Below are 65575 nucleotides of genomic sequence, written 5' to 3'. Positions count from 1 at the left end.
TTTCTTCTTCCTCTTTCTCTCCCTGCTTTTTGAGATTGTTTCCGTGTTTGCTAGTGTGCTTAATGGGTCCCATAGCTCATTTTTCCTCAATCTATTCTCTTTGTTTTTTACATTGATTTCTATTAATCCATCTTCAAATTTATGGATTCTTTATTCTGCCATCTCAAATGCACTGTTGAACCCCTAGTCAATTTTCCATTTCAATTATTGTAGTTTTGAATTCCAGAATTTATATTTGTTTCATTTTTTTACAATTTGTAGTTCCTCATTGAGTTTGTCTATTTGTTGACTTTATCATGTGCTCAGTCATGCCCGACTCTTGGCAACACCATGGATTGTAGCCCACAAGGTTCCTCCGTCCATGAGATTTCCCAGGCAAGAATACTGACGTCAGGATGCCATTTCCTACTACAGGGAATCTTTTTGACTCAGGGATCAAACCCATGTCTACTACACTGGCAGATGGATTCTTTACCACTGAGCCACCAGGGAAGCCACAGTGGTGGCTACACATGTTATTAAACACACATTATAAAACACACACATATATTGTCCCAATATCAGTTTCCTAGCTTTGATAGTGTCTTATTGTTACATAAAATGTAACCTAGGAAAACTAGATGGAGATCACTTGGGGCCTTTCTAATTTTGCAACTTCCTGTCTATCTACAATTATTCCAAAACAAATCATTAAAAAATACTGTGCTCGAATAAGAAAAAAAAAATCTATATAGAAGTGTGGTTTTTTTTTTTTGAGAGTGCTCAACCATGTAAGACAACTTCAACTTTGAGGCAGTCATTTTATCATTGGTAACATAATGTAACTGAAAGTGGGGTCCAGCTGCTTGCCTTTCAAAAGCCAATAAAGATGCAACATGAGTGTAAAGGAAAGTGTGCTTTATTTTGGATGCCAGCAACCAGGGCGGGGGTGGGGGGAGAGGGGTCAGAGAAGGTGGACTCCTGTCTGAAGGCTGGCACCCCCACCCACAGACAACATGTAGACAACAGCTTTCATAGACAGAGGCAGGGGGCTACAAGCAGAAACAGCACAGTCAGCTCTGACAGTCATCTTCAAATTTGTCATGTGGTTGTCTGACCAGAGTCATCTTGATTGTTTTAAGAGCAGTTAATCTTCAGTTACAGCATCAATTTGTTCCCATTTCCTTCAGGCCAATTCCCGGAAAAGTGGAAGCTTATGTAACGGCCACAGTCTGGTCATCGTGTAGCTGGTTTCAGTATTTATAAGACAGCTCACAGGATATGGCTCAGAATATTATCTATGGCCCTTGAGAAGAAACTAAAGGTCCTTGACTCTGCTTACTGACTATAGTTATTTTGTCCTTTTATTTTTGGATTACTTTTCTTTGTTTCTGCATTTTCTCACTTCTCTGATTAAACTTATTATTTAGCTCAAGTTTTTGTGTTTTTTTTTTTTTTACAGAAAAAAAAATGCAGGTGGAGGACATGAGGCCCTGCTCCAGCTCAATAATAACAGAAAAAAAAATTATATCAGGGGACTTCTATGGTGGTCTCAGTTCAGTTCACTCACTCAGTTGTGTCTGACTATTTGCAACCCCATGAATCGCAGCACGCCAGGCCTCCCTGTCCATCACCATCTCCCGGAGTTCACTCAGACTCACGTTCATCGAGTCAGTGATGCCATCCAGCCATCTCATTCTCTGTCGTTCCCTTCTCCTCCTGCCCCAAATCCCTCCCACCATCAGGGTCTTTTCCAATGAGTCAACTCTTCGCATGAGGTGGCCAAAGTACTGGAGCTTCAGCTTTAGTATCGTTCCTTCCAAAGAAATCCCAGGGCTGATCTCCTTCAGAATGGACTGGTTGGATCTCCTTGCAGTCCAAGGGACTCTCAAGAGTCTTCTCCAACACCACAGTTCAAAAGCATCTTGTCTAGTGGTTAAGAATTTACCTTGCAATGCAGGGACTTGGGGTCAACCCCTGGTTGGGTATCTAAGATCCCACATGCGAGGAGCAATTAAACCTGTGCTCCACAACTACTGAGCCCTCGTACCACAGCTATAGAGTCCGTGTACCATAATGAAAGATCCTGTATGATGTAACAGGGATCTTGTGTGCCACAACTAAGACCCAATGAAACCAAATAAATGAATAAATAAATATTTTAAAATAATTATACCAGGAGACTATACCTTAATTTAATTTAAGGTATAAATTATACCTTAAGGTATAAATTTAAGGTATAAGGCAGAAAATTAATGTAATTTTTGAAGCAGTATATTAGAAACATTGTGTGTGTGTGTGTGTGTGTGTGTATGTTAGTTGCTCAGTTGTGTCTGACTCTTTGCAACCCCATAGACCGCAGCCCACCAGGCCCCTCTGCCCATGGGATTCTCCAGGCAAGAACACTAGAGTGCGTTGCCATTTCCTTCTCCAAAAGGAACTATAGAAAGAAAGGAAGTGAAGTCGCCCAGTCACGTCCGACTCTTTGCAACCCCACGGACTGTATGTAGGGTACCAGGCTCCTCCATCCATGGAATTCTCCAGGCAAGAGTACTGGCATTTCCTTCTCCATTAGAAACATTCAGTTCAGTTCAGTTCAGTCACTCAGTCATGTCCAACTATTTGAGACCCCATGAATCGCAGCATGCCAGGCCTCCTTGTCCATCACCGTCTCCCAGAGCTCACTCAGACTCACGTCCATTGAGTCAGTGATGCCATCCAGCCATCTCATCCTCGGCCGTCCCCTTCTCCTCCTGCCCCCAATCCCTTCCAGCATCAGAGTCTTTTCTAATGAGTCAACTCTTCGCATGAGGTGGCCAAAGTACTGGAGCTTCAGCTTTAGCATCATTCCTTCCAAAGAAATCCCAGGGTTGATCTTCTTCAGAAAGGACTGGTTGGATCTCCTTGCAGTCCAAGGGACTCTCAAGAGTCTTCTCCAACACCACAGTTCAAAAGCATCCATTCTTCGGCGCTCAGCCTTCTTTACAGTTACTTTCTGCTAAATAATATTTGCTAACTGTTGATAAGGTTAACCACAGGTAGATAAGTTTAATAATCGATGAATAACATTAAGATAGAAAGGCAGTCTCTTAAGATACCTGCTATCATTCTATATGGACTTTTTCATTAATTAGACAACTTTGTAGAGCTCTGATGTCAAGGTAAGTGAAAAGTTCAAAGCTGCTGAAACCTAATGAGGATTGCAAAAGGTCACACAATAAATTGTGGCAAACTGATTAAACAATGTAAATAAAGAATTACAGAGCTGGTATAGAATTTAAAGACTTCACAGAGCACCAGGTTGAGCTCCCTGTGCCTACAAAGCAACCTCCCACTGGCTATTTTACACATGGTAGTGTAAATATGTCAGTGCTACTCTCCCAATATGCCCCACCCTCTCCTTACCCCACTGTGTCCAAAGTCTGTTCTCTGTATCTCATCTCTATTCCAGCCCCTTGGTTCATTGGTATAATTTTTCTATGTTATATATTCCATATATATGTGCTAACATGTGAGATTTGTTTTGCTCTTTTTGACTTACTTCACTTTGTATAACAGAAGCCAACATAATATTGTAAAGCAATTATCCTCCAATTAAAAATAAACATAAAATAAGAATTTAAAGACTTCTTAACAACATATTATTTGAGAGACTCTGTGATGTTTCCAAACTTGCTCAGGACTGGGGACCAGGCCAAATCCAAACTATTTGGCCCCTGTAATGTGATCGTCCCTAAGAGCCATGCTCCATGGCTTTCTTGCACACACTCCTCTCCTCATAAGTTGTCTTCATAGCACTATGCAACTTTAGCCATATTTCAGGGCACAGAGAGCCTGGCTTGAACTGAGAGCATCTCTCCTACACATGCATTTGAGGGCAGGCAGGGCCCTGATCCAGAGAAGGCGATGGCACCCCACTCCAGTACTCTTGCCTGGAAAATCCCATGGATGGAGGAGCCTGGTGGGCTGCAGTCCATGGGGTCGCTAAGAGTCGGACACAACTGAGCGACTTCCCTTTCACTTTTCACTTTCATGCATTGGAGAAGGAAATGGCAACCCACTCCAGTGTTTTTGCTTGGAGAATCCCAGGGCCGGGGGAGCCTGGTGGGCTGCCGTATATGGGGTCACACAGAGTCGGACACGACTGAAGTGACTTTGCAGCAGCAGCAGCAGCAGGGCCCTGACCATTTCTGAATAATCTGCCTTCAATGAGCCCTATTATAGTTAGCAAGCCTCTCTGTAGCTTAAAATACTTCAGTAGGTAAGAAATCAGTATTTTACCTATGTGAAATGTTTCATTTAAGCTTTTGTGTATTTCATATAATTGTCAACTATGTATCTCTGTATTCTTAAACACAAAACTATAGCTCATTCTAGCCTAGCTTATTTAGAAATACACAGGACCATATTGAAAGTTGGGGATTGTGGCTTTAAGGATTACTGTGCTCTGTCAAACAGGTATCTTACTCGATTTATGGAAAAGACTAGAGTTTCTTAGTATCATATTCATGTTTGTTGCACCTCAGTGGAGTGCCTGCGTTTTGTACAGCTTGAGATTTTCATGAATAAAATTTTTTCTCACGGTGGTAAGATTAAAAAAAAAATCTGCACAAAGAAGAAAGAAAAATATTTCAGAAAGTACCTTATTAGAGATATCCCAATCACATGTTTTTTACCATCAGCCTTTATGATTCTGGGCTTTTATAGCCCAAATTATTCTGACACATTTTTAGGGAGAAAGGAAATATATTTTCCTACCTTAATCATACTACTTAAGTCATAGTAGTTTCATATTATTGAATGTACAAGACCAAAAACATTCACATATTCATAATCACATTTGGGAAGATTTACTTTAAAAATACTCTTTAAATGCAAGCTCACTATCAAAGTCACAAGAATGCCTTCTGGAATAGGGATGTTAATATGACTATTATTTCTCTGTAAAATCAAATACGATATTGAGCAAGTGGTAGGCATTCAGTGTGACCCCTCCAAGACCATGCATGGTGGTGATAATGCCCCTGGGATAGGAGTGCTGGCCAGGTCCTTTGTCTCTGAGTGGGTTTTCTCACTCAGGGCCAGAAGAGGCCCTGACAGGGGTGGGGCTCAGGCCCAGGACCCTAGCAGTCTCACTGGGGCATGAGCAGTCGAGGGCTAGGGTTAGGGTTAGCAGTCAAGGGGAACCACTTTCCATGTTCTGCTCTGATCCCCACAACTCCGCCAGCGTCCCTTTCCCTCCCTGCTGACCCCCTTGCTGTGAGAAGGCCCCTCTGGGTGTGGGAGCCTCTCTTCCTCCCCAGCACCACTCAGGGGCACTGATCCGGTCTTGCATCCACTTTTCTTCCCCCTCTTTACCCGCACCCCCACCCACGTCCTACCTGGTTGTGCAGGGATTCCTCCCATTCCCTTAGGTGTTTGAGGTTCTCCCACTCTAGCGCCTAATAGGTGCTCTGTGAGAATTGCTCCGATGCATTCATGCTGTAGTTGTGAGGAGACACAAACTCCACATCCTCCTACTCTGCCATCTTCTATTTGGAGTGAAATGAGGCTGTCTTTTTCTTTAAAGATATAATTCATATTAAAACTTGCACTGACACAGTAAACTAACTAAAAGTAAATTGAGGAGAGGGTTTATTATTTGACTGAGATAAATCAATCATTTTAACTTGTTAAATGGCTTCAAGTACATTCACAGTGTTGTATAATCCTTACTTTTTTCTAGTTCAAACCCATTTTATCGCCTTAGAGGAAGCCTGCTCATGGAGCAGTTACACTCTGTTCCTTCTTTCACCTAACATCTGGGTAATCACCAATCTGTTTTCTGTCTGTGCAGATACATCTATTTGGATATTTCATATATCGATAAATATAATTACATAGTATGTGACCATTTATGTCTGACTTCTTTCCCACCATAATTTTCAGTGTTCATGCATATTACAGGATAAATTAGTACCTCATTTCTTTTTTCTTCCTATCTTTAGTGAGGTATAATAGACAAATAAAAATATATATCTAAGACACACAACTTGATATTTTGATGTACACATACATTTTTAAAATAATTGCCATCAGTTCAGTTCAGTCACTCAGTCGTGTCCAACTCTTTGCGACCCCATGAATCTCAGCATGCCAGGCCTCCCTGTCCATCACCAACTGCCGGAGTTCACTCAGACTTGCGTCCATCGAGTCAGTGATGCCCACAGCTGAGTATTGTTTTTGCTTTGGCTCCATCCCTTCATTCTTTCTGGATTTATCTCTCCACTGACCTCCAGTAGCATATTGGGCACCTACTTACCTGGGGAGTTCCTCTTTCAGTATCCTATCATTTTGCCTTTTCATACAGTTCATGGGGTTCTCAAGGCAAGAATACTGAAGTGGTTTGCCATTCCCTTCTCCAGTGCACCACATTATCAAGCCAATTAATCTCATATAGTCACTGTTTTCTTTATTTTTGGTGCAAACACTAAAGATCTACTGTCTTAGAAAATTATAAGTATACAATACAGAGTTGTTTACTATATCATTGTACAATAGATTTTCAGAACCTATTCTTTTTTCCTGAAACTGTACTCCTTGATCAATACCTGCCCATATTGCCACCCCCTATCTCCTGTCAACTACCATCCTGCACCCCACTTCTATGACTGTTTTGTATTCCATATTAAAGTGATATCATGCAGTATTTGTATTTGTCTTTATCTGACTTATTTCACTTAATATAATCTCTGTCAGTTTCATCCATGCTGTCACAAATAGCAGGATTTTCTTCTTTTTAAAGCAGGGGTTCCCACCCCCAGGCCACAAACCAGACAGTCTGTGGCCTGTTAAGAACCAAGTCGCACAGTGGGAGGTGAGCAGCAGGTGAGTGAGAGAAACTTTATTAGTATTTATAGTTGCTGCTCATTGTTCACATTACTGCCTGAGCTCTGCCTCCTGTCCAACCAGTGGCGGCATTAGATTCCCATAGGAGAGAGACTCCTACTGTGAACTGCACGTGCGAAGTATCTACATTGCATGCTCCTTATGAGAAGCCAATACCTGATGATCAGAGTCAGTGATGCTAGTGCTGGGGAGCAACTACAAACACAGACTATCATTAGCAGAGAGGTTTGACTGCACAGAGGCCATAATAAATCAATTGCTTACAGACTCATGCCAAAACCCTATTAGTGAGCAGCAAGGGACAATTAAGCTGTGGCAAATGAGTTGATGTACTTCAGTTATACAGCTGCATCTGGTGGTAGGTTTAAGTCAGAATCCGACACTTATTTTAGTTCATGTGGATCCCACCTATTATTTTATTTACCACTTCTGTCTGTGCCTCTTTCCCACACTGTGCACTTGTCTCAGTCATAGTTTTTTAAGCCCTGAAGCTAACCCTAGCCAAAATGAGAAAAAAACAAATTTGCTGGGGAGATTCTTTGAAGGGGGAAGATCCAATGATGAGATGGCAAAAGAGAATAGGACTGCCAACAAAAAGAAAGCTACATTTAAAAGAAAATAGCAAGAGTCTTACTTAAATTACAGGTTCATTGCAACAGGCAGTCCAAATTCTTCAAGCCTGCTTTGTATAATATGTAGTGGCCGGCTATCCAAAGAAGCTATGAAACCGTCAAAATTGCTTTGCCACTTGGAGACCGAGTACTCTGCATTAAAAGACAAGGCTTTGGAGTTTTTCAAAAGAAAAAAAAATGTGAGCATGAAGAACAGAAGCAATTATTGAAGGCCACCACTTCATCAAATGTGTCTGCACTGAGAGCATCATTCTTAGTGGCTAAAACTATGAGGTCCTTTACTATTGGTGAAGAGCTGATCATGCCTACAGCTAAGGACATTTGTCATGAACTTTGAGAAGAGGCTGAAGTTCAAAATGTGGCATATATTCCTCTTCATTTAGCACCATAACTAGATGAATTGATGAAATAGCAGAGGATATTGTGGTACAGTTGTTAGAGAGAGTTAATGAGTCACTGTGGTATACAACCCAGGTTAACAAGTCTACCAATGTTGACAGCTAGGCAAGAACACTTGTTTTTGTGCAGTTTCTCAGGAGGATGTGCATGAGGATATGTTATGCTCCCTTTAGTTGCAAATGAACACCACAGCTGCAGAACTATTCAAGTCTTTGATTGATTATGTATTAGGAAAACTGAATTGGTCATTTTGTATCTGTATTTGCACAGACAGATGGAGTAGAAAATGGCAACCCACTCCGTATTCTTGCCTGGGAATCCCATGGATAGAGAAGCCTGGCAGGCTATGGCCCATGGGATTGCAAAGAGCTGGACATAACTGAGCAACTAAGCACTTATGCATGCAGGCACAGAGTAGCTGCTGTGACTGGATGGCTTTCTGGTTTCACTACTCCGGCCAAAAATGTCACTTCTTAATGTGAGCCTACACATTGTGTCATGCATAAATACTGTCTAGCTGAAAAACATCACCTGAACTTAACAATGTTTTTCAGGATGTGATTAAAATTATTAACCATATTAAAATACATGCTTTTAACTCACATCACATACCTCTGTGAGGAGACAGACACAGAGCACGTCTTCTCTTAAACACAAATGTGAGATGGTTTTCTAAAGGTATATCACTGGCTAGAGTTTTTGAGCTATGAGAGCTTCTCCAAATAATTCTTTTAGAAAAATGGTCACCACTGGCAGCATATTTCACTGACACAGAATGGATGACAAAACTTGCTCACTTGTGTGACATATTCAACCTGCTCAATGAACTCAATCTGTCCCTTCAGGGGAGCATGAGAACTTGTTCAAGTCAGCAGATAAAGTGGCTGTATTCAAAGTTAAACAGCAGTTATGGGGGTGAAAAGTTTGGGTTTTGCTTTTGGTTGTTTTTTTTTTTAACATGTTTCAAACATTAGCAGAGATTTTGAAAGAGGTTGAAACAGGGGCTTCTTTCTCCCAAATGGTGCGTGATCACCTATCTCAGCTTTCGAAAGGGTTTGAGCATTATTTCCAAACCAGAGATGATCCCCAAACTGGGAAGGAATGGATCTGCAGTCCACTTGTGAATAAACCAGGTGAACTGACTTTGGCCATTCTAGGAGAGGTTTAGTTGCTTGAGATCACAAACGACAGTGGCCTTAAAAGTATGTTTGGGGCAGTTAAGGGCTCTGGCCAGCATGTGGGGATGAGAGGATCCCTGAGCCAAGCAGGTCTCTGCTTGTCTGGGGGAACAGCGTGGATAATGGCCTGTAGGGCCCCAGGTGTGCAGGTGCTGAGCTTAGGTGGCAGCAGCTCATCGGAGCACCTGGACACATTGGGGAAGGACAAGGTGGTGGTCTTCCTCAAGGGGATGCCAGAGCAGCCCCAGTGCCGCTTCAGCAATGCCATGGTACAGATCCCACAACCTACAATGTGCTAGATAACCCCCAGCTCCCACAAGGCATTAAAGACTATTCCAACCAGCCCACCATCCCACAAGTGTACCTCAACTGCAAGTTCATGGGGGAGGTGGTGACATTCTTCTGCAGAGGTACTAGAACCGGGGAGCTGGTGGAAGAACTGAAAAAGCTGGGGATCTGCTCTGCCCTCTTAGATGAAACAGAAGACCAGGACTCAAAGTGAGGGTGACTGAGCCAGGAGCCACTGGTGTCAGAATCACACTGCCAGAGAAGCCTTACCAATTCTGGTTTTCACTCTTCAGATGACTCCTTGCACTGATACCTCCATTGTATAAGCAACGGGGTGATTTCAGTGATTTATCATGAATGTAATTGTAACCACTGGACTGTCATAATCAATATTGTATTATAAGAATGCTGTTAACAAAATTCCTTCTTATGTTGTTCTTTGCTCTTTGCCTGATTCAGGAGTAAACCTGCTGCTGCTGCTGCTGCTGCTGCTGCTGCTGCTGCTGCTGCTAAGTCGCTTCAGTCATGTCCGACTCTGTGCGACCCCATAGATAGCAGCCCACCAGGCTCCCCTGTCCCTGGGATTCTCCAGGCAAGAACACTGGAGTGGGTTGCCATTTCCTTCTCCAATGTATGAAAGTGAAAAGTGAAAGTGAAGTCGCTCAGTCATGTCTGACTCTTCGCGACCCCATGGACTGCAGCCCACCAGGCTCCTCCATCCATGGGATTTTCCAGGCAAGAGTACTGGAGTGGGGTGCCATCACCTTCTACAAATGGAAGCTTGCTGCTGCTGCTAAGTCGCTTCAATCCTGTCCGACTCTATGCGTCTTAACCTAGGAGCTTTTGAATCATCATCATTATTCAGGAGTCCTCTGCAAGTATGTCAGTCTGCAAAGTTAATTCATACCCTCTCCCCAGTTTTTTGTAACTTGTTAAGAAAAATAATGGACAAGGAAGACAATGAGATAACTGGGGTGCTTTTTTTTTTTTTTCAAATAAACTGCCAACCCAGAGTGGGGAGAAGCTATATTTGAGACAACTTCAAATCTCTATACATTTTGAATTAAAGTCAAGGCAGAATATACTGAGATTGCCACAAAAGCACTGAAAAGTCTGCTTCCATTTCCAACATCCTATCTTTGTGACGCAGGGCTTTCTGCAGTGACAGCGACCAAACCAAGATCGTGGAGTAGACTGGACATAAGCAACACACTTTCAGGTGTCTCTGTCTCCCATCACCCCCAGATAGGATCATCTAGCTGCAGGGAAACAAGTTCAGGGCTCCCACTGATTCTATGTTATGGCAAATTGTATAATTATTTCATTATATGTAATAATAGAAATAAAGTGCACAGTAAATGTAATGTGTTTAAATCATCCTGAAACCATCCCCGACTCAGCCTGTGAAAAAATTGTCTGCCACAAAACTGGCGCAAAAAGATTGGGCACTGCTGTTTTAAAGGTTGAATAATATTCCATTGTGTACAGGCATACCTTGGAGATATTGCAGGTGTGGTTCCAGACAATAAAAATAAAGTGAATATCGCAACAAAACACTCCACATGAATTTTTGGGTTCCCCAGTGCATATTAAAGATATGTTTATACAATATTATAGTCTGTTAATATGCAATAGAATTATGTCTGAAAAACCAATATACATACTGTAGTTTAAAAAAAAACAGCTCTTAGTTTCAGTAGTCTTTCCTTTTGTATTTTTAGTCCTTTTTTTTTCATTTATAGCTGCCCTAATTTTTATTTCCTTCTTTCTGATAACATTCAGCTTAATTCATTGTTTAGTTCCTTGATGTTCTTAGTTGTTGTTGTTAGGTTGCTTATTTGAGAGCTTTCTTTTTTCTTAATATATACTATTATCATTATAAACTTGCTTTCTAGAACTTCTCATAAGTTTCAGTATGTTGTATTTCATTTTTATTTGTCTCAAAATATATTTCCAATTTCCTTTTGATTTCTCTTTTAACCCTTTTGTCATTCAGGAACATGTTTTCTTAATCTCCATATATTTGTGATGGGCTTCCCTAGTGGTTCAGCAGTAAAGAATGCACCTATAATGTAGGAGACATGGATTTGATTCCTGAGTCAGGAATATCCCCTGGAGAAGGAAATGGCAATGCACTCCAGTTATTATTGCCTGAGAAATCTCATGAACAGAGGAGCCTGCCAGGCTACAGTTCGTGTGGTCACAAGAGTTGGACATGACTTAGCAACTAAACAACAAAAACACCTGTGATATGTCTGGCTTTCCTACTGTTATGGATTGTCATATCATTGTGGTTGGAAAAGAAAGTAATTTCAATTATATTAAATTTGTTAAGACTTGTTTTGTGACCTAACACATTATCTACCATGGTGAGTATTCTATGTATGCTTGAGAAGAATGTGTATTCCAGGGGTATTGGATGAAATGTTCTGCATATGTCTGTTAGGTTCATCTGATCTGATGTGTAGTTTAAGTCCAATATTTCCTTATTGGTTTTCTTTGGGGATGTTCTGTCCACTGTTGAAAGTTGGGTATTGAAGTTCCACGGTATTATATCGCTGCCTATTTCCTGCTTCAAGTCAGGAAATAATATTTGCTTTCTATATTTAAGGTACTCTGATGATGGACAGGGAGGCCTGCGTGCTGCGATTCATGGGGTTGCAGAGTCGGACATGACTGAGCGACTGAAATGAACTGAACTGACTGATGTTGGATGAATAAAAATTCTATTAATATGTCCTCTTTGTAAATTTATTCTTTATCATTATGTAATGACTTTCTTTGTCTCTTGTTACAGTGTTTGACTTCAAGTCTCTATAATTATAGCTATCAAATCTATGTAATTATAGCTATCGCTGCTTTCTTTTATTTCTCATTACAATAGTGTATCTTTTTCCATTCCTTTACTGTTATTAAAGTTGAAGTGGGTCTCTTGTTGTCAGTGTATAGTTGGGTTTTGTTTTTTAATTCATAAAACAACTCTACATTTTTTAATGGAAGAATTTAATCCATTTGCATACAGAGGAATTACTGATAGGTAAGGGCTTAGGCCATTATTTTAATTGCTTCTGGGTTTTTGTAATTCTTTTACTCTTCTATTGCTGTCTTCCTTTGTGAATTGATGATTTTGTTGTGGTATGCCTTGATTCTGTCCCTGTCTTTTGGGTATCTACTAAGGGTTTTGATTCTTTGTTATCATGAGGCTTGCATACAACATCTTATATTCATGACAGGCTAAAATGATAAGCTTAATTTTGAAAATTAATACATAAAAAAGATCTATATTTTTACACTCCATTTTATGCTTTTGATGTCACAATTTACATCTTTTTATAAATTGTATATTTATTAACAAAGTATTGCAGTTAGAGTTGTTCTTATATTTTAACCTTTAAAGTTTTAAGAAATTTAACCATCACCATCACAATATCATTCTGAATTTAACTATTTATTTGCCCATAGGCTTTATACTTTCATATGCTTTCATATTCCTAACTTACATGCTTTCATTTCAGAATAAAGAATTCCCTTTAACAACTTTCATATAAGCTCCTTCAGCTTTTGTTTGTTTATGAAATTTCTCTGTCTCTCCAACTCTGAAGCACAAGTTTACTGGGTAGAGTATTCTTAGCAGGGTTTTTTTTTTTTTTAAATCATCCCATTCCCAATGGCCTGTAACATTCCTACTGAAAAATCTGCTAATAGGCTTAAAGAGGATTCCCTGTATAAAGTCACTTTTCTCTTGTTGGTTTTAAGATTCTATCTTTAACTTTTGATAATTTCATTATAGTGTGTCTCTGGGTAGATCTCTTTGAATTAATCTTGTTATACATTTTATGGACTTTGTTAATCTGGATATCTTTCTTTTTCCATATTAAGGGAGTTTTCAGGCACTATTTCTTTGAATATGCCTTCTGCCCTTTCTCTTTTTCTTTCTTGAAGACCTAGAATACCTACATTGGTTCACTAAGCGGTGACCCTTAACTTATCTTTGCTTTCTTCCATTCTTTCTTTTCACTCTTTTGATTGGATGATTTCCACTCCCTTGTCTGATTCTTTCTTCCACTTGATCTGGTCTACTTATGAACATCTCTGTTGAGTTCTTCATTTATTGTGTTTTTCATGTCTATGATTTATGTTTGGTAGTTTCTAAAAACATTTTCTGTCTTTTTGTTGAAATTTGTACCTTGTTCATGCATTATTCTCCTGACCTCAATAAGCATCTTTATTACCATTATTTTGAACTCTCTATTGGGTAAAACACTTACATCTACTTCATTAAGGTAAGTTCCTAGAGATTTTTTATTTTGTTTGAAACATCCTCATTTCTTTACTTTTCTTGATTTTCTGTGTTGGTTTCTGTATAAAACAGCCACTTTTCCCAGTATTGACACATTGGCCTTGTGTAGATGAACCTCCATAATCAGCCTGGCCTGAGCTCCTGATTGTCTCTAAAAGTTTTATGATCAAATCCTGTCTTTTTCCTTGGTGGCTTCCTATAGTTAAGGGTGTGCCAATACTCATCAGTGTCCCCAAAGATGTGGGAAACCTTGTTATGCCTACTTAGGCTTCTAGACCCTTTAACTCCCCGATGCAGGTTAATTGGAAGCCCAATTATCAGGCAGGAACTGGGAAAATCGGGGCATTAGATATGCAGTCTATCCTCTATCAAGAAGAATCCAGAAGTTGGGTGTTTTTGCTTACTTACTTTTTGCTGAATCAGGGGAAATGGTTGCTGCAAGTGCTTTTGTGTCCAAATAAAATAGCCTTTGTTTTTAAGAAGGAAATGGCAACCCACTCCAGTACTCTTGCCTGGAAAATTCCATGGACTGAGGAGCCTGGTAGGCTACAATCCATGGGGTCGCAAAGAGTCGGACACGGCTGAGCAACTTCACTTTCACTTTCACTTTAGTTTTTGCTGAATCAGGGGAAACGGTTGCTGCAAGTGCTTTTGTGTCCAAATAAAATAGCCTTTGTTTTTAGTTGTCCCAGGGGCTCATGAATGATGAGCCCTGTCAGCTCCCAAAGCTACATGATTTGGGGGCTAGTCCCTTGGGTGGTAGTTGAAAATCGGGGTGTGAGATGTCTGGACCAGCTTTCAGGAGTGAAAATGAACACTTGGTCTTACTGTTGGAGCTGGGGGAGATAGCCCACCAGCTTTACCAGGCTTACAAGAGGATCCTAGTCAGCTCCTACATGCAGACTGACTAGAAGCCAGAACCATGGCAGCAGCTAGAAAAATACACAAATTCTTTCCAGAGACTAACTGGGAGATGCGCATTTTTGTTTTCTCCCTCCATGCTGGGCCTGGGTATATAAACTACAGGGAGTCTTCAAGCATCCTTTCAAAAACTGTTTCTTTGCTATAGTACTGTAGGATTCATGAATGTAAACTCCATTGGCTTTCAGAGGTAGGTTATTTTGGAGTCTATCCCTCAAGTGGCAGTTTTAAAAGTCAGGATTGTAAACGTGTAGAAAGTTCCTTCTAGGGACATGCAGGATTTGGTTTCATTGTTGGAGCAAGATGGAGGGAGAGGGCAGGGTAAGTACCCACTGGCTCTTTGTGGCTCTGGGGAGGATTCAGCTCAAATGCAATCTACTCCCTCTGCCCTAAGCTTGAGGAAATAGCCACAGGGAGTGCTCAAGCACCTAATAAGAATTCCTTCTTTGCTATAACACCGTGGGACTTGTGAATGGAAGCCCTTTGGTTCTCAGAGCTAGATGATTTGAGGGTCCATCCCTCAGGTGACAGGCTTAAAATCTGGGGCATTAGAAATGTGCCCAAACACTTTACTGATCAAGAAGGGGCTGGGAATTCATGGTTTCGGAAAGATTATAAGGCATTATTCTGGGGTGGTGTTTATAGGAAGTGTCTCACCCTTCACTATACATTTTCATGTGGGTATTTTCTCAGTTCCCAATGTGTAGGAGTCACTCAGGCAATTTCTAAGCTTCTCTCAGAGGAAACTAATCCGTGTGTAGCTGTAAATTCAGTGCATCCATGGAAGGAGGGAAATTCAGGAGTCTCTTGTGTCACAATCTGGAGGTACCTGTTGATATTTTCTCAGAACCAACTCTTGGTTTCATTGACTTTTATTATTGTTTTTGTTTTGTTTATGTATGCTGTATTATTTATTATTTTTCCCATCTGCTGGCCTTGGATTAAGTATTTTCTACTTTGTTAAGGCATACAGTTTTCCACAGTGGCTGCACTAACTCACATTCCCACCTACACTATAGGAGGGTTCCCTTTCCTCCACACCACCTCCAGAAGTTGCTATTTGTAGACATTTTAATAATGGTTATTCTGGGTGGTGTGAGGTGGTATGTCATTGTAGTTTGAGTTAGAATTTCTCTAATAATTTGTGATGTTGAGCATCTTTTTATGTGTTTTTAGACCATCTGTTTATCTTTGGAGAAATATCTCTTTAGATCTTTTGCCCATTTTTTGATTGGGTTGTATTTTTTATATTGAGCAGCATGAGTTATTTGTTATCTTTTGGAGATTAATCCCTTGTTGGTTGCTTCATTTGCAAATATTTTCTCCCATTCAGAGAGTTGTCTTTTCATTTTGTTTACAGTCTCCTTTGCTGTATAAAGGCTTTTAAGTTTAATTAAGTCCCATTTGCTTTTATTTTCATTACTCTAGGAGGTGGGTCAAAAAAAGATCTTGCTATGATTTACATCAAAGAGTGTTCTGCCTCTGTTTTCCTCTAAGAGTTTCATAGTATCCAGCCTTAAATTTAGATCTTTCATCCACTTTAAGTTTACTTTTGTGTATGGTATTAGGGGATGTTCTGATTTAAGAGACTGCTTTTTGTTTTTTCCCATTTATATGCTTGCCTCCTTTGTCATAGATTAGGTGACCATAGGTGTGTGGGTTTTCTATCTTGTTGCACTGATTTATTTCTGTTTTTATGCTAGTACAAAATAATTTTGATTACTGCAGCTTGGTAGTATAATCTGAGGGCAGGAAGCCTGATTCTTCCAGCACAATTTTTCTTTCTCAAGATTACTTTGGCTATTTGGGTTCTTTTGTGTTTCCCTACATATTTTGAATTTTTTTCTAATTAGAATTTTTGTTCTAATTCTGCTTTAAAAATGCTATGGGTAATTTGATAGGGATTGCACTTGTATTGTAGAGTGCTTTGGATAGTGTAGTCATTTTGACAACACTGATTCTTCTAACCCAAGAACACGATATATCTCTCCACCTTTCTGTCATCTTTGACTTCTTTCATCAATATCTTATAGTTTTCTGAAGACAGGTCTTTTACTTCCTTAGGTAGGTTTATTCTGAGGTATTTTATTCTTTTTGATGCAATGGTAAATGAACTTGTTTCCTTAATTTCTTTTTCTGATTTTTCATTGTTAGTGTATAGGATTGCAAGGGATTTCTGTGTATTAAATTTGTATCCTGCGACTTAACTAAATTCATTAATTAGCTCTAGTAATTTTCTGGTGGCATCTTTAGGGTTTTCTACATATAGTATAAGTACATCTGCAAACAGTGAGAGGCTTACTTCTTTTCTAATCTGGATGCCTTTTACTTCTTTTTCATTACTGATTGCCATGGTTAGGACTTCCAAAATTAGATTGAATAATAGTCTTGTGCTTTCTCTGCATCTATAGAAATGATCATGTTTTTTATTTTTTTCCGGTTTGTTAATATGGGGTATCACATTGATTGATTTGCATATATTGAAGTATCCTTACATCCCTGGGATAAACCCCATCTGATCATGGTAAATGATCCTTTTAATGTGTTGTTGGCTTCTGTTCACTAGTATTTTGTTGAGGATTTTTGCATCTATGTTCATCATGGATGAAACTGATCTGTAATTTTCTTTTTTTGTGATATCTTTATCTGGTTTTGGTATCAGAGTGATATTGGCCTCTCAGACTGAGTTTTGGAGTGTTTGTCCCTCTGCAATTGTTTGGAACAGTTTGAGCAGGATAGGTGTTATCTCTTCTCTAAATGTTTGATAGAATTGGCCTGTGAAGCCATCTGGCTCTGGACTTTTGTTTGCTGGAAGATGTTTGATCAGAGTTTCCATTTCAGTGCTTGTGATTGGTCTGTTCATGTTTTCCATTTCTTCCTGGTTCAGTCTTAGAAGGTTGTACTTTCTGGGAATTTGTCCATTTCCTCCAGGTTGTCTATTTTATTGGCATATAGTTGCCTGTAGTAGTCTCTTATTAAAGCCTTCCCTGGTGGCTTAGAGGGTAAAGCGTCTGCCTGCAATGCAGGAGACCTGGGTCCAATCCCTAAGTCGGGAAGATCCCCTGGAGAAGGCAATGGCAACCCACTCCAGTACTCTTGACTGGAAAATCCTATGGATGGAGGAGCCTTGGAGGCTGCTGTCCATGGGGTCCCAAAGAGTCGGCCATGACTGAGCAACTCCACTTTCACTTTTCAGTCTCTTATTATCCTTTGTATTTCTGCCTTTTCTGTTGTAATTTCATTTCCAATTTTATTGTCTTCTCCCTTTTTGCCTCAATGAGTCTGGCTAATGGTTTGTCAATATTGTTTATTATCTCAAAGAACTGTCTTTAGATTTATTGATCTTTGTTAATATTTCCTTCATTTCTTCATTTATTTCTGCTCTGATATTTATGATTTCTTTACTGATACTAACTTTGGGGTTTTTTGCTCTTCTCTTTCTAGTTGCTTTAGGGTTCTGTTGAAGGTCAGGAACAGCAGTGGTAAGGAGATACCCCTTGTCCAAGGTAAGGAGCAGTGGCTGTGCTTTGCTGGAGCAGCCGTGAAGAGATATCCCACACCCAAGGTAAGAGAAACCCAAGTAAGATGGTAGGTGTTGCAAGAGGGCATCAGAGGGCAGACACACTGAAACCATACTCACAGAAAACTGGCCAATCTAATCACACTAGGACCACAGCCTTGTCTAACTCAGTGAAACCAAGCCATGCCCGTGGGGCCACCCAAGACAGGCGGGTCATGGTGGAGAGGTCTGACAGAATGTGGTCCACTGGAGAAGGGAATGGCAAACCACTTCAGTATTCTTGCCTTGAGAACCCCATGAACCGTATGAAAAGGCAAAATGATAGGATACCAAAAGAGGAACTCCCCAGGTCATTAGGTGCCCAATATGCTACTGGAGATCAGTGGAGAAATAACTCCAGAAAGAATGAAGGGATGGAGCCAAAGCAAAAACAATACCCAGTTGTGGATGTGACTGGTGATAGAAGCAAGGTCCGATGCTGTAAAGAGCAATATTGCATAGGAACCTGGAATGTCAGGTCCATGAATCAAGGCAAATTGGAAGTGGTCAAACAAGAGATGGCAAGGGTGAACGTTGGCATTCTAGGAATCAGCGAACTAAAATGGACTGGAATGGGTGAATTTAACTCAGATGACCATTATATCTACTACTGCGGGCAGGAATCCCTCAGAAGAAATGGAGTAGCCATCACGGAAAACAAGAGTCCGAAATTCAGTCGTTGGATGCAATCTCAAAAACGACAGAATGATCTCTGTTCATCTCCAAGGCAAACCATTCAATATCACAGTTATCCAAGTCTATGCCCCAACCAGTAATGCTGAAGAAACTGAAGTTGAACGGTTCTATGAAGACCTACAAGACCTTATAGAACTAACACCCAAAAAAGATGTCCTTTTCATTCTAGGGGACTGGAATGCAAAAGTAGGAAGTCAAGAAACACCTGGAGTAACAGGCAAATTTGGCCTTGGAATGCAGAATGAAGCAGGGCAAAGACTAATAGAGTTTGCCAAGAAAATGCACTGGTCATAGCAAGCACCCTCTTCCAACAACACAAGAGAAGACTCTACACATGGACAAAACCACATGGTCAACACTGAAATCAGACTGATTCTATTCTTTGCAGCCAGAGATGGAGAAGCTCTATACAGTCAACAAAAACAAGACCAGGAGCTGACTGTGGCTCAGATCATGAACTCCTTATTACCAAATTCAGACTCAAATTGAAAAAAGTAGGGAAAACCGCTAGACCCTTCAGGTATGACCTAAATCAAATCCCTTATGATTATACAGTGGAAGTGAGAAATAGATTTAAGGGCCTAGATCTGATAGATAGAGTGCCTGATGAACTATGGAATGAGGTTTATGACACTGTACAGGAGACAGGGATCAAGACCATCCCCATGGAAAAGAAATGCAAAAAAGCAAAATGGCTGTCTGGGGAGGCCATACAAATAGCTGTGAAAAGAAGAGAGGCAAAAAGCAAAGGAGAAAAGGAAAGATACAAGCATCTGAATGCAGAGTTCCAAAGAATAGCAAAAAGAGATAAGAAAGCCTTCTTCAGCAATCACTGCAAAGAAATAGAGGAAAACAACAGAATGGGAAAGACTAGAGATCTCTTCAAGAAAATTAGAGATACCAAGGGAACATTTCATGCAAAGATGGGCTTGATAAAGGAAAGAAATGGTATGGACCTAACAGAAGCAGAAGATATTAAGAAGAGGTGGCAAGAATACATGGAAGAACTGAGCAAAAAAGATCTTCACGACCCAGATAATGATGATGATGTGATCACTAATCTAGGGACAGACATCCTGGAATGTGAAGTCAAGTGGGCCTTAGAAAGCATCGCTATGAACAAAGCTAGTGGAGGTGATGGAATTCCAGTGGAGCTATTTCAAATCCTGAAAGATGATGCTGTGAAAGTGCTGCACTCAATATGCCAGCAAATTTGGAAAACTCAGCAGTGGCCACAGGACTGGAAAAGGTCAGTTTTCATTCCAATCCCAAAGAAAGGCAATGCCAAAGAATATTCAAACTACCGCACAATTGCACTCATCTCACATGCTAGTAAAGTAATGCTCAAAATTCTCCAAGCCAGGCATCAGCAATACGTGAACCGTGAACTTCCTGATGTTCAAGCTGGTTTTAGAAAAGGCAGAGGAACCAGAGATCAAATTGCCAACATCTGCTGGATCATGGAAAAGGCAAGAGAGTTCCAGAAAAACATCTATTTCTGCTTTATTGATTATGCCAAAGACTTTGACTGTGTGGATCACAACAAACTGTGGAAAATTCTGAAAGAGATGGGAATACCAGACCACCTAATCTGCCTCTTGAGAAATCTGTATGCAGGTCAGGAAGCAACAGTTAGAATTGGACATGGAACAACAGACTGGTTCCAAATAGGAAAAGGAGTACGTCAAGGCTGTATATTGTCACCTTGCTTATTTAACTTATATTCAGAGTACATCATGAGAAACGCTGGACTGGGAGAAACACAAGCTGGAATCAAGATTGCCGGGAGAAATATCCATAACCTCAGATATGCAGATGACACCACCCTTATGGCAGAACTTAAAGAGGAGCTAAAAAGCCTCTTGATGAAAGTGAAAGAGGAGAGCGAAGAAGTTGGCTTAAAGCTCAACATTCAGAAAACGAAGATCATGGCATCCAGTCCCATCACTTCATGGGAAATAGATGGGGAAACAGTGGAAACAGTGTCAGACTTTATTTTTGGGGGCTCCAAAATCACTGCAGATGGTGACTGCAGCCATGAAATTAAAAGACGCTTACTCCTTGGAAGAAAAGATATGACCAACCTAGATAGCATATTCAAAAGCAGAGACATTACTTTGCTGACTAAGGTCTGTCTAGTCAAGGCTACGGTTTTTCCAGTGGTCATGTGTGGATGTGAGAGTTGGACTGTGAAGAAGGCTGAGCGCCAAAGAAGTGATGCTTTTGAACTGTGGTGTTGGAGAAGACTCTTGAGAGTCCCTTGGACTGCAAGGAGATCCAACCAGTCCTTTCTGAAGGAGATCAACCCTGGGATTTCTTTGGAAGGAATGATGCTAAAGCTGAAGCTCCAGTACTTTGGCCACCTCATGCAAAGAGTTGACTCATTGGAAAAGACTCTGATGCTGGGAGGGATTGGGGTCAGGAGGAGAAGGGGACGACCGAGGATGAGATGGCTGGATGGCATCACGGACTCAATGGATGTGAGTCTGAGTGAACTCCGGGAGACGGTGATGGACAGGGAGGCCTGGCCTGCTGCGATTCATGGGGTCACAAAGAGTCGGACACAACTGAGCGACTGAACTGAACTGAACTTAGGTATAAAGTTAGGTTGTCTATTTGACATTTTTCTCATTTCCTGAAGCAGGCTTTTATTGCTTAAACTTCCCTCTTAGCACTGCTTTTACTGCATCCCTTACATTTTAAGTTGTAATATTTTCATTGTCTTTTGTTTCTCAGTATTTTTTAAATTTCCTCTTTGATTTCTTCAGTGACCACTGGATTATTTAGTAGTGTATTGTCTAGCCTCCATATTTTTGTGTTTTTTATAGTCTTTCCCCTCCTATTATTGATATCTAATCTTATATTGTTGTGGTCAGGAAAAAATCTTGATACAATTTCAATTTTCTTAAATTTACCAAAGCTTGGTTTGTGACCCAAGATGTAATCTATCTTGGAGAATGTTCAATGTGTACTTGAGAAAAAAATGTATTCTACAGTTTTTGAATGGAATATACTGAAAACACCAATTAGGTTCTCTGGACCAATGTGTCATTTAAGGCTTGTTTCCTTATTAATTTTCTGTCTAGATGATCTGTCCATTAGTGTGAGTAGGGTGTTAAAGTCCCCCACTATGATTGTGTTACTGCCAATTTCCCCTTTTAGCATTCCCCTGCTAGCATTTGAGGCACTCCTGTGCATATATAATTGTTATATCTTCTTGTATTGATCCCTTGATCATTATGTAGTGTCCTTCAATATCTTTTGTAATGATCTTTAAAGTCAGTTTTATCTGAGTATCGCTACTCTCTTTTTTGACTTCCGTTTGCATGGAATATCTTTTTCCAGTCCCTCACTTTCAGTCTGCATGGGTCCCTAGCTCTGAAATGGGTCTCTTATAGACAGCATATATAGGAGTCTTGTTTTCGTGTTCATTCAGCCAGTCTGTGTCTTTTGGTTGGAACATTTAATCCATTTATGTTTACGGAATTCTTGATATGTATGATCCTATTAGCATTTACTTTATTGTTTTGTGTTTGTTTTTGTAGGTCTTTTCTATTATGTGTCCCGCCTAGAGAAGTTCCTCTAGCATTTGTTGTAAAGCTGGTTTTGTGGTGCTGAATTCTCTTAATTTTTGATTGTCTGTAAAGCTTTTGATTTCTCCATAAAATCCAAACAAAATCCTTGCTGGGTAATCTTGGTTGTAGGCATTTTCATTTCATCACTCTAAGTACACCCCTTTTGACTTGAATAGTTTCTGCTGAAATATCAGCTATTAACCTTATGGGCATTCCCTTGTATGCTAGTTTTTATTTCTCTTGCTGATTTTTAACATTTTTGCATTTAATTTTTGTTAGTTTGATTAATATGTGTCTTGGCATGTGTCTCCTTGGGTATACCCTTTATAGGACTCTCTGGGTTTCCTGGACTTAAGCTGGCTGTTTCCTTTCTCATGTTAGATAAATTTTCAACTCTAATCTCCTCAAATATTTTCTCATACCCTTTTCCTCTCTTTCTGGGACCCCTATAATTTGAATATTGGTGTACTTAATGTTGTCCCAGAGGTCTCTGAGACTATCCTCATTTTTTTTTTCCATTCTTTTTTCTTTATTCTATTCTGTTTCAGTTATTTCCATCATTCTATCTTTCAGGTCACTTCACCATTCTTCTGCCACATTCTGCTATTAGTTCCCTCTAATGAATTTTTTTATTTCAGTCATTTTGTTGTTCATTGCTGATTGTCTGTTGTTTCTTCTAGGTCCTTGCTAAACATGTCTTGTATCTCTTCAACCCATCACGGTGTCTCCATTTTAAACCAAGACTTTGGATCATCTTTACTATCATTACTCTGAATTCTCTTTCAGGTAGACTGCCTAGTTCCTCTTCATCTGTTTGGTCTGGTGGGCTTTTACCATGCTCCTTCATCTGTTCCATGTTTCTCCAATACTTTGGCTGCCTGATGTGAACAGCTGACTCATAAGAATAGACCCTGATGCTGGGAAAGATTGAAAGCAGGAGGAGAAGAGGATGACAGAAGATGAGATGGTTGGATGGCATCACCGACACAATGGATATGAGTTTGAGCAAGCTCCAGGAGTTGGTGGTGGACAGAGAAGCCTGGTGTGCTGCAATCCATGGGGTCACAAAGAGTCAGACACAACGGAGTGACTGAACTAAACTGAAAAACAGTGATCTCTTGCCTCTCTGGCAGGCCAAGCCTTTTCCTAGACTTCCTCAAATGTGCTGTACTAGCCCTCCTCAGACTGTCTTCAAGGTAGTCAACCCCAGCCTTCTCCCTGGAGCCTGACCTCTGAAGCCTAAGCCTTGATACCCAGCCCTCACTGGCCATGGTCAGGGTGCATACAAGCATCTCAGGATGGGAAGTGCCAGTGCAAGCATCTCAGGCTGGGAACCCCTAACTCTCCAGTATTTGGACATAGGGCTTATAAGGATGTAATTAAGATTAAACAGTGGCATAGGATGAGGTATTTATCCAATAGGGCTGGTGTCTTACAAGAGTAAGAGATACCAGAGCTCACTTTCTCTCTCCAGCACATGTACAGAAGAAAGCCTGCATGATGACACAGCAAGAAGGCAGCCATCTGCAAGCCAAGGAGAGAGACTTAAATAGAAAACAACCCTGTCAACACCTTAATGGACTTGCAGCCTCCATAACTGAGAAAATAAATTTCTGTCACTTCGTCATTCCAACCTCTGGTATTGTAATGGCAGTCTTAGCAAACAAATACAATTTTGGCACTGAGGGTAATATCTGAAAGTATGGAATAGCTTTGGAACTGGGTGATGGGCGGAGGCTGGAAGAGGTTTGAGGCACTTGTTATAAAAAGCCTTAATTGTCTAAAAGAGACTGTTGATAGGAATATGGACATTAAAAGTGATTCTGGTGCAGTCTCAGAAATAAAGAACATATTACTGGAAATTGGAGGAAAGACAATCCTTGTTATAAAGTGGCAAAGAACCTGGCCTGTGTTTCAGTGTTTGTAGAAAGTAGAAATTGTGACATAAGCAACAAATTTTTAGCTAAGGAGATTTCTAAGCAAAGTGTTACAGATGCAACCTGGTTTCTCCCTCCTTACAGTAAAATGTGAGAGTAGAACGATAAATTGAAGGAACTTTTAAACAAAATTCTGAGAACTAAAATTTGGAGGTTTGGAAAATTCTCAGCCTATGGATATCTATGCTGCAGAAAATGAGAAGCATGTTCTGGAAAGAATACTATGGTGTAGTTAGACATGGTTTAATAAAGAGTTAAGTTTGGAAGCAATCAACCGTCTCAGATGTAGAACTAAAGGTGACACAGATGGGACTAAATGAAGGCAGGCTGTTAGACTTCTGGGATTCTACAAGACGGGAGAATAGAGCTATCTGACTACACTATCCATCAAGAAGAGGGAAGAATGACCCCAAAGGTGAAACAGAGACCAGCAGGTCTGCCATTTCCAAAACAGGCCCAGGCAGTAAAAGTCTGGGGAGCCAGTATGGTTCTTCCATGGTTTCAATGGGCCACATACACCTCTACCACACCAGCCAGACCGGAGGGCAGAAGATACAACCAGAGACCATTCTCATGGCTTAAAAACTAATAGAATTTGCCTTGTAATGTTTTAAACTTGCTTGGGACCAATCAATCCTTTCCACTTTTAGAATGGGAATGTGAATTCTCGGCCTGTCTCATCATTGTATTTTGGAAGCAAGTAACTTGTCTGATTCACAGGTTCACAGCTGGAAAGGATGAAATGCACTTCTAGTCTCATCCACACTCGACTTAGATGAAACTTAGGTGAGATTTTGAATGTAGAGATGAAGTTGAAATGGGCTAAGACTCTTGCTGCTGTTAATTTGGGGTGAATGTATTTTTTACTTGAATAATGTGAATAAAGGGGGTCCAGAGGACTGAGTTAAGACTGAATTGTTCCCCAAAATTAACATATTGAAGTCATAACATAACATATAAAGTCATGACTTTATTTGATGACAGGGCCTTTACAAGGTCATAGGGTGAAGTCCTAACCCAGTATGACTGGTGTCCTCAGAAAGAAGAGTTACCAGAAAAGTGCACACACAGGGGAAAAAAAAATGTCCATTTCAGGACTCAGCAAGAATGCAATCATCTGCAAGCCAAGGGGAAAGACTTCAATAAAAATCAAACTGCCTACACATTGATCTTGGACTTCTAGTCTCCAGAACTATGAGAAAATAAACTTCTGTTCTTTGAACTACCAAGTCTGTGGTATTTTGTTATGGCAGCCCTGGCAAATTAAAACACATTGCCAGTGTAGGAAGTAAACCATAAATCAACTTATCTTATGATCACTGAAAAGATGCAACTTTCTTTTCTCAACTGCATTTTAAGGGAAGTGGAACATTTCCTAGTGATTTCTGCCACCTAGACACTCATGGGGAAGGAAAGGAAATGTCAAGAGAATGGCTCCTGTGGCAGGAGATGGTGGCCGAACTTGGTTTTCCTATGCCTGTGGAGGTGAGACTTCTGGCTAAAGCCACGACCACACTCCCTGCACACATATGGCTTCTCTCCTGAATGTGTCCGCTGGTGTCTGATGAGGGCTGACTTGAAGCCGAAGCTGCGTCCACACTCATCACACACACATGGCTTTTCTCCTGAGTGTGTCCTCTGGTCAGAGGTGAGTTGGATCTTCAGACCAAGTCTTTGCTCACATACTCTGTACACATCAGCCTCCTCCCCTGAATGTATCCTCTTGTGTCTGGTGAGAAGTGACTTGAAGCCAAAGGTACGTCCACACTCAGGACATATAAAAGGCTTCTCCCCTGTGTGCGTCCTCTGGTGTCTGATGAGGGTAACCTTCTGACCAAAGCCACGCCCACACTCAGAGCACACATAAGGCTTCTCACCTGTGTGTGTTCTCTGGTGGCCCATAAGGGAGACTTTCTGGCTAAAGCCACGCCCACACTCAGAGCACAGGTAAGGTTTCTCCCCTGTGTGTGTTCTCTGGTGTCTGATGAGGGTGACTTTCTGGCGAAAGCTGTGCCCACACTCAGCACAGACATAAGGCTTCTCGCCTGAGTGTGTGACCTGGTGACTGAGGAGCAGTGACTGCTGCCTGAAGCCACGCCCACACTCCCGGCACAAGAAGGGCCTCTCGCCTGAATGCGAGCTACGGTGTTGAAGGAGTGATGCCTTCTGGCAAAAGCCTCTTCCACACTCTGGACATACAAAGGGCTTCTCTTCCAAGTGTGTCCTCTGGTGCAGGATGAGGGCGATCTTCTGGCGAAAGCCTCTCCCACACTGCTGACATACAAAGGGTCTCTCCCCGGAGTGTATCCTCTTGTGGTTAGTTAAGGAGGATGTGTACCTGAAGTGTCGCCCACACTCCTGGCACACATAGGGCTTTTCCCCTGAGTGCTTCCTCTGGTGTACAGTGAGGGAGGACCTGCGGCCAAAGCCTCGCCCGCACTCTCTGCAACTAAACGGCTTCTCTCCTGAGTGAGTCCTCTGGTGTTTGATGAGGTCGGATTTCTGGCAGAAGTTTCTGCCACATTCAGGGCACACATGATGCTTCTGGAAGCTAAAGAGGCTTGATTTTCTGCTAAATCCTAGTCTATAGTTTTCACATATGACTGCTCCAGATTCTGAGATGTTTGTCTCTGTCAATACTGCATCTGCCTCATCAGAGATCATCCCCTGGTCTGTTCTTCCACTGCTGTTGCCTCCCTGGTCTACTGGCTGACCTTGAGATGAGCTGAAAAATGCACTTGAAGTCCCACTCAGCCGCAGCCTCCCAAACACAGTGCCAGAAGCTTCTCTCTCTCCATCTTCTGCTCTGTCATTCAAGCAGCTTGGAGCGTCTAGTAGGAAGTGGCTTTCTGAAGATGAACCTGGGAAGATCTGAAGGGAGTGACCACAAAGCACATATTGATGGCGGATCTGTGGACTGGAAAAAGTCACTGGGCAGGAGAGACAGGGTTGGAATTCTGTTCTTCGTTCTGCTGGAGAGAAAGTGTCAGTCAAAATCACCAAAGGTATCTTGTGGATGGTTAACACTTGTCTAGCTCTCATTCCTCAGATGCTCCCACACAAAGACTTCCTTCAAAGACCTTCCTTCCAACCCATGGTGACATATTAATGCATACCTTTTATAACGCATAAAACCCACATAATAAGCCAGCTCTAAGTATCAGCTCAGCTTAAGGAGTTTTAAGAAAGCATCACAGGCAGCTCTAGCCCTATAAGTCACTGCCATCAGAGTTATACATGTGCCCCCAATACAATTATCCTATAAGCCACAGACATTAACAGCAGTGTAAACAATATCTACAAACATATGCTTTTACTGAGAGTTAAAATACATAACTTATAACAAATTTCTTTAGGGACTTTTCCTATAAGAAAAGATGGGGTCAAAAAAGGGAGTCACTCTATAGTTGGACTATAAAGAAAGCTGAGTGCAAAATAATTGATGCTTTTGAACTGTGGTGTTGGAGAAGACTCTTAAGAGTCTCTTGGACAGCAAGGAGATTCAACCAGTCCATCCTAAAGGAAATCAGTTCTGAATATTCACTGGAAGGACTGATGTTGAAGCTGAAACTCCAATACTTCAGCCACCTAATGTGAAGAGCCAACTCATTTGAAAAGACCCTAAAAAAAAAAAAAAAGAAAAGACCCTGATGCCGGGAAAGATTGAAGAAGGGAAGGGAAGGGGGACGATGGAGGATAAGATGGTTGGATGGCATCACCAACTCAATGGACATGAGTTTGAGTAAACTCCGGGAGTTGGTGATGGACAGGGAGGCCTGGCGTGCTGCAATCCATGGGGTCGCAAAGAGTCGGTCACGACTGAGTGACTGAACTGAACTAACTAGTGGAGGCAGTACAGAGGACAGGTCAAAGATCCATGTGGGAAGTGCTTCCCCTGTCCTAAACAAGTATTTCCTAGAAGATTATGTGGTGGGTCCTCTAAGATGGTGCATGGATTCGCAAGTGAAACATGGAGACATAGTCTAGGCCTACACCCTCTTACACGATTTTGGCTCCCAGTGACCCCAATCAAACTAAGACCTGCTCTTCTCAGTGTTTTGCTTTTTTTTTTTTTAATACAAATTGTTGTAAATGTAAACTTTCCTCCTAAAATAATTTTTGTAGATATCAAATTTGGATGCCTTGTTCTATCACACTGCTTCTATCCACCTGAAGCTGATGAAAAATACCATGATACTTAAATAAAATACTTAAATAAACTCAGTACACCAGGCCTTTCCAGACATGCATGTTTCTTTCTTCACCAATCAAAACTGAGATGTATTTTACAAACAATCAATAACACTGGTCAGCAAACTACAGCCAACCACGTGTTTTGTAAAGAAGTCTATTGGACACAGCCACATTCAATCTTTATGTTGTGTCTATAGCAGCTTTCACATACAAAAGCAAAGGTGAGTAGTTGCAACAACAAAAAAAGACTACAAAGCCTAAAGTATTTACTATCTGACCCTTTTACAGAAAGTTACTCATTCCGTTTTGTCTAAGATGGCAGCTTTTAATACTAACAATAATAGCTACCATGAAAACCCTTCCTAACACTTAAAGGGCCCTACACTTCCTCCTCAGCAAACTATTCAGTAAACTTTATTGTGTGTGTGTGTGTGTGTGTGATGCTAAATCTAGATGATCCTGTGAAGTAGACCTGACTCATGAGATCTCTTAAAGAAAATTAGAGACACCAAGGGAACATTTCATGCAAAGATGGGCTCGATAAATGACAGAAACGGTATGGACCTAACAGAAGCAGAAGATATTAAGAAGAGCTGGCCAGAATACACAGAAGAACTTTACAAAAAAGATCTTCATGACCCAGATAATCATGGTGGTGTGATCACTCACCTAGAGCCAGACATCCTGGAATGTGAGGTCAAGTGGGCCTTAGGAAGCATCACTACAAACAAAGCTAGTGGAGGTGATGGAATTCCAGTGGAGCTATTTCAAATCCTGAAAGATGATGCTGTGAAAGTGCTGCACTCAATATGCCAGCAAATTTGGAAAACTCAGCAGTGGTCACAGGACTGGAAAAGGTCAGTTTTCATTCCAAACCCAAAGAAAGGCAATGCCAAAGAATATTCAAACTACCGCACAATTGCACTCATCTCACACACTAGCAAAGTAACACTCAAAATTCTCCAAGCCAGGCTTCAGCAATACGTGAACCATGAACTTCCAGATGTTCAAGCTGGTTTTAGAAAAGGCAGAGGAACCAGAGATCAAATTGTCAACATCCACTGGATCATCAAAAAAGCAAGAGAGTTCCAGGAAAACATCTATTTCTGCTTTATTGACTATGCCAAAGCCTTTGACTGTGTGGATCACAACAAACTGTGGAAAATTCTGAAAGAGATGGGAATACCAGACCACCTGGACCTGCCTCTTGAGAAACCTGTATGCAGATCAGGAAGCAACAGTTAGAACTGAATATGGAACAACAGACTGGTTCCAAATAGGAAAAGGAGTATGTCAAGGCTGTATATTGTCACCTTGCTTAGTTAACTTATATGCAGAGTACATCATGAGAAACACTGGGCTGGAAAAGCACAAGCTGGAATCAAGACTGCCAGGAGAAATATCAATAACCTCAGATATGCAGATGATACCACCGTTATGGCAGAAAGTGAAGCAGAACTAAAAAGCCTCAAAGAGGAGAGTGAAAACGTTGGCTTAAAGCTCAACATTCAGAAAACGAAGATCATGGCATCTGGTCCCATCACTTCATGGGAAATAGATGGGGAAACAGTGGAAACAGTGTCAGACTTTATTTTGGGGGCTCCCAAATCACTGCAGATGGTGATTGCAGCCATGAAATCAAAAGACGCTTACTCCTTGGAAGGAAAGTTATGACCAACCTAGATAGCATATTCAAAAGCAGAGACATTACTTTGCCGACTAAGGTCTGTCTAGTCAAGGCTATGGTTTTTCCAGTGGTCATGTATGGATGTGAGAGTTGGACTGTGAAGAAAGCTGAGCACCAAAGAATTGATGCTTTTGAACTTTGGTGCTAGAGAAGATTCTTAAGAGTCCCTTGGACTGCGAGGAGATCCAACCAGTCCATCCTAAAGGAGATCAGTCCTGGGTGTTCATTGGAAGGAATGATGCTGAGGCTGAAACTCCAGTACTTTGGCCACTTCATGTGAAGAGCTGACTCATTGGAAAAGACTCTGATGCTGGGAGGGATTGGGGGCAAGAGAAGAAAGGGATGACAGAGGATGAGATGGCTGGATGGCATCACTGACTCGATGCACGTGAGTTTGGGTGATCTCTGGCAGTTGATGATGGACAGGGAGGCCTGGCCTGCTGCGATTCATGGGGTCACAAAGAGTCAGACACGACTGAGTGACTGAACTGAACTGAACTGAATCACTCATAAGTGCTGACCCTACTGGACTTCCAAGGAAAGTGAATATCCTTTCAGTCTTTGTATACAGTTCTGGCCATCAGGGATCCCACCATGGTTGGTCTTTAGCTCAGTCCACTGAACCATGAGTGAGTTTATTTTGTTAAGCTAGGCTGTACACATTTTCAAAACTCATGGCAGGCATGTACATTTCTGGCTAGCAGTTTCCAAGAAATACTTTTGTTGTAATTCTAAAGCTCTGAAAGCTGAGCTTTCAGTATTGCATTATTGTTTCCTTGTCTATGTCTTTTTGTGATGGGAAGAGAAAAGCAGCCACTGCCTTCTTCTTGACCTGTTTTACTCCCAGCTAGGCAAAAAGTCTAAGGCCAGTGGTAAACTACTCCATTACAGGTATGCTGTTCAGTGTCTTTTGTATTAAATACAGTGACTGATTTAAATACAGTTAACACTGTCCTTATGGGAGCCTTAGTCTCTACTAAGGCTGTTGACTCATCATCATTTTTATGCCTATCTAGTAATGTGACAAATTTTAACTAAAAATGATTAAGAGTTACAGTGTTCACTGTGGCTTTAAGCATCCAAATTCCTCAATAAAAGAAGAAATAAAATTTTACCAAGGTAATTCTTTTCAGTTAATCATAAAAGTTTCCAAGATATAAAAAAAAAGATCAGTTTATAAACTCTTTTATAACCTACAGCTACTCTCATGCCAATTGATTTTTCAGATCAATAAGTATTTCAACAACCGCCCACGTTGGGATGTTCAGCAAACACCCCAAAGGAAACCGAAAAAAAATCCACGAGTTTGAGTGAACTCCAGAAGATGGTGATGGACAGGGAGGCCTGGTGTGATGTGATTCATGGGGTCGCAAAGAGTCGGGCACGACTAAGCGACTGAACTGAACTGAACCGAATGACTTCTTAAAGAAATTTTTCCTTCTGCAGCTGTAATTGTAAGGAATAGAATTATAGCAGTGAGTTAAATGGATGCCATAGGTACTAGATTACAATAGAAGAAAGAATGCTGTGCATTCACTACTTTTATTTTTTTTTAATTTTTATTTTTACTTTCTTTTACTTTACAATACTGTATTGGTTTTGCCATACATTGACATGAATCTGCCACGGGTGTACATGAGTTCCCAATCATGAACCCCCCTCCCACCTCCCACCCCATATCATCTCTCTGGATTATCCCCGTGCACCAGCCCCAAGCATCCTGTATCCTGTATCGATCCATTCACTGCTTTTAAACAATTAAAAGAATTTTAAGACTTGGTCCACATGTGAAAAAAGGGAACACTTTTGATAAGAATCTGAATTAATCCCTGGAAACTAGACAACTTTCATAATATGCCATCTCCATGATTTTAAGACAATATAAAAGAAATATTAAAATATGTGACAGTTAATTTTATGTATTAAGTGCTCTAGCCACAGCTTGCCCAAACATTTAAACACTATTCTGGGCGTCTATGTGGTCGCACAGAGTTGGACACGACTGAAGTGATTTAGCAGCAGCAGCAGCAGCAGCTGGGTGTTTCTGTGAGGGTGTGTTTGGAAGACTTTAACACTTAAATAGGGAGACTGAGTAAAGCAGCTGAAAGACCTGAGTAGAACAAAAGACTGAGCCTCTCCCAAGGTAATGGCTCAAAATCCTTTAAGTTAGGCTTCAGCAGTACATGAACCAAGAACTTTCAGATGTACAAGCTGGATTTAGAAAAGGCAGAGGAATCAGAGATCAAATTGCCAACATCTGTTGGATCATAGAAAGAACAAGGGAAATCCAAAAAAATATCTACTCTGCTTCATTGACTACATTAAAGCCTCTGACTGTGTGGATCACAAAGAACTGTGAAATTCTTAAAAAGATGGGAATATCAGACCACCTTACCTGTCTCCTGAGAAACCTGTATGTAGGTCAAGAAGCAACAGTCAGAACCAGACATGGAACAACAAACTGGTTCAAAATTGAGAAAGCAGTACGTCAAAGCTGTATATTGTCACCCTGCTTTAACTTACATGCAGAGGACATCATGCAAAGTGCTGGACTGGATGACTCAACAAGATGTAATCAAGATTGCCAGAAGAAATATCAACAACCTCAGATATGCAGATACCACTCTAATGGCAGAAAGTGAAGAGGGACTAAAGAGCCTCTTGATCAGGGTGAAAGAGGAGAGTGAAAAAGCTGGCTTAAAACTCAACATTCAAAAAATTAAGATCACGGCTTCCGGTCCCATTACTTCATGGCAAATAAATGGGGCAAATGTGGAAACAGTAACATATTTTATTTTGGGGGCTCCAAAATCACTGCAGACAGTGACAAAATTAAATGATGCTTGCTCCTTGGAAAAAAGCAATGACAAACCTAGATGGCATATTAAAAACCAGAGACATCACTTTGCCGACATTAAAGTTATGGTTTTTTTAGTAGTCATGCACGGATGTGAGAGCTGGACCATAAAGAAGGCTGAGCACTGAAGAACTGATGCTTTTGAACTGTGGTGTTGGAGAAGACTCTTGAGAGTCCCTTGGACAGCAAGGAGATCAAACCAGTCAATCCTAAAGGAAATCAATCCTGAATATTCAGTAGAAGGACTGATGCTGAAGCTAAAGCTCCAATACTTTGGCCACCTGATGCAAAGAGCCGATTCACTGGAAAAGACTCTGATGCTAAAAATGACTGAAGGCAGGAGAAGGTGGTGACAGAGAATGAGATGGTTGGATGGCATCACTGACTCAATGGACATGAGTTTGAGGAAACTCTGGGAGATAGTGAAGGACATGGGAGCTTGGTGTGCTGCATTCCATGGGGTCTCAAAGAGTCAGACATGACTTAGTGACTGAACAACAAATCCCAAATAAGAGGGAATTCTTCCAGGCTAACTGCCTTCTGGCTGGGACATGGGAGGGTGGGTGGTGGAGAGGAGACAGATGGAGTTGTTTTTGTTTTCCCTGCTATCACACTTGATCTGATACAGTAGTTCTTATGGGGTGTTGAGACTGAGAGCCTAAGAGAACCATGGACTCTCATATGTCTTCATTTTGCTAACTGCAGATCTTGGAACTTCTCAGCCTCCATAGTCACATGAACCAATTCTTTATAATACATCTTGTGTGTGTGTGTGTGTGTGTGTGTGTATACACATACATCCAAATGGTTCTGTTACTCAATAACCCTAAGACTGATTTTGATACCAAAAGTGGGATGCTGCTATAGCCAATACCTAAACTTCGTGGAGGAGAAGGACATGGCAACCCACTCCAGTGTTCCTGCCTGAAAAATCCCAGGGATGGGGGAGCCTGGTGGGCTGCCATCTATGGGGTCGCAGAGAGTAGGACACAACTGAAGTGAGTTAGCAGCAGCAGCAGCAAACTTTGTGGAAGTGGCTTTGGAACTAGGTGACAATTAGAGGCTGAAAGAGTTGGGGTACATACTAGAAAAAGCAAGAAGAGATTGCTGGTAGAAATATGGATGATAAACGTGAGTTTGCTGAGGACTTAAAAAGAAAGGAAGAGAGCTGGAGAAAAAGCTTCTATCAGAGGATATATAAATTGACTAATCTATAGTACAGAGTTTCTAATGCTGAGCTTTGCATAAGTAGAATAAATTCCATTTGGGCATGGTGTGTAATTCTTTTAAAATATGGAATGTTTTTATCGCTTGCACAGGTTTGGGAACCCACCACCAACTTAATTACTTTAAAAATGTACTATATTCAGATTTTGTCCCATCCTGTATCTGTAGCATTTTTTTAAAATTCATTCATTTCATATAAGGTATTAAACTTGTTAATATAAACTTGTTCACAATATCCCCTTAGTATCCTTTTAAAGTATCAAGAATATGTAGTAACTTCCCCTTCACTCTTGAATTATTTATGTCTTATTTTCTCTTGATTAGTCTATGCAGCAATATATAATTTAGTAGCAATATATAATTTTCTTTTCAGACATTCAACATTTTCTTGGCAAATTTTTCTGCTAATAAAGTGTTATATTTCACAGATTTTTGCTCTTATTTTCTTTATTCCATTCCTTGCACTCACTTTGCATTTACTTTGTTCTTTTTCTAGCTTCTTAAGTCACTGATCATAGACCTTTTCTAAAATAAGCACTTAAGGCTATAAATTTCCTTCTAAACTCTGCTTTAGCTGCATCTCACAAATGTTTATTTTGCTGAGATGAATTTGAAAAGATTTAGGTAGTGGCTTGTAAGAGTTGATATTGGTAAGATGCAATTTCTACCTCAAGTTATCTATAGATAGAGTAAAATCTCAAAATAAACACTACCCAGGTTTTCTTTTTTTCTTTCTTTTTGCAAATGAGAAACTGATCCTAAAATTTAAGTGGAAATGCAGAGGACTATCCAAAGCAACCCTGAAAAAACAAGGATAAGACTTACACTACCTGACTTCAAGGTTTTCAGTGATCCTACAGCAGCACAGACAGTATGGTTTGATTTAAGGATAGACATACTAATCAAAGGAATAGAAGAGAGAATGTAAAATAAACCCAATCTTAGCCAGTGATTAGATATTCAACAAAGCAATCCAATGAGAGAAACACAAGACTTTTCAACAAATGGGGCTAGAGCCACTGTGTATCCACATGGGGAAAAAAAAAACAACTTTGATTCCTGCCTCACACCATATACAAAAGTCAATTCAAGATGAACTGTAGATCTAAGTATAAAAGCAGCTAAAACTAAACAGCATTTAAAAGAAAATATAGATGACAAAAAAATTTAAGAAAGGAAAAAGACTTCCTCAATATTAAAATATCAAAAGTTATTGTTAAGAAAATGAACACAAAAGCTTCAGACTGAGAGGATATTTGCAAAATGTACAAATGACAATGGACTGGTATCGAGGATTAATAAAGAATTCATAAAACTCAATAATGAAAAATAATGCAGGTGGTGGGGGGCGGTAAGGAGAGGTGGAATGTATGCAGAGAGTAACATGGAAACAAATACATCATCATATGTAAAATAGATAGCCAATGGGAATTTGTTGTGTGATTCAGGGAACTCAAATGGAGCACTGTAACATCCTAGAGGGGTGAGATGGGGAGGGAGGTGAGAGGAAGGTTCAACAGAGGGGACATAGGTATATCTATGGCTGATTCATGTTGATGTTTGGCAGAAACCAAGACAATACTGTACAGCAATTATCCTTCAATTAAAAATAAATTTAATTATAAAAATCAATGCAGAAAAACTGAAAGAAATATTTGAATGTATACTTCACAAAGTATATGATATATATAAAAGATCAAAAAGCACACAGAAGGACTCAACCTCATTAACCATGAGCAAAATGGAAACCCCCTATGAGATAACTCTACACATCCATCACCAAAGATAAAATGAAAACTGTTGGGGAGGATGTGAAGTGACAAGAACTCTCACATGTTTGTTGATCATGGAAATGAGAAATTGTACAACCACTTTGGAAAAGGTCTAGTCATTTCTTATAAAACTACATGTACAGTTACCCTATGACTCAGTGTATGCACTAAATAGTATCCCACCAAAATGAATGTCAACCTGGAACATATGAATGTGGCCTTATTTTCAAAGAGTCTTCGCAGATGTTATCAGGTTAAGATGAGGTTATACTCCAATTAGACTGAGTTTTGATCCAATGACTGGTATCCTTACAAGGAGAGGGAGATCGGGATACACAGACACTTAGAAGGAAGAGGGCTGTATAACCACAGAGGCAGGGATTAGAGTGATGCTGCTATAAGACAAGGAACACTAAGGATTGCCAACAACCACGAGAAGCGAAGAGAGAGAACAGACTCCCTTTCAGAACCTCCGGAAAGAACCAACCCCATCAACAGGTTGATTTTGAACTGTGAAAGAAGAAATTTCTTTTTTTAAGCTTCTCAGTTTGTGGTAACTAATTAAATCAACCCTAGGAAACTAATACATCCTAGGTATGTATCCAAAGCAAATGGAAAACAAAGGTTTGTTGAAAACAAGCAAAAAATTACCATAAGAATATTAACAGCAGCTTTTTCAAAACAACTTAAAACTGGAAGCCATCAAGGTGTTTCTCAAGGAGAATGGATAAACAGTCATATATATATATTCATATGATGTATGCCACAGCATGGATGATGCTTAAAAAATATACTGAGTGAAAGAAGCCTTACACAAAAAAGAAAGTATTATATGATTCCCTTTATGCAAAATTGTACAGCAGGCAAAACTAATCTATGGTGAAATAAAATCAGAAAAACAGTGGTACCTCTGAGGGGTGGAAGCAGGAGTTTACTGGGATGGGCCACAAGGGAACTATCTGGATAACAGTAATCTGCATTTTGATAAAGTTTGTGTTATAGAAATGTATGCATTGTTTGAATTCACAGACTAGTATACTTAAAATGTTGCATTTCCAGTAAATAAATTCTACCTTAAAAGAAACAAACAACTCTAGTTAATGATATTCATGCTATCCATTATTCCTGGGGCCAATCAACTTTAATCATGCCTACCAAGCTAAAATGAACTATCAGAAGTTGGCCCTTTTAAAACTGCAGTGTTCAAAGATGCTCAAGTGGACACCCTGGACCTGAGTCTGTAGGTCCCTGCCTGCCGACCACCAGTATGAGCTAACCTAGGAAGAAACTATATCTTTCCTCTCACCACTTGTTAGACTGTCCTTGCCAGAACCACTTGGTAATCAGATTAGATTAGATCTTAAGACACACTCACACCTGCCAACCACTCAGGGAAAATGATTGTCTGAGGAGAATAGTAGATGCTAAGGACATGCCAGGAAGACTTCATAAAATGACAGCAATATCCACCTATGAACAGGTCCTCATAAGCTCTTAATCTACCCATGGGGAGAATGCAAGTCTCTTTGCAAGAAGAGTAAAGCCTTGCTACAGTGAACTTACTCAGATACGCTGAGCTACTCAGCTCTCCTCAGAGAAGAACTGCTTGTACTAAACTTCTTACTCCCACCAACTAAGGAGATACTGCTAGATATCTCATAGGATGGCTAAAATTAAAAAAAATAATAATAATGTTAACACCAAATCCTGACACAAATGCAGAAAAACTGGATCATTCAAACACTGTTGATGGGAATATAAAATGGTATAGCCATTCTGGAAATTGAGTATGGCATTTTATTATAAAACTAAACCTGTATTTACCATATAGGCCAGCAACTTTCACTTTTGGGCATTTATGCCAGAAATAAAAACCATACATTCACACAAAAACCTACACACAAATGTCCACAGCAACTGTATTCTTAATAGCCAAAAATATAAGGAACTCAAATGTTCTTGAACGGTTTAACAAACTGTAGTATTGACACATTCATACCATGGACTACTACTCAGCAATAAAAGAAATAAAATACTAGAACATACAACAATTTGTATGGATATCAAAAGAAAAAAAAGCAATCTCCAAAGTTAACATATGATGTAACTTCTTTTATATAACATTCTTGAAATGACAAAACTATAGACAGAGAATAGATTAGTGGTTGCCAGATGAAGAGAGGGGAGGAGTGAGGGTGTAGGCTATGACTATGAAAGGGTAGCAGAAGGGGGATTCTTGTGATGGAACTGTCCTGTATCTTGGAATACAGTGGTAGTTACATGAATGTACATATATAAAATTTCAAAGAACTAAATAAATATACACATACACACAAAATGAAGGTAAAACTGATGAAACCTGAATGTCAGTGCATTGCATTAACAGAAATAAAAGGCTGATTTAACAACAAAAATGTATAATTTACTAAATTATAACAAAAGCCTAAAAAAGAAAAACACAAATGATCATCTGTAAAGATGCCACAAAAAAATGACAAAGTCCAACATCCATTCCCAGTAAAAACTCATCAATAAGGAATAGAAAGGAAGCTTGTCAAGCTGATGAAGAGTAGCTATAAAACTTACACTTAGGAGGAAAGCATTCCCCATAAGATCAGGAGCAAGGAAAGGATGTCTCCTTTCACCACCATTTAAATTCATCATTGCACTCATGTTCTCACCTATGCAATGAGGCAAGAAAAAGAAATTGAAGACACGAAGAATGGAAAGAAGTGAAGTATACTTACTTACAAATAATTAGCCATTTATGTAGGAAATCATATAGAATCTACAAAACTACTAGGATGACAAGTTTTGCAAGTTTACCAGATAAAGATCAGAATAGATAAATTAATTTTATTTCTATATGCTATCAACAAACAATTGAAATTTTAAAGTATTTTAAATAGCATGAAAAATATGAAACAGAGAGGGATAAATCTGATAAGATGCATAAGACCTTTGTATGAAAAACTATAAAACAATGCTGACAAATATTAAGTCCCATAAAAATAGAGGGACTGAGTTCATGTACTGGATGACAGAGTATATGACTTACATGTAAATTCTCCTCAAACTGATATAGATTCAACTCAATCCTAATCAATATTCCAACAGGCATTTTGTTGAAAATTGTCAAGCTGATTCTAAAATCCATGTGGAAATGCAAAGAATCTAGCACAAATAAAACAACTTTAAAAAAGAAAAAATGTTTGAGGATTTATACTAAGTTCCAGACTTCTTACAAGGCTGTAGTAATCAAGACTATGTGGTACTGACATTAAGATGGATAAAGAGAAGAGTGGAAAAAAAGAGTATATATTAGATATAGACCCATACACAATTAACTTACACAAAGGTGCACAGGAAATTCAAAGGAAGGGTTGTCTTTTCAATAAATAGTGCTAGAAAAAAATTGGATATTTGTATACAAAAGAAAAAAAAAAAACAAAGAAAAATTGTACTTAAATCCAGACCTGGTAGCAAGTAAAGAAATTTACTCAAAATAAGACTTAGATATAAATGAAAAGTAAAAATTATAAAACTTTTAAAAGGAAAAATATATGAAACTCTTTTTGGCCTTCATTTTGGAAAGATTTCCTAAATAAGTCACCAAAAGTGAAATTCATGAGAGAAAAATTGAAACTTGGACTTCACCAAAATTGAGAAATTCTCATTGAAAAACACTACTAAGAAGATAAAAAGCAAGCCACATAGAAAACACTTAAAAATCAAATAATGGACTTCTACACAGACTATATGAAGAACTTGCAAAATTCAATACAAACATAAGAAACCAACTTTTCAAATTGGCCAAAGATTTGAGACGACAAAGAAGATATCACCAAAGAAGATATACAGACAGCAAATAAGCACTTGAAAAGACTATCAACATCACAAGTCATTAAGAAAATGTCAGGTAAAACCATATAAGATGTTACTACACAGTTATAAAAGTGTCTAAAATTAAAATCATAATACCAAGTGTTGACTAATATGTGAAGCATTCGGAACTCTCACACACTGCTGGTGGGAATGTGAAATAGAGCAGCTACTTGCTGAGTTTCATTAAAAATTAAACATACCCTGTATCATCCATCCCAGCCATTCCACTCCCAGGTGCTTATCCAAAAGAAATGAAAGCTATGCTTACACAAATGCTTTTCATGAATGTTCATATAGTCTTTATGTGTAGTCATCAAAACTGGAGACTACTGAAATTTCTTTAGCCCATGAATGGCTAAATAATTGTGATATCTAAATTACTACTCAGCAATCAAAAGAAATGAACTGTTGACACACCCAACATTGTGGATAAAATTCAAAATAATTATATGGGGTGAAAGAATTAACATGATTAATTTACATGAATTCTAGAAATGCAAACAACTCTATGACAGAAAGCAGTCAGTGGCTGTCCGGGTAAGGGAGGGAGGGGAGGACAGGGAAGGGCAGGAGATAGAAATTATAGTGAGGCACAAGGAAACTCTGCAGTGATAGGTATGCTCAGAATTTGGATTATCGTGATGGTTTTATGACTGTGCAGATATCAAAACTTAACAAATTTTACCTTATACCTCCTAGAATACGGTATGATACCTTATACCTCCTAGCATAAGGTATGATACCTTATACCTCCTAGCATAAGGTATGATACCTTATACCATAATAATATTTTTCTATTATATTATAATTATAGTTTAATAAAAGTTCTTTTCTTAAAAGAAAAAAACTTTGAATTTGCTATAAAGTACAAGTATAGATATATGGTTGTATTTAGAAGCAAAAATAAATAAATAACAAAAAATAAAATGCCAAGAATGTTGAAAATAAAAGAATGAAAAAAAAGCAGAAATTTATACTTACCTCCCAACATTCACATAAAATTAATTCCACCTGGATTAAAGATCTAAATGTTTCCAGAATGTATATTGAATTTCTACAGTTCAATGACAGAAATAGCCCAAATCAAAAGAGGAACATACCCTGAACAGACAAGTCACAGAAAAGGAAACACCAATGACCAAGTCAATACAGGAAAAGATGCTCACGCTCTCTGGAAAGCAAAATCCCTATGATATTTCACCACAAACTGAACAGATGGGTGAAAAATGTGAGGATGTGGAACAAGAACTCATCACTGCTGCTGGGAGTGTAATATGGCATTGAACAGCTTCAGAACACATGTGGTATAACCTAATCAGGTTGAGGCTACCCACACCCATGAACCAGTCTCTGTGCTCCTAGGTATGCATCTTGAGAGAAACCCTTGCATGCATTTCCAAGGAAGAAATAAGAATATACAGCAACATTATTTCACAGACAAAAATTAGAAATAACTCAAATGTCAAAAGAAGAGAAATGATAATTCAACTGCATTAAAATATTCATATAATGAAATCAATATATAACAAATGTTAAAAGTATAAACTAAACTTGCACATTTTAATATGAATCTCACATATAGCTGGTGAAGGAGGTATACAATATAGTACTATGTGCAGAAAAGTTTACCAACATGCAAAAGAACTCTCTATATGGTTAAAAGATCCACTGAAGGGATAAAAAAACTAAGGGCAGTCACAGGCATGCTAATGCAGAAGTCGGATTCTCAGAGGCAGGGCGAAGGAGCGAGACACAACCAGGAAAGGTATCGGCTATCACCTGGTCTTATATAATGGTATATTTCTTAGTCTGCAAGCTTCCCTGGTAGCTCAGTCAGTAAAGAATCTGCCTGCAGTGCAGGAGACCCATGTTCAATCCCTGGGTCAGGAAGATTCTCTAGAGAAGGAAATGGCAACCCACTTGTTAAAGAAATAAAATAGAAGTGGTCTTGTCCAGGCTTCAGAGGCAAAAGAGCAGAGCGGGCCTCTGCCCTTGCTTCTGACCTACCTGGACACTGCCCTGACTGCTGCTATGGGTGTCAGCTACACCTGCTCTGAGTGTCAGCCACACTCGTTGTGAGTGTCAGAAGAGAAACACAATAGATATCGATAGGGAGCAGATCTTGGAATTTATTAAGCTCCTGGAGGGGGCCTGGCCAACCAAGCCCTGACCTTAACAACATTCCAACTTTTACATGACAAAACAAACAGCATAACATGAAACCAGAATTGGAATTTGCTCACAGATTGATGATGAGCATCCTGTTTGCATCCTGGGATTATAAACGGGAACCCCAAACTGCAATCTTTGAAGTCTCACCCACGGAGCAGACACTCTGCCTGGGACCTTTTCCCAACTGGGACTCCAGATGTGCTGTGACATGGGACTTCCCAGCACTGTTTAAGTCTGAATGTTGGTGAAAATCCAAATTGGTGATATATCTTCTGCTCTCTTTCACTCTTCTTTCAATGTTAGTATATTGAAAGTAAGCCAGATAATTCTCTAATAAATATTTTTATTATTTATTTGTATATAATGCATGGCTTATTTTGTTGACAAATCCTTTGAACCTGAGACAAAAGTGAAAACTTTCAGCAGAACACCACTACAGTATTCTTGACTGGAAAATCCCATGGACAGAGGAGCCTGATGGGCTACAGTCCATGGGGTCGCAAGAGTCAGACATGACTTAGTGACTAAATCACCACCACCACTTAAGCTGCATGGAAGGCAAACTGGCACTAATTGTATAATTCTTCACACTCTTCTAATTTAAATAACACATCATAAAAGAAACAAAATTATGGGAAATTATGGGGTAGAACTGCTGCATGAAAACATTACCAGTTTAAAAACAAAAACTGGACAGAATCTAGCAGGGAAAGATGACTTAGTCTCAGAGGACAAGCGTTATGTTCAAGATCAGGTCAACCAACAAAAGTTCAAGAATGGGAAGATCTTAGAAGTGTTGGACAAGGGACACCAAGTCAGTGGAGGTTGCTCTGTTGAAGGGGGTGGCCAGGGAAGCCCTCTCTGGGCTGAGAAGGATGGCATGGAAGGCAGGCCTGAGGAAGAGCTTCCTCCTCAGAAGCTTACAGATGCTCCTCTTTCCTTACCTGCTGAGCACCTCACTGCCCTGATCCTTGTCTGCCTACTGTTTTCCACTTACCTGCACAAAGGTCCAGAAGACATTCACTCTCCTCTCTCCAGGGCTCATCTCCTTGTTCCAGTTGTATGATGAGTTTTGGTTTAGGAAAGGCAATTCCTACTCACAGGGGAAAAAAATCAAGGTGACCTTTGGTTAGTGGCTTAAGAGGCTATCACAGAATTCAGAGTCAGCCAGGGAATGCAATGACTCAGAAGCGGGTAGGAAAGCCAGGCAGGGGACATGGATGGGGACAAAGCATTCTCTGAATGCTGAGAAAAGATGACTAAGGGGTGGGAGGACTCCTGGATCTAAAGGCAGTACATGATTCTCCCCTGTGCTTGAATGAATACAAATACTCTGCTATCTTAAGCAAGATCACTTTAGAGGAGGGCCTGGCCTTGGAAGGGGCCTAGAAATGCAGTGTCATATCACACAAATACACACACATGCACGACTTCACCATTTCCAACTCTACAGAATCCAGACATTCTCTGAGGTATAGAGAAAATATTGTTTCTTTCTGAGCCAAAAGCATGGTGGCTACTCCATTAAATCTTAAGAGGCCTACAGGCAGAGTCTGAGACATGGGACAGGTCATCCTTACCCAGCGACACCATATGGCTGTAGTTCTCCAGCATTACATCCCGATACAGGGTCCTCTGAGCAGGACTCAGTAGCTTCCACTCCTTCTGGGTGAAGGCCACAGCCACATCCCTGAAGGCCATTAATGCCTATAACACAAACATATCCTTGCTCACCCAGAAACCACACAGGCCCACTAGTCAACTTAACCTAAGTTACCAACCAGGGCTGAGGCAGCAATAAGGCTGGCATGGGACATCAGGTGAGACCCATAGACCCTGCTTTCAACCGGAATCCTTTGCTATGTATTCAAGACTACTAAACCTCTTCCCACATTGCTGGGGGCATCTATTCAGGGGTTCTCTATTCTGTTCTATCAATCTCTAAATCTATGATGCTGTGGAAAACACTGTTTTGATTAATGCAGCTATACCATAGGTCTTGAAATCAGATAGATGGATTCTTCCTCCTTTAGTCTTTATTTTAAAATATTATTTTAGCTATTCTAAGGCATATTCCTTTCCACAAAAAATTTTAGAATAATCTCACCTGTATCTACTAAAAAATGTTTCTGGAATTTGTACAAGATTTGCATTAAACCTGCATATCAGTTTAGGAAGAACCGACATCTTTATCATGTCGACTCTTCAAATCTATGAACATGAGATGAGATGTCTCTCCCTTTACTGAGATGTTCTTTGATTTCTTTCAACAGCTATTGTGGTTTTCAGTATAAAAATCTACATATGCTTTGTTAAATAACTGATACCTAAAAATTCCTTTTTCTTTTTTTAGTGATTTTAATGGTACTGTATTTTTAGTTTAGTGACCAATTGTTCATGATACAGAACAATTGCCATGATATAGTAATAAACTGTATGCTTATCCTGAATCTGGCAACCTGGTGGAACTCACTAGCTCTAGTTTTTTTTTCTCCTAGATTCCTTAAGATTTCCTATGTAGACAATTCCTTATAATCTATATGTATTTTATTTCCTGTTTTTGCCTTACTGTAGGACTTCTAGCACAATAATGAGTAAGAGTGGTAAGAACAGACATCCTTGCCTTGTACTTGAATGAAAAGGAAACATAATGTCTCAAAGTATTAAAATACTGCTCCACAAAGATACCACATCACACTCATTAGGATAGCTATTACCAAAGAAACAGGAAAGAACATTTTGGGAGGATGTGGAGAAACTGGAGTAGAAATTGGAGTAGAAATGGGAGTAGGAAATGGCAACCCACTCCAGTATTTCTGCCTTGAAAATTACATGGACAGAAGAGCCTGGGAGGCTACAGTCCATGGGGTCACAAAGAGTCGGACATGACTGAGCACATACACATGGAGAAACTGGAACCTCTATTTACTGTTGTGGGAAAAGTAAAATGATGTCATTTCTGTGGGAAAGAGTTTAGCAGTTCCTCAAAAGTAAAATATATCAATTTTAAAAACAAAGTTCAATTTATCATATGGTCAAGCAATTTGAATCGTGGGTGTATACCTTCAAAGAATCAAAAGCAAGAATTCAATATACTCATACACCAATGTCCATAACAGCATTATTCACAATAGCCCAAAGGTGGAAACAACCCTAATGTCCACCAACAGACAAACAGATAAGAAAATGTAGTACATATATATACATAACTGTATAGTCAGCAAAAACAAGACTGCGAGCTGACTGTGGCTCAGATCATGAACTCCTTATTGCCAAATTCAGACTTAAATTGAAGAAAGTAGGGAAAACCACTAGGTCATTCAGGTATGACCTAATCAAATCCCTTATGATTATACAGTGGAAGTGAGAAATAGATTTAAGGGCCTAGATCTGATAGACAGAGTGCCTGATACTCTATGGACGGAGGTTCGTGACATTGTACATGAGACAGGAATCAAGACCACCCCATGGAAAAGAAATGCAAAAAACCAAAATGGCTGTCTGGGGAGGGCTTACAAATAGCTGTGAAGAGAAGAGAAGCGAAAAGCAAAGGAGAAAATGAAAGATATAAGCATCTGAATGCAGAGTTCCAAAGAAAAGCAAGGAGAGATAAGAAAGCCTTCCTCAAAGATCACTGCAAAGAAATAGAGGGAAACAACAGAATGGGAAAGACTACAGATCTCTTCAAGAAAATCAGAAATACGAAGGGAATATTTCATGCAAAGATGGGCTCGATAAAGGACAGAAATGGTATGGACCTAACAGAAGCAGAAGATACTAAGAAGAGGTGGCAAGAATACACAGAAGAACTGTACAAAAAAGATCTTCACGACCCAGATAATCATGATGGTATGATCACTCACCTAGAGCCAGACATCCTGGAATGGGAAGTCAAGTGGGCCTTAGAAAGCATCACTATGAACAAAGCTAATGGAGGTGATGGAATTCCAGTGGAGCTATTTCAAATCCTGAAAGATGATGCTGTGAAAGTGCTGCACTCAATATGCCAGCAAATTTGGAAAACTCAGCAGTGGTCACAGGACTGGAAAAGGTCAGTTTTCATTCCAATCCCAAAGAAAGGCAATGCCAAAGAATGCTCAAACTACCACACAATTGCACTCATCTCACACGCTAGTAAAGTAATGCTCAAAATTCTCCAAGCCAGGCTTCAGCAATACGTGAACCAAGAACTTCCAGATGTTCAAGCTGGTTTTAGAGAAGGCAGGGGAACCAGAGATCAAATTGCCAACATCTGCTGGATCATGGAAAAAGCAAGAGAGTTCCAGAAAAACATCTATTTCTGCTTTATTGACTATGCCAAAGCTTTTGATTGTGTGGATCACAAGAAACTGTAGAAAATTCTGAAAGAGATGGGAATATCAGACCACCTGACCTTGCTCTTGAGAAACCTATATACAGGTCAGGAAGCAACAGTTAGAACTGAACACGGAACAACAGACTGGTTCCAAATAGGAAAAGGAGTACGTCAAGGCTGTATATTGTCACCCTGCTTAATTAACTTATATGCAGAGTACATCATGAGAAACGCTGGACTGGAAGAAGCACAAGCTGGAATCAAGATTGCTGGGAGAAATATCAATCACCTCAGATATGCAAATGATACCACCCTTATGGAAGAAAGTGAAGAGGAACTAGAAAGTCTGTTGATGAAAGTGAAAGAGGAGAGTGAAAAAGTTGGCTTAAAGCTCAACATTCAGAAAACCAAGATCATGGCATCCGGTCCAATCACTTCATGGGAAATAGATGGGGAATCAGTGGAAACAGTGTCAGACTTTATTTTGGGAGGCTCCAAAATCACTGCAGATGGTAACTGCAGCCATGAAATTAAAAGACACTTACTCCTTGGAAGTAAAGTTATGACCAACCTAGACAGCATATTCAAAAGCAGAGACATTACTTTGCCAACAAAGGTTCGTCTAGTCAAGGCTATGGTTTTTCCAGTGGTCAAGTATGGATGTGAGAGTTGGACTGTGAAGAAAGCTGAGTACCAAACAATTGATGCTTTTGAACTGTGGTGTTGGAGAAGACTCTTGAGAGTCCCTTGGACTGCAAGGAGATCCAACCGGTCCTTTCCGAAGGAGATCAGCCCTGGGTGTTCTTTGGAAGGAATGATGCTGAGGCTGAAACTCCAGTACTTTGGCCACCTCATGAGGAGAGTTGACTCATTGGAAAAGACTCTGATGCTGGGAGGGATTAGGGGCAGGAGGAGAAGGGGACAACAGAGGATGAGATGTCTGGATGGCATCACCGGCTTGATGGACATGAGCTTGAGTGAACTCCGGGAGATGATGATGGACACAGAGGCCTGGCATGCTGCAATTCATGGGGTCACAAAGAGTCGGACATGACTGAGCGACTGAACTGACTGAACTGTACATAATTCAGCCTTAAAAAGGAAAGAAATTCTGATACATGCTAAATCAAGAGATTAGCCTTGAAAACATTATGCTAAGTGAAATAAGCCAGTCACAAATGACAAATATTGTTTGATTCCGCTTACAGCAGGTACCTGAAATAGGCAAATTCATGGAGGCAAAGTAAAACAGAGGTTACCAGGAGCTAGGAGGGGGAGTGGGCTAGGAAAGTGTAGTTATTACATAATGGATAGTTTCATCCTGGGAAGATGAAAAAGTTCTGGAAATGCATGGTGATGACTGCATAATGGTGTGAATAAAACAATGCCACTGAACTGGACATTTTAAAATGGTGAAAATTTTATATTAAGTATCAGTTCAGTTCAGTTCAGTCGCTCAGTCGTGTCACCACTTCTCAACGACAGGATCACCTCCAAGATCAGGGCTAGGTACAGCCTAACACCATCAAGGCAGCTCCAGTACATGATAAAAGAAATGGGTCCATCCTATAAGAGCTAGGAAGAAATTTCAGGACTCACGTCATCCGTAGTAGTCAGGAGCTCTGGGGCCATGTTCTTAGTCTGGTGAGTGCTCTTCCTAGAGAAGACTCGTTGCATAGGCTGAGCTGGAGAAAGAGAAGAGGAGAAAGGGATGTGTGGGAGGAGTACCCATCTACCCAGCCTCCTAGTTTAGCACAGGCAAGAGGGAAGTAAGGAAAGCAGGTTGAAGATGGCATCAGAGGCACCCCTTCTGTTTTTAATTTTAAAAACTATGTCTTATTGGCATATATTTGACACACAATTATACACGTATTTAAAGTATACAGCTTAGTAAGTCTGAAATACTTATACACCTGTGAAAACATCACAACACTGAGGAGAGTAAATTTATTAGTCATTTCCAAAAATGACTAATGTGCTCCTTTGTAATCTTTCACTCCCCTCCCCAACAGCCATTGATCTGCATTTTGTCATCAAAGAATTCTTACAACTGCATTTTCCAGAGTTTTTTTTAATTTAAACTGGAGGGTAATTGCTTTACAATATTGTGTTGATTTCGTCCATACATCAACATGAATCAGCCATAGGTATATATATGTCCCCTCTCTCTTGAACCTCCTCCCACATCCCACCCCATCCCATCCTTTTAGGTTGTCACAGATTATGTTTGAACTTGATGAGTCACACACCAAACTCTCACTGGGTATGTATTTTATATATGGTAATGTGCATGTCTCAGTGCTACTCTCTCAATTTGCCCCACCCTCTCCTTCCCCAACTCTGTCCACAAGTCTGTTCTCCATGTCTGTGTCTCCACTGCTGCCCTGCAAACAGGTACATCAGTGCCATCTTTCTAGATTTCATATATACACGTTAATATATGAATTTGTTTTTCTCTTTCTGACTTACTTCACTGTGTATAATATGCTCAAGGTTCAACCACCTCATTAGAACTGACTCAAATGTGTTTCTTTATATGGTTGAGTAATATTCCATTGTATATACGTACCACAACTTCATTATCCATTCATCTGTCAACAGACATATACTTTACTTCCATGTCCAAGCTACTGTAAATAGTGCTGCAATGAACATTGGGGTACATGTGTCTTCTTCAACTATGGTTTTCTCACACTGTGTGTCCAATAGTGGGATTGTTGGGTCATATGGTAATTTGATTCCTAGTTTTTAAGGAATTCCATATTGTTCTCCATATTGGCTATATCAATTTATATTCCTACCAACAGTACAAGAGAGCTCCTTTTTCTCCACATCCTCTCCAGCATTTATTGACTGCAGATTTTTTTGATGACCAGTGTGAGATGATACCTCATCGTAGTTTTGATTTACATTTCTCTAATAATGAGGGATGCTGAGCATCTTTCCATGTGTTTATTAGCCACCTGTTTGTCCTCTTTGGAGAAATGACTGTTTAGGTCTTCTGCCCACTATCTGATTGGGCTTGCTTTTCTGATATTGAGTTGTTTGAGCGGCTTATAGATTTTGGAGATTAATCTTCTGTCAATTACTTCATTTGCAGTTATTTTCTCCCATTCTGACGGTTGTCTTCTCATCTTATTTATTGTTTCCTTTGCTGTAAAAAGCTTTTAAGTTTAATTAGGCCCCACTTGTTTATTTTTTCTTTTAACTTCCATTACTCTAGAAGGTGGGTCATGGAGGATCTTGCTGTGATTTATGTCAGAGAGTGTTCTGCCTATGTTTTCCCTTAAGAGTTTTATAGTTTTGGGTCTTACCTTTAGATCTTTGATCCATTTCAAGTTTATCTTTGTGTATGGTCTTGATGAAAGTGAAAGAGAAGAGTGAAAAAGTTGCCCTAAAGCTCAACATTCAGAAAACGAAGATCATGGCATCTGGTCCCATCACTTCATGGGAAATAGATGGGGAAACACTGGAAACAGTGTCAGACTTTATTTTGGGGGGCTCCCAAATCACTGCAGATGGTGACTGCAGCCATGAAATTAAAAGACGCTTACTCCCTGGAAGGAAAGTTATGACCAACCTAGGTAGCATATTAAAAAATAGAGATATTACTTTGCCAACAAAGGTCCATCTAGACAAGGCTACGGTTTTTCCAGTGGTCATGTATGGAGTTGAGAGTTCTACTGTGAAGAAAGTTGAGCACCAAAGAATTGATGCTTTTGAACTGTGGTGTTGGAGAAGACTCTTGAGAGTCGCTTGAACTGCAAAGAGATTGAACCAGTCAATCCTAAAGGAGATCAGTCCTGGGTGTTCATTGGAAGGACTGATGATGAAGCTTAAACTCCAACACTTTGGCCACGTCATGAGAAGAGTTGACTCATTGGAAAAGACCCTGATGCTGGGAGGGATTAGGGGCAGGAGGAAAAGGGGACGATAGAGGATGAATTGGCTGGATGGCATCACTGACTCAATGGACGTGAATTTGAGTGAACTCTGGAAGTTGGTGGTGGACAGGGAGGCCTGGCGTGCTGGGATTCATGGGGTCGCAAAGAGTCAGACCGGACTGAGTGTTGCAAAGAGTCAGATACGACTGAGTGACTGAACTGAACTGAATGTTATGCTGATAATCCAGCATGACGTTAATCTTCTATGTGCCTATAAAGGTTATTAAAAACATAAATGAACATTACATTAACACGTATGAGACCCCTGTTATACCTCTTTCCACACTCCCAACAGCTCCAGGAGATTCAGTACTTTGCCCAAGGACACTCACATACAGGCAGACCTGTATGTGAACTCTCCCTATGGAGGCCAGGGCTCCCACAACAGGCCTGACACATGCCCCCAGGGAGAAGAAATGCCCAAAGAGATATACACCTGAGGTTGCAGATTTGTGGGAGAAAGAACAGTGCTTGCGTTGAGAAGTGGTGAATCTGTGTGAGGAATGCAGGAGACCTCACAGCTACTTCCTTGCGTGTTTACAATGTTTTCGTAAAGCAAAATTTAAAATAAAACTTAAGTCTGGACGTCTTACCATCCTCTTCTCACTCTCTCATTCCCAGTAATTCAGGGAGTCAGCCCACCAGTACCCTATGGCTTGAACAAAGTTTCCCGCCCTGTGGGCTCCACTCCAAGCTGCTGGAAGAGCACCAGAGGAGGAGTCAGACAACTTCGGGAGGAGTCGCAGATGTGAGCAGAAGGGTGCCCCACGCAAACGCGGGGTGTCTGACTCCCACCAGGCCCTTCCAACTCCCCCAAGAGCTCGTGGGGCCCGAGGCCGCTGAATCAAGTTCCCCCCATCACCATCGTCAGTCAAGATAAGTCTGAGTGTCTGCCCCGCGCAAGTCCTCCCAGCAAAACCTAGGTCCTTGGGGCCAAGCAGCGCCTCCATTGCCAGGTAGGAATCATCCAGCCGCGCTCCCCCAGTTAACACCCAGGAAGAATGGCCAAGGCACGCACTCAGCAATGGGGACATCTGCTCCGGCCAAAGGTTACTTGTGTCCACCAAGCCACCCGCACCAGTTTCGACCACTCAGGAAGGGCACTGAGTACCCAGCACCGCTGCACACTGAGCGACCCGAGACCTCTGCCAACAGCGCCTCCGAAGTGGACCGCGCCTGACCCCGTGGTGGGGGGGGGAAGGGGCGGATCAAACCTCGAAGAACCCGCGGACAGGGCGTACCAAACCAGGGCGCCCACCCTCTCCCGGCTTTCCGGAGCCTCTATCCCTCGGACTCAGCAGCCAGAGGCGGGATAGCTCACCAAAAGCGCTGAAAGACTGTCACCACATCCAAAAATACGACAGGGCGGCTCGGAACTACGCTACCCACAACACCTCGGGGCGGGGACTACAATTCCCAAAGTGCTCCGGGGCGCAAGATGGCACCACTTTAAACGCTCCAGAGCTCAAGACTGCGCTCAGTGAGCTAGGGGCGCGGGACTACACTACCCACAATGCCCAAGGGCAAGGGCCTGCCTCCCAACTGGACCGGGCTCTTCAACTGTAGTACTCTCTCGCTCAAGTTTCAGAATTACAGTCACTTGGGCCCTGGGAGAAATTGTGAAAAACTAGACAAGAGCTTCCCTGGTGGCTCAGGCGGTAAAGAATCCGCCTGCAATGCGGGAGACCTGGGTTCGGAAGTTCGATTCCTGGGTTGGAAAGTTCTCCTGGAAAAGGGCATGGCATCCCACTCCAGTATTCTGGTCTGGAGAATCGACGTAGACTGAGGAGCCTGGCGCGCCACAGTCCATGGGGTCGCAAAGAGTCGGACACGACTGAGCGACTTAGCACAGCACACAAATCTACAGAGTAAACAAGATGTGGGGTTGTGGTTGGTGGATTTGTGCTGGAGTGTGTGTTTCGCATTTATGAGATTGGTCCAATCCCTGGCACCTCCATCTTCATGGGGTTTCCCAGGTGGCGCTAGTGGTAAAGAACCCTCTGTCAGTGCAGGTTAGATGTAAGAGGCGTGCGTTTCATCCCTAGGTTGGGAAGATTCCCTGGAGAAGGGCACGGGGCAACCCACTCCAGTACTCTTGCCTGGAGAATTCCATGGACAGGAGCCTGGCGGGCTGCAGTCCATAGGGTGGCACAGAGTTCGCCTGACTGAAGCGATTTATCACAATTAAAGTCAAAGTGACTTTCAGGTATATCAGAAGGGTTGTTCAAGTGAGCACTAAAATCTTCCTTTGTTTTTTTAAACGAAGGGTCCCGTTAGTTTTTAGTCACCTGGATGTGTACCTGTCCTTCATACTACAGATTCGACCGAATGTTTTTATATTTTAAGAACAGCGTGTAATGAACGTACTTCTAAAATATGCCAAAAGTCTTGGCATTTTTCCTTTTTTAAACAGGAAAATTCTGGTTTATTAATAATAATAATGATTAGAAGAAAACGAAGAAAAACTAAGCTTGAAGACATTTAAAGCTTTAACTAAAATTAAAATTATTTTACTAATACAAAAAATCTCCTGATTAGATGTAACAGAGTAGGAAGCTTAAAAACATTTTGAAGTATTTATAAACAGACATACTCTTTTTCTAGAAATTTGACAAAAATGTTTTCAAATAACTTGTTATTTACTCAATACTCAAAATGAACTAATGGGAACCAGATTTAACTTCTTGCCTAAAACAACTTTAAAAAGAATGAAATATGTGAAATGACTTTGAAGACATTGGACATAAGACAATGAAGAACAATAGACCCTGAGAAACGGGTAAGGAGCCAGGTGAGCCTTAAGAAATTTCAGGTCACAGGACAGAAAAGGGAAATCAGAGTGGAGGAACTTCTTCCTCAAGTATCATTTGAGTGCCTACCAACATGCAGTGGTGCAACTCCCAGGAAAGAAACTGAAAAAGATTAGTGGAAAGTGTCTGAGCACACATAAGGCCAGGAATAGTGCCTGTACCTGCCAAACAGAGTAGAAATCATATTCACATGGTGAGGAATCAAAGTACTCACAAGGATTTTTGCCTCAATGACAGGGGCAAAATTAGGCCAAAATGCTTGATTGAGAAAATCTTTATGTTAAATTTAGGAGAGAAGTATGTAAAATATGTTTCAGAAATCTTAAAGTCACTTTCATTTTTACATGAATCCTATAAGCAGAAATATACATATTCTTATATAAATAAAATCTCAAAGAAGGCTAAATTCAAGTTTTTCCATGAAATGAGCAGTAACTTTAAAATAATTCAATTAAAAGAGTATTTGCATATTTCAACACCACAAAGTAATTCTAATATTTATTTGGATGACTATATTGATGATATTTATTCAAAACTGGTGGTAAATACCAGTCTGAACAGCCATCATCAAAAAGTCTGCAAACAATAAATGCTGGAGAGGGTGTTGAGAAAAGGGAACGCTCTTGCACTGTTGGTAGGAATGTAAATTGATACAACCACTTTGGAAGATGTTATGGAGATTCCTTAAAAAACTAGGAATAAAACCACCATATGACCCAGGAATCCTACTCCTAGGCATATACCCTGAGGAAACCAAAACTGAAAAAGACACATGTATCCCATTGTTCTTTGCAGCACTATAATAGCTAGAACATGGAAGCAACTAGATGTGCATCGACAGATGAATGGATAAAGAAGTTGTGGTACATATACACAATGGAATATTACTCAGCATAAAAAGGAACACATTTGAGTCAGTTCTGATGAGGTGGATGAACACAGAACCTATTAAACAAAGTGAAGTGAGTCAGAAAGAGAAAGATAAATATGTATTTATAATAATAATAATAATACATTATATTTATAATATTAATAACAGAATATTATTTATATTATAAATATTTATTATTATCTAGAATATGAGTATCCTAATGCTTATATACAGAACCTAGAAAAATGATACTGAAGAATTTATTTACAGGGCAGCAATGGAGAAACAGACATAGAAAATAGACTTATGGACTTGGGGAGAGGGGAGGAGAGGGTGAGATGTATGGAAAAAGTAACATGGAAACTTACATTACCATATGTAAAATAGAAGGCCAATGGGAATTTACTGTATGGCTCAGGAAACTCAAACAGGGGCTCTGTATTGATCTAAAGGGGTGGGATGGGCAGGAAGATGGGAGGGAGGTTCAAAAGGGAGCGGATATATGTATACTTACTGCTGATTCATGTTGAGGTTTGACAGAAAACAACAAAATTCTGTAAAGCAATTATCCTTCAATAACAAAATTAATTTTTTAAAAAGAACAAAAATGGTGGTAAATAATAAAACCCAATTTCCTCTATTATTAGCATTTTAATATAAAACTGTAATGTGACAGTAATGCAAGTCAGCCAAATGGTACTAAAGAGAAAGTTAATAAGGTAACCAGGAAGGGAGAGAGGGAGGAAAATTGAAAAAGGTGATTTCAAATCATTTTGGTACGCTTGAGAAAAATAGTTATTTGGGGGAAATTAAGCTAGCTCACAAAAGAAATATAAAGCTTTAACACGTGGGAATTAATGTTACAAATCTGTTAAATAGAACTTTAGTATCTACCCACAGTAATGTGTTTTTGACCTGCTGGTTGATAAAGTAAGGCATATTTGAATTATTTTCTTGTGATTTAATAATAGCAACTAATGATCTTTTTTTTTTCTCTCACTAGCAGGGTCTTCTCACAAGTCACAATGCAAGGTTAAGTATAAATGTAGAAGTTAAATTACCTTTGCCAAGATGACTTCTTGGAAAAAGTTTTTAATTGGATAGTACCTTGATTAATAAATCCGCTGAGAACACACTGCCATGTACCAGCACGTTGGAAAATAAACAATCTTTGTAAAATGAAAAAACTAATAGAGATATCAGAGATCTAATGGGAAATGTAAATTATTTTGAAAACCATTTTGTAGTATGGAAGGTCTTTACATGCATTACACTAAAGCAGCGACCATCAAAAAATGAATGCCTCAAGGCAACAGTGCCAGGAGAAGTATGTTCATACTCCTTGGTGGATAGCTCTCATCTGTCTGGATTGAAATCCAGCTGAAGTGACTGAGTCTCCTGTTTAGAGAGAAAAGGACATTTCTGTAAACATTATTGGTGGCTTAAGCTTTGAAGGGGCTTCCCTCATAGATCAGTTGGTAAAGAATCTGCCTGCAATGAAGGAGGCCAGGGTTTGATTCCTGGGTCGGGAAGATCCTCTAGAGAAGGAAATGGCAACCCACTCCAGTATCCTCACCTGGAGAATCCCATGGACAGAAGCTGGCAGGCTACAGTCCATGGGATCGCAAGAGTCGCACACAACTTAGTGACTAAACCACCAGCAAGCTTTGAAACCACAGAAGGAAATTTAAGGAGCTACTATAAGCCACAGGGGAAACTTACAGACTGTGTAATATGAGGGATCCTGTCACCAAAGGATCAAGAGTATCTGGTTTGGAACTTTTTCATCCATAACTGAGGTTGATCCTGCTGTGGCTGCAAAATCTCATTCAACTGATGAACAAGTGAGTTAGCCATAATGGGCCATAGCCAAAGAGAAATCTGGAAAATCTGGCACTGTGAAGAGACTGTTTGTTGGTGGAATTAAAGAAGATACTAAGGAACATCAGCTTAGAGATTATGGCAAGGAGTATGGAAAAGTTGATGTCATTTGAGATAATTACTGTTAGGCAGTTTGGAAAGAAAAGAGGTGTTGTGTTTATTATTTTCTTTTTTACTTTTTGACTGCACAACATATCATTCAGCTCAATACCAGAAAAATAAATAACCCAATCAAAAAGTGGGCAGAACAAAGCAATCCTGAGAAAGAAGAATCAAGCTAGAGAAATCAACCTTTCTGACTTCAGACAATACTACAAAGCTATAGTCATCAAGACAATATGGTACTGGCACAAAAACAGAAATATAGACGAATGGAACAAGATAGAAAGTCCAGAGATAAACCCATGTACCTATGGATACCTTATTTTTTGACAAAGGAGGCAAGAATATACGATGGGGCAAAGACAGTCTCTTCAATAAGTGCTGCTGGGAAAACTGGACAGCTATGTGTTAAAGGATGAAATTAGAATACTTCCTGCTGCTGCTGCTTAGTCGCTTTAGTTGTGTCCGACTCTGTGCGACCCCATGGACAACAGCCCACCAGGCTCCCCTGTCCCTGGGATTCTCCAGGCAAGAACATTGGAGTAGGTTGCCATTTCCTTCTCCAACACATGAAAGTGAAAAGTGAAAGTGAAGTCGCTCAGTCGTGTCCGACTCTTCGCGACCCCACCAGGCTCCTCCGTCCATGGGATTTTCCAGGCAAGACTACTGGAGTGGGGTGCCATTGCCTTCTCCAGAATACTTCCTAACACCATACAAAAAGATAAACTCAAAATGGATTAAAGACCCAAAGGTAAGACCAGAAACTATAAAACTCTTAGAGGAAAACGGGCAGAACACTCTATGACGTAAATCACAGCAAGATCCTCTATGACCCACCTCCTAAAGTAATGGAAATAGCAACAAAAATAAACAACTGGTACCTAATCAAACTTAAAAGGTTTTGCACAGGAAAGGAAACTGTAAACAAAGTAAAAACACAAGCCTCAGAATTGGAAAACATAATAGCAAACGAAACTGACGAAGGATTAATTTCAAAAATATACAAGCAGCTCATACAACTCAACTGAAGAAGGAAATGGCCCACTCCAATATTCTTGCCTGGAAAATCCTATGGACAGAGGAGCCTGGTGGGCTACAGTCCATGGGGTTGCCAGAATCAGACACTACTTAGCGACTAAACCACCATACAACTCAATACAAGAAAAACAAACAACCCAATCAAAAAGTGGGGAAAAGGCCTAAACAGACATTTCTCCAAAGAAGACATACAGATGGACAATAAACACATGAAAAGATGCTCAGCATCCTTCATTATTAGAAAAATGCAAATCAAAACCACAATGAGATATCACCTCACACTGGTCAGAATCAGTTCAGTTCAGTCGTTCAGTCATGTCCGACTTTTTGTGACCCCGTGAACTGCAGCATGCCAGGCCTCCCTGTCCATCGCCAACTCCCGGAATCCACCCAAACCCATGTCTATCAAGTCGATGATGCCATCCAACCATCTCATCCTCTGTTGTCCCCTTCTCCTCCTGCCCTCAATCTTTCCCAGCATCAGGGTCTTTTCCAATGAGTCAGTTCTTCGCATCAGGTGGCCAAGGTACTGTAGTTTCAGCTTCAACATCAGTCCTTCCAATGAACACCCAGGACTAATCTCCTTTAGGATGGACTGGTTTGATCTCCTTGCAGTTCAAGGGACTCTCAAGAGTCTTCTCCAACACCACAGTTCAAAAGCATCAATTCTTCGGTGCTCAACCTTCTTTATAGTCCAACTCTCACACCCATACATGAACACTGGAAAAACTATAGCCTTGACTAGATGGACCTTTGTTAGCAAAGTAATATCTCTGCTTTTTAATATGCTGTCTAGGTTGGTCATAACTTTCCTTCCAAGGAGTAAGTGTCTTTTCATTTCATGGCTGCAATCACCATCTACAGTGATTTTGGAACCCCAAAAAATAAAGTCTGACACTGTTTCCACTGTTTCCCCATCTATCTGCCATGAAGTGATGAAACTGGATGCCACGATCTTAGGTTTCTGAATGTTGAGCTTTAAGCCAACTTTTTCACTCTCCTCTTTCACTTTCATCAAGAGGCTCTTTAGTTCCTCTTCACTTTCTGCCATAAGTGAAGTCACTCAGTCATGTCTGACTCTTTGCGACTCCACGGACTGTAGCATACCAGTCTCTCTGTCCATGGGATTTTCCAGGCAAGGGTACTTCTCCAGAGGATCTTCCTGACCCAGGGATCGAACCCGGGTCTCCCATATTGCAGGCAGATGCTTTACCGTCTGAGCCAGCAGGGAAGCTGTCATAAGGATGGTGTCATATGCATATCTGAGGTTATTGATATTTCTCCCGGCCATCTTGATTCCAGCTTGTGCTTCCTCCAGCCCAGAGTTTCTCATGATGTACTCTGCATTTAAGTTAAATAAGCAGGGTGACAATATACAGCCTTGACATACTCCTTTTCCTATTTGGAATCAGTCTGTTGTTCCACGTCCAGTTCTGTTGCTTCCTGACTGCATACAGGTTTCTCAAGAGGCAGGTCAGGTGGTCTGGTATGCCCATCTTCATGGCATATTCATAGTTTTCCACAGTTTATTGTGATCCACACAGTCAAAGGCTTTGGCCTAGTCAATAAAGCAGAAATAGATGTTTTTCTGGAACTCTCTTGCTTTTTTGATGATCCAGCAGATGTTGGCAATTTGATATCTGGTTCCTCTGCCTTTTCTAAAACCAGCTTGAACATCTGGAAGGTCACGGTTCACGTATTGCTAAAGCCTGGCTTGGAGAATTTTAAGCATTACTTTACTAGCGTGTGAGATGAGTGCAATTGTGTGGTAGTTTGAGCATTCTTTGGCATTGCCTTTCTTTGGGATTGGAGTGAAAACTGACATCATCAAAATCTACAAACAATAAATGCTGGAGAGGGTGTAGAGAAAAGGCAACTCTCTTGCACTATTGGTGGGAATTTAAGACGATGCAGCCACTGTGGAGAACAGTATAGAGGTTCCTTAGAAAACTAGGAATAAAACCACCATATTACTCAGTAATCCTACTACTAACCATATACTCTGAGGAAACCAAGAAGTTGAAAAAATACACATGTACCCCAAAGTTCAATGCAGCATATTTACGATAGCTAGGACATGGAAGTAACATGATATCCATTGACAGATAAATAGATAATGAAGATGTGGTTTATATATACAATGGAATATTACTCAGCCTTAAAAGGAATGCATTTGAGTCAGTTCTAATAAGTGGATGAACCTGGAGTCTATTATAAAAAAAAGCCAATATCATATATTAACACATATATATGGAATCTAGAAAGATGGTACTGATGAGCCCATCTACAGGGCAGCAATGGAGACAGACATAGAGAACAGACAGGTAAACACAGTGGGGGGTGGAATAAATTGACAGAGTAGCATTAAAACGTATATATTACCATACGTAAAATAGATAGGCAGTGGGAATTTGCTGTATGATTCAGGTAGCTCAAATCCAGTGCTCTGTGACAACCTAGAGTGGAGGGATGGAGTGGGAGGTAGGAGAGAGGTTTAAGAGGGAGGGGGACATACATATGTAGTCATAGATGTACTGTGCTTAGTCACTCAGTCGTGTCTGACTCTTTGTGGCCCCATGGGCTGTAGCCTGCCAGGCTCCTCTGTCCATGGGATTCTCCAGGCGAGAATACTGGAGTGGGTTGCCATGTCCTCCTCCAGGGGATACTCCCAGTCCAGCGATGGAACCCAGGTCTCCTGTACTGCAGGCAGATTCTTTACCATCTGAGCCACCAGGGAAGTCATATGTAGTCGTAGGTATACATATGTATGTCCCCCTCCCTCTTAAACCTCCCTCCTACCTCCCATTCCATCCCATCCCTCTAGGTTGCCACAGAGCTCTATGATTGGCTTCCCTGGTGGCTAAAACAGTAAAGAATCCACCTGCAATTCGGGAGACCTGGGTTTGATCCCTGGGTTGGGAAGATCCCCTGGAGGATGGCGTGGCAACCCACTTCAATATTTTTGCCTCAAGTATCCCCATGGACAGAGGAGCCTAGCAGGCTGCAGTCTACAGGGTCACAAAGAGTCAGACATGACTGAGCAACTAAGCACAGCATAGCACATACCTCTGACTGGTTCATGTTGATATATAGCTGAAACCAACACAATATTATAAGGCAATTATCCTCCAGTTAAATAAATTTACATGAAAAAAAAAAAGAATCCACCTGCCAATGCAGGAGATGCAGGTTCAATCCCTCGGTTGGGAAGGAAATGGCAACCCACTTCAATATTCTTGCCTGAAAAATCCCATGGACAGAGGAGCCTGGCAGTGCACAGCCCATGGGGTTGCAAAAGAGTCGGACACGACTTAGCAACTAAACAACCACCACCACCACAGAGTTAGGATGCTATTGTACATTTATGATTTAGTAAAATAAAGGAAAAATGCATTTTGAATTTCAGCAAAACCTTCCTCCCCAATTCTTCTTCCTACCACTAAGAAATACTGGACATAACACAAGTATAGGCAGAATCGGAACGGAACAGGAAGAAGGAAGACTGTCACTGGGCCTTGGGATGTGAGGCTCCATACAGCAGTGGGTTCTGTTTCTATTGCCCCTTGTATATACCGGGACAGAGTGCTGAAGAAGCCTCCAAGCAGGAACAGCCCAACAAAGCATGGACCAAAAAACCTCCAAGAAAAAGAAAACTTTGTTCCCCCTAGCCAAAGACTAGGAAAACATTTGTTTAACATCAGAAAACCTTTCTGGAAATACTCACCCTCCTCTAACCAAGAACAGATGAAGAAACTTCATCCTGCTTCATAGTTTCATAGAGCCAAGCAGAGGATGATCTTTCACTTATCATCCTCCACCTTGCAAGCTGCCCTCCAGCTTCAAATGGTGTCAGTAGGCTGGGTGGAGAGTTGATCTTCCACCCTTCACTAGGGTAAACAGGCAGTGCTCCAATTCCCCCACTTTCTTACCTTCACCCCTAGAGCAGTGTTAAGTGGAGTCCTACAGCAATTTGAACCTCCTCCTCACCTGACAGTAACAAAACTTAATGACAAGATACAATAATGAGGCTAGTCACACTACACTAATACCTGCTCCCTCCCTACCCCATCCCGCCGGCTGATCAGTAAGGCCTAGTGTCTGCATGCATATCCACACTGAACAATGCAGTTCTGATCCAGTGAGTAATCCATTCTCCCCTACTCCACTCGATGTATCAGCAGAGTCCAAGATGGAGCTAAACCTCCACCCTCACCTGCCGGCAATGAGATTAAACAGGCAGAGAGTGAAGCAGTTAGTAAGCAGTTCACTCACCGTGAAACCCCATCAAGAGGACCCCTAGAAACCTGAGCCTTCACCCCAGGTGGCATTAGTAAGGCAGAAGAAGATGGTGCTAGGGAGGGTAGTCATCACTCTGCTTCAGTCCTCTCCTGGTACCAGGAGGTCAACTGGGAAAGTGAGTTTCCATTTCCCTGGGATTAATGAGGTAAAGTAAGATGACAGGTGGTGGGTCTAACTAGCACTTTGCTTGCCCCTCTTTCTCCAAGTGTCAGTGGTGCCAATCAAAACCTTCACTCAGAGGCAGTAAGCAGATGTGAATTGGTGACCCACATAGGCTTGATAGGTACCTATCCACTGCGGTGGCACAGTGTAAGTGCTCCATTCTGCCAAGGATGTGTTTCTGGGGCCCAGTGGGAAGCTGAACAGCTGCATTCAGCTGGTCCTTATTTTAAACCCCAACTCCTAAAAAAAGAAGATAGAATCCAGAAGCTCCTATCTAGTATCAATTATCCACAAATGCCAAGACAATCAAACCCCAGAATGAATCAAATAATGGAATTTATGACAAGAATTTTAAAGCAGGCATTATAAAAACACTTTAAGAAGCCAAGTACAAAATCTTTGAAACAAATGAAAAAATATAAAATCTGAGCAATGAGATAAGTTGCTTTTAAAAAGCAAATGAACTGCCTCCTTGTCTCTAAAGGCTTCTCACATCTCTGGCTGATTATCATCCCTGGTGCTGTGGGCTACCACGGATCTACCAACCTAGACAGCATATTAAAAAGCAGAGACATCACTTTGTTGACAAATGTCCATCTAGTCAAAGGTATAGTTTTTCCAGTAGTCATGTATGGATGTGAGAGTTGGACTGTAAAGAAAGCTGAGCACTGAAGAATCGATGCTTTTGAACTGTGGTGTTGGAGAAAACTCTTGAGAGTCCCCTGGACAGCAAGGAGATCAAACCAGTCAATCCTAAAGGAAATCAGTCCTGAATATTTATTGGAAGGGCTGATGTTGAAGCTGAAGTTCCAATACTTTGGCCACCTGACACGAAGAACTGACTCATTGGAAAAGATCCTGATGCTGGGAAAGACTGAAGGCCGGAGGAGAAGGAGACGACAGAGGATGAGATGGTTGGATGGCATCACCAACTCAACGGACATGAATTTCAGCAAGCTCTGGGAGTTGGTGATGGACAGGGAGGCCTGGTGTGCTGCAGTCCATGGGGTCACAAAGAGTCGGACAGGACTGAGCGACTAAACTGAACTGATCATCCCTGGTGTTTCCAAATCCCAGAGCGTTGTAAGAGCCTTCTCTTCTGGAATTTTGGACTCTCAGAAGGTTGGTGCCTTTTCTCTCACTAGGAAGATAAAGGCACTACAGGACCAGAAGCATTTAACTTCTGTGCTTTTGGTGCCAGCACAAGGCCTGGCCTGTGGGTGCTCAGGATGCTATTTGATAGTATAACCACGAGATGGCAGCATGGCTCTATTTCCTGGAGGTCACGTCCCACTAGATCTGTCCTATCTAATATTAGGGTCCTTGAACTGTGGTTAGTCCTAATTAAGATTATTGTACATATAAAATACACATGGCAGTTTGAAGAGTATGAAAAAAGAACAATTTATCTCATTAATAAATGTTTTTATATTGGTTACATGTTGAAACAATATTTTAGGTGCATGCTAAGTTGCTTCAGTCATGTCCAACTGACTCTGCAACCCCATGGACCATAGCCCACCAAGCTCCTCTGTCCATGGGATTCTTCAGGCAAGAATACTAGAGTGGGTTGCCATTTCCTTCTCCAGGACCATCTTCCCGACCCAGCGATCGAGTCTGTGTCTCTTAAGTCTCCTGTATACTAATTTAAATAAATACATTAAAATTTTCCTATCTTTCATTCTTTTTAATGTGATTACTAGTAAATTTAAGCTTACACGTGATTTATATTTCTACTGGACAGTGCTGTGCTAGACCCTCTGTTAAACCTCCCAACAGAATTGGCACAGAGTCAAGATCCTGGTGCCTCTGCCTGTGCCCTAAGACGGAGAGACACATGGCACATGGATATCACAGAACTGCCTCACCATCACAGAAGACTCGGTCCCAAAGGTCCAGGCCACAGTAAGTCCTTGAGAGCAACAAGCAGCTTCTATGACCATCCTGACTGCTCTCCCCTCCACTGGATCTTACAAGGAATCCATGTGGGAGAAGGCAACCCTCATTCAGCACTAGCAGTAGTAGACAATATGCAACCCTTCACCTGTTTTCTCTCACTGACCCCCTCATGTTAAACCAATTTCAATGAAGAAACAGGATCAGAGAAGTGGAGGGACCTGCTTGAATCCTCCAGCTGGTGACTCTTAATAGTTGTAATCAGACATAACGAGATGCAGACTCCTCTGAAGAAGGAAATGGCAACCCACTCCAGTATTCTTGCCTGGGAAATCTCATGAACAGAGGAGCCTGGCCTGCTACAGTTCATGGTGTCACAGAGAGTTGGAAACGACTGAGCGACTAACACTACACCACTACTATTAGATGCAGACTGTGTCTTCCTCTGCATCACACTGCTATCCTCATGAGCACACTGAGGCCTCAAAGAAAAAGGAACTACATGCTCACTACTGTACCGGAAATCTGGACTGCCAGTCATCTCTGTTCTGTTCACGGATTGCCTGTGTGTTCTTGAAGGCAAACACTGAGTGCCCTACCCCTCAGGTGATGCCCGCACACTGGACAAGTGGAAGACAGCTGGCTTGTGTCCTCAGACATACTATCTGTGAATGGTTAGTGCTAGAGGGAAGACTGTCCCAAGGGAAGACCAGGAAATAAGACTTTGTTGGGGGCTGGCTTCATGCCAGACCTTGTGCTATGATTATCTCATTTATTCCACATAATCCCCCTCCAATGTGTGCGTGCCTGCTAAGTTGCTTCAGTCATGCCCAACTCTTTGTGACCCCATCAACTGCAGCCCATCAGTCTCCTCTGTCCATGGGCTTCTCCAATTAAGAATATTGGAGTGGGTTGCCACGCCCTCTTCCAGAGGATTTTCCTGATCCCGGGATCGAACTCAAGTGTCTTATGTCTCCTGCATTGGCAGGCAGATGTTTTACCACTAGCACCACCTGGGAAGCCCAAGAGAGCTCTGGGACAACATTAAATGCACTATCACTTGCATTATAGGGGTTCCAGAATGAGAAGAGAGAAACGACCAGAGAAAAAAATAATTGAAGAGATAATAGCTGAAAACTTTCCTAACATGGGAAAAGAAATAGTCAACCAACTCCAAGAAGCAGAGTGTCCCAGGTAGAATAAGCCCTAGGAGAAATACACCAAGACACAGTAATCAAACTGACAATTAAAGACAAATATAAAATATGAAAAGCAACAAGGGGAAAATGACAACATAAAAGGGAACCCCCATAAGGTTATCAGCTGATTTCTCAACAGAAACTCTCTAAACCAAAAGGGAATGTGGCATGATATATTCAAAGTGATGAAAGGGAAGCACCTACAACCAAGAATATTACATGCAGCAAGACTCTCGGTCAGATTTGACAGAGAAATCAAAAGCTTTCCAGATGAACAAAAGAGAATTCAGCACCACCAAACCAGCTTTACAAGAACTACTAAAGGAACTTCTCTACAAAGGAAACACAACAGGAGGAAAAGACCCACACAAAATAAACCCAAAACAATCAAGAAAATGGTAAGAAGATCATACATACTGATAATTACTTCAAATGTAAATGGATTAAACGCACCGAAAGACATAGACTGGCTGGGTGGGTGAAAATATGTGCATGTAGGCCCTCCCACTTATATCACTCTACTTAACCCCCAAGCTGTATGTAATTAATTTACATTGTTAGGTTAGATTGTTTCCAGAGTGGCTTGCAATTGTAATTATCTTTTATTTTTTGGTCTGGCTATTGACTGTGAAAACTGATAAACATCTTTTACTATTGTGATTATGTAACTATTTCAGTCACTTAATACTACTGTATCATGATTGGTCAACAGAAAATAACACAATTCTATTTCTCTAAAGCTACCATTTAATAGAAAAACATGTAATCATTCTTTAAAATCAAGATGTGTATCAGAATTATCTTGGAAGTTTTTGAAGAATACAAATGCCCAGGTATTGCTTTTTTTCTCCAAAGCGCCAGATGTGTTTATAATGAGCAGCCATGTTTAGAAACGACTGGACTATATGATGA

At 40.6% G+C, this 65575-nt stretch overlaps 1 protein-coding gene and 1 pseudogene across 1 annotated transcript; one reads left to right on the top strand and one right to left on the bottom strand.

Moving 5' to 3' along the window:
- Window positions 1-9198: 9198 nt before the first annotated feature.
- Window positions 9199-9578, top strand: LOC138080788 (glutaredoxin-related protein 5, mitochondrial pseudogene; annotated as a pseudogene).
- Window positions 9579-25774: 16196 nt separating this feature from the next.
- ZNF169 (zinc finger protein 169) lies at window positions 25775-48093 on the bottom strand. Its single transcript, XM_068973638.1, has 4 exons — window positions 48061-48093; window positions 43727-43853; window positions 43144-43239; window positions 25775-27321 (listed from the first exon to the last, which is right to left on the bottom strand). Exons 1-4 carry the CDS (start codon window positions 48091-48093, stop codon window positions 25775-25777), a joined length of 1803 nt encoding a protein of 600 aa, XP_068829739.1.
- Between the last annotated feature and the right edge of the window lie 17482 nt (window positions 48094-65575).

Source organism: Capricornis sumatraensis, chromosome 6 (assembly GCF_032405125.1).
Source record: "Capricornis sumatraensis isolate serow.1 chromosome 6, serow.2, whole genome shotgun sequence".
In the NCBI taxonomy this organism is placed as follows: Eukaryota; Metazoa; Chordata; class Mammalia; order Artiodactyla; family Bovidae; genus Capricornis; species Capricornis sumatraensis.
Note: the sequence above shows the minus strand (reverse complement) of the source record. Positions and strands in the feature narration are given on the sequence as shown.

What these genes read in the sequence shown, in the direction of transcription:
- ZNF169 (XM_068973638.1), bottom strand. Translation starts at nt 48,093, where the DNA reads ATGGCCCCAGAGCTCCTGACTACTACGGATGAC. An exon ending in TCCTGACTACTACGGATGAC is followed by an intron (nt 43,854 to 48,060) that starts GTGAGTCCTGAA and finishes TTTGTGTTATAG; the next exon opens with GCATTAATGGCCTTCAGGGA. An exon ending in TCTTCTGGACCTTTGTGCAG is followed by an intron (nt 27,322 to 43,143) that starts GTAAGTGGAAAA and finishes TCTCTCCAGCAG; the next exon opens with AACGAAGAACAGAATTCCAA.